At 43.7% G+C, this 70,906-nt stretch overlaps 1 protein-coding gene across 1 annotated transcript; it reads right to left on the minus strand.

Annotated features, from left to right (window-relative positions):
• Window positions 1-13,600: 13,600 nt before the first annotated feature.
• LTV1 (LTV1 ribosome biogenesis factor) lies at window positions 13,601-42,819 on the minus strand. The gene is made up of 11 exons (XM_068279507.1): window positions 42,587-42,819; window positions 39,918-40,049; window positions 35,911-36,102; window positions 33,801-33,888; window positions 30,611-30,740; window positions 28,213-28,429; window positions 25,119-25,246; window positions 21,108-21,319; window positions 20,156-20,208; window positions 19,530-19,730; window positions 13,601-13,979 (listed from the first exon to the last, which is right to left on the minus strand). The coding sequence occupies exons 1-11, from the start codon at window positions 42,587-42,589 to the stop codon at window positions 13,866-13,868; spliced, it is 1,470 nt and encodes a 489-aa protein (XP_068135608.1). The 5' UTR covers window positions 42,590-42,819; the 3' UTR covers window positions 13,601-13,865.
• Between the last annotated feature and the right edge of the window lie 28,087 nt (window positions 42,820-70,906).

Consider the following 70,906-nt stretch of genomic DNA (forward strand, 5'->3'; position numbering starts at 1 on the left):
GAGGATGTAACAGAACAAACAAAAAAAAGCATTTTTTTGAGTCTTTTGTATGTGTACAGCATTGTTAGAAAGATCAGTCGTTCAAACCTCTCATGTCAAACCTATGCAGCAGATTGATTCCTCGTTTTCCGTTTAAGCCTGGTACACACATCCATTATTCTATTTTACCACAGCCACTAAAGGCCAACAAATTTTGAATACAGGTTGTCCCCGGTTAACGAACGAGATGGGGACTGTAGGTTCATTCTTAACCTGAATCTGTTCTTAAGTCGGACCACTGTGCAATGTCTGTCCCCTGCACCCAGTGGCGTACCTAAGGTATTTGACACCCGGTGCTGATTATCCACAGACCCCCCCCCCCCCCCCAAAAGAAAGGAAAGGTAGTAAGCGTGACAGCTAGACAGTGGTAGGATTAGATCGTGAGCTCCTCTGAGGACAGTCAGTGACATGACTATATATCCTGTAAAGTGCTGCAGAAGATGTCAGTGCTATATAAATACATAATAATAATAATAGGGGAGGACATTAGACTATGACTATCGTAGGATTAGCGTGTGAGCTCCTCTGAGGACAGTCAGTGACATGACTATGTACTCTGTAATGTGCTGCAGGAGATGTCAGTGCTATATAAATACATAATAATAATATGGTAGGACATTACACTATGACTATGGTAGGATTAGATTGTGAGCTCCTCTGAGGACAGTCAGTGACATGACTATGTACTCTGTAATGTGCTGCAGAAGATGTCAGTGCTATATAAATACATAATAATAATATGGTAGGACATTACACTATGACTATGGTAGGATTAGAGTGTGAGCTCCTCTGAGGACAGTCAGTGACATGACTATGTACTATGTAAAGTGATGCAGAAGATATCAGCGCTAAATAAATAATTATATGGCAGGACATTACACTATGACAGGATTAGATTGTGCGTTCCTCTGAGGCAAAGTCAGTGTGGCCATGACACCACTATATAGCAAGATGTGGGTACCAACCCCCCAGTATAGGTGGCCAGATGTCCCATAAGTAAGGTGTCCCCAGTAAAGGTAGTAAGGTGCAGCCAGTCTAGGTGGTAAGGTGTCCCCAGTATAGTTGGTAAGGATTCTGCAGTATAAGTAGTAAGGTGTCCCCAGTATAGATCATAAGGTGTCCCCAGTATAGGTGGGAAGGAGTTGTCTCCCCCCCAGTATAGGTGGTAAGTGTCGACAGCATGGGTAGTAAGTTGATCCCCAGTATAGGTGGTAAGGTGTCCCCAGTATAGGTAGTAAGGTGTGCCCCCACTACAGATAGGTAGGGTGTCCCCAGGCAGTAGATAGGTGGGTAGGTAGCAGTGTGTGAGCGGTTAGGTAGGTAGATAGCAGTGTGTGGGCGGTTAGGTAGGTAGATAGCAGTGTGTGGGTGGTTAGGTAGGTAGCAGTGTGTAGGTTGTTAGGTAGGTAGCAGTGTGTGGGTTGATAGGTAGGTAGGTAGCAGTGTGTGGGTTGTTAGGTAGGTAGGTAGCAGTGTGTGAGCGGTTAGGTAGGTAGATAGCAGTGTGTGAGCGGTTAGGTAGGTAGATAGCAGTGTGTGAGCGGTTAGGTAGGTAGATAGCAGTGTGTGAGCGGATAGGTAGGTAGATAGCAGTGTGTGGGTCGTTAGGTAGGTAGATAGCAGTGGGTGGGTGGTTAGGTAGGTAGGTAGCAGTGTGTGGGTGGTTAGGTAGGTAGCAGTGTGTGGGTGATTAGGTAGGTAGGTAGCAGTGTGTGGGTGGTTAGGTAGGTAGGTAGCAGTGTGTGGGTGGTTAGGTAGGTAGGTAGCAGTGTGTGAGCGGATAGGTAGGTAGATAGCAGTGTGTGGGTCGTTAGGTAGGTAGATAGCAGTGGGTGGGTGGTTAGGTAGGTAGGTAGCAGTGTGTGGGTGGTTAGGTAGGTAGCAGTGTGTGGGTGATTAGGTAGGTAGGTAGCAGTGTGTGGGTGGTTAGGTAGGTAGGTAGCAGTGTGTGGGTGGTTAGGTAGGTAGGTAGCAGTGTGTGGGTGGTTAGGTAGGTAGGTAGCAGTGTGTGGGTGGTTAGGTAGATAGGTAGCAGTGTGTGGGTGGTTAGGTAGGTAGGTAGGGTTTAGCTAAGTAGTAGTGGGTGGGTGGTTAGGTAGGTAGGGTTTAGCTAAGTAGTAGTGTGTGGGTGGTTAGGTAGGTAGCAGTGTGTGGTTAGGTAGGTAGCATTGTGTGGGTGGTTAGGTAGGTAGGTAGGTAGCAGTGTGTGGGTGGCTAGGTAGGTAGCAGTGTGTGTGTGTGTGGTTAGGTAGGTAGGTAGCAGTGTGTGGGTGGGTAGGTAGGTAGCAGTGTGTGAGGGTTAGGTAGATAGGTAGCAGTGTGTGGGTGGTTAGGTAGGTAGGTAGGGTTTCAATATAAAGAAAATCTAAGGGGCGCTGTATATTTAAAAAATGTGTACGAGTCTCAAGAAGAGAGATACAGATTATTTCCTGCTGCTGCCTCAAACTGCGGGGGTACCTCCTACCCCCACATAAAAAGGAATCAGATCAAAATACAAATAGAGGAGCGCAAGATGTAGGGTTAAAAAATTCCTTCTTTTTATTTTACGTTATTTTATTCCTAATGGGAACCAAATACAAAAGGATATATGCAAATATATACGCACATACATATAACTATATATGTCTACTAATATCTAAGTCTCCACACGATCAAGAGCACACACCAAGAAAAGGATGAATAACAATCCACCATACATTCATTCAATCACATCCATATTCATACCAGACCCTCTGATGACCCTTTAGGGATTTAGAAAAAATATGAAAAAATAGATAAAAATTCTAAAAAATATATGATCATATATATATATGGGAACGATTACAGTTTCCAGGATATAAAAAACAATAAAACTCGTTCCAGTGAAAAGGGTACTCAAAAAATTTTTCTCCACATATATAGGGACCTTGTCCTCTCATATACCGGTGGCAATATCACATCTATATCAAGATAGGGTCCTTTCCACAGAATCAGACCTCACACCAGAGCTTTTGAGGGCACAGTTCCTACGCTTGCAGGCTCTTCACAACTGGTTAGCCTGATTGGCCGATTACTCACGTATCCCCAGATAGAGCCAGTCCCTCACGACCGGGAATTGTCCGCACAGGGGTCCGTTTCTGTGTAGCAGCGGCTCCTGACTCACACACGCTGCCCGCTGTGTACGCAGCTGTGTTGCGAGCTTCCGCGTGTCGGCTGGTTGGGGCGTCTGACGTCACTTCCGCGCGTCCCAGTTGCCTCTACTTCCTATAGTCCTGCGTTCCAGCTGCCTGTGTCACACACAATGAAGCTCCTTTCCACGTAAGGTTCTCCACACACCGCTATGGCGTGAAGCTGTAGTTACAGGATCCCAGGTAGCAAGATTCCAATTGATTAAAGGGGCGCCCCACTCAATCAAAAATCGACATGTTTCGACATCTGCGGATGTCTTTCTCAAGATTGTTGGAATAGAGCATACCTGTACTTCCTCTTCCTTTATAGTCCATGGTTCCTCCCCATCCTGTCTTCTCTTAAAGTGATAGTCCTTTAAAAAATTGCCATTTCACTGTAAACACTGAAACTGGTATAATTACATACCCCAAGGGTCAGCAGTCCCCTCCAGGTCACCAGACTTCACCTACTTATCTACCACATTCACATCACCAATCCATTTACTTAAAAAATCCATACAGTTCCATTTCTTCATTTAGGCCTTTGGGGGCCAATGTATCCAGGTTAAATATCCAGTTACTTTCCCGCCTTGACATTTTAGCAATATAATCACCCCCCCTCAGGTCCCTGTGGACCACCTCTAATCCAAAAAAGATAATATTTCTCACTTCACAATTATGCATGACCTTGAAATGTTTAGAGAGGGGGTGGTCTTCATAACCCTTCTTGATATTATTGATGTGTTCTCCCGTTCTTTTGAATAATTCCCTCTTCGTTCTCCCTATATATTTTTTCCCGCACGGGCACACTAGGCAGTAGATAACCCCCCTCGTGTCACAGGTGATCAAATCACTTATCATAAATTCTTCATAGGCCCCCTCCACCTTAGTAATCCGTTTATATCCCTTTGTATTTCTACACCCCACACACCTCCCACATCTAACAAAACCCCCATCTCTCATTATTTTCCCAGCGATCAAATTTCCTGCCGCCGTAGCCACTTTCAACCCCACATTACCTGGTCTCCTGTAGACAAAGGAGGGGTGATTAGGCAATACTCCATTCAAAATTTTGTCCTCCCTCAGCACGGGCCAGTGTTTCTTAATGATACCTTTAACTGCACCACTCTGAGAACAGAACTTCAAATTAAGTTTTAAGGAGTGATCCTCCAAACCCCTCTTGGTGCCTTTAGTCAAAAGGTCTCGTCGTTGTATCAGATCTACCTCTTGTTTTGCTTTTTCAATTATTTCAACCCCATACCCCTTTGCTGTAAACTTGCTAGTCAGCACCTCTACCTCCTTCTTATATTCCACATCCTCCGTACAATTCCTCTTTAAACGTATCAATTGTCCCTTTGGGACATTATTTAGCCAAGATGGTAAATGGCAACTAGTAGCCAAAATATAGCCGTTGACATCAGTAGGCTTCACATATGTACGGGTCAAAATATTGTTATTCTTAATGTATATATTTAAATCCAAAAAATTTACTTGTTGATGACTGTATTCCGTTGTAAATTTGAGACCCCAATCATTAGTACCTATTTTATTCAAAAAATCACCCAAGGCAGACTCCGTGCCCCCCCAGACGAACAGGACGTCGTCAATAAACCTTTTCCAGAGAACCAGGTCCGCACCAGGGCCCTCCGGCCCAAATACATGGGAATCCTCCCAGTGGGCCATAAAGAGGTTAGCATACCCCGGTGCGAACCTGGTTCCCATGGCCGTCCCGCTCGTCTGGAGGTAGCACCTCCCCCCATACTGAAAATAATTATGGGTTAAAATATACTGGATCGCATCCAAAATAAAAGATCTCTGTTCTTCCCTTAAGGAGGGGTCCTGTCCAAGAAAGAAATCAACGGCCTTTAAGCCTCTCTCGTGCTCAATAATAGTATAGAGGGAGGTGACATCCAAAGTGCCCAGAAACCATCCCTCACACCACTTCACTTCACTTAATAGGTTAAGGACATGTCTGGAGTCCTCCAGGAAGGCCGGAGTCCCCTTTACATACTTTTGCAGAAAGGTGTCCACATATCTAGATAAATTCGATGTAATGGACCCTATACCTGATATAATAGGCCTCCCTGGAGGACTCCTCAGGTCCTTATGAATCTTTGGTAAATGATAAAAAATAGGCATACGCGGGAAGCAAACATTAACAAAATCAAACTCCTTAGAGGTAAGAATACCCTCCTGTTGACCCCCCTTCAATAATTCCCCTAACTCCTTGGCAAACTGACAGCTGGGGTCTTGCTTTAGGGGTTTATACGTAGTGATGTCATTCAAGAGTCTCTTGGCTTCCTGGTCGTAATCTGCCTCATTCTGCACGACTATCCCCCCCCCCTTATCTGCGGGTCTAATTACAATTAATCGATTGCTTTGGAGGTCATGCAGTGCTCGGGTCTCCAACTTAGTGAGATTGCCCCATGCGGCTGGAGGCGGCCTCAGCTTCCTGAGGTCTTTCTCTACACACCTCTCAAATAACATCATCTCTTTGCTAATCTCACATGTGGGATGAAATCTAGAGGGGTTCTTTAAAGTCGTGTGTTGAAAATAATTATCCACAGGTCTCGAGACCAGTGGGTTTTTTAGAAAATATTTTTTCAAACATAGCTTACGGGTATACTTCTTGATATCAACATAGGTTTCAAACTTATTCAGTTTTGAGGTCGGTGCAAACTTTAACCCTTTTTCTAAAAGTTGCTTCTCTGATTCTTTCAGTTCCACATTACTCAGGTTATAAATACCCCTCTCTACATCTGATTTGTGTTCTACATTTTCCTGTGCCATCTTCCTCGATTGGCTCCTCCCCCCCCTACACCCTCTTTTCTTCTTCCTCCTCCTCCCTCCCCCCTCCCCTCCCCCTGGGCCAAAAAATACTTCCTGATTGAATTCTTCTCACTTCCTCTAGTATTCATGGGGTGTATACTCACCTCTCCTCGGCCAGATCTACCCAAATTACTCCTTTGCTGCTGTGGATGATTTCTAGAGGACTCCTGTGGTTGCTTAGCCACGATCCTCTGATTCTTATTTGTAATTTCACATGCTCGAACTTCTTGGTCATTATCTCTCAGAATAGAGTATCTATTGTGCAGGGGTACACCCTCACACACTTCCCCAATCTCCCTGGGGATAGGCACTGTAACTGGAGATCTTCGTCTATTTTTCCCATTTTCACTAGACCCCCCTCTATTCTTCGCTACACCTCCACCATTATTCTCATCATAATTCTTTGTCTTCCTAGCTTGTTTAGCTTTCTTTTTTGTTGTTGTTTACCCCTCTCCCCCCTTTGCTCCCACATCGATTCTGAATAGTTTACTTCAGGACTTCCTCCTGAGTTACTTCTTGGGGGCCCAGAGATCCAAGTGTCCTCTATAACCGGCAAGCAATCCTCTAGTGGAGACCTCTCAGCACTGCAGACCCCCACTGCCCCCTCTGGTAGGTTCCAATCTATTTCACTTTCAGTATCTGCCTCGCTTTCTTCGGCTATACTGTTCTGGGGATCATCCTGAATCCCAGTTGCATCTAATGTCACCAGTGAGTTCTCATGTACACTCCACTGGCATGTCTCCTCCAACCTCCCACTACTCATGGGTACTAGTGTGTGAACAGGAACAGAGTCCCTAATAAATTTCCGTTTTTTCTTTTCAATTATCTCACCTTCTAATTGTATCAGCCTCCCCCTAATACTCTTCTCTATATTTATATATTCTGGTACTTGATTGAAAGGTTCCATTTCCTTTTTCAATTTACCAATATCATTATTTATTTTATAACATTGGCCTTTTCTTGTGTCTCTAATAAATGCCATCACCTGTAGCGAGAAGACATGGAACATCCGATCCCATTCCTCCTGCACCACTGGCGTGGCCAAATCGGCTGCCAATTGTTTATAGATAGTAAGACCAACTGGAGATATTTCCCATAATAGATATTGGTCCAATGTAGCAATCTCCCATTGATTTTTAGTTTCCTTAATCAATAATTTCTCCAAATCGCGTAGATTGTATATAGTATCCTCCCAATGTACCCCAGCCCTCTCCTCATAATCCCGATTATTAAAGAAGGTATTAATTCTTTGGAGCCGTTTACTTCTAAAATCCCAAATACTGTCCACAGCTGCCATCCTTTGGAGGTACTTAGTGCTACAATATAAAGAAAATCTAAGGGGCGCTGTATATTTAAAAAATGTGTATATGATGAATAACAATCCACCATACATTCATTCAATCACATCCATATTCATACCAGACCCTCTGATGACCCTTTAGGGATTTAGAAAAAATATGAAAAAATAGATAAAAATTCTAAAAAATATATGATCATATATATATATGGGAACGATTACAGTTTCCAGGATATAAAAAACAATGAAACTCGTTCCAGTGAAAAGGGTACTCAAAAAATTTTTCTCCACATATATAGGGACCTTGTCCTCTCATATACCGGTGGCAATATCACATCTATATCAAGATAGGGTCCTTTCCACAGAATCAGACCTCACACCAGAGCTTTTGAGGGCACAGTTCCTACGCTTGCAGGCTCTTCACAACTGGTTAGCCTGATTGGCCGATTACTCACGTATCCCCAGATAGAGCCAGTCCCTCACGACCGGGAATTGTCCGCACAGGGGTCCGTTTCTGTGTAGCAGCGGCTCCTGACTCACACACGCTGCCCGCTGTGTACGCAGCTGTGTTGCGAGCTTCCGCGTGTCGGCTGGTTGGGGCGTCTGACGTCACTTCCGCGCGTCCCAGTTGCCTCTACTTCCTATAGTCCTGCGTTCCAGCTGCCTGTGTCACACACAATGAAGCTCCTTTCCACGTAAGGTTCTCCACACACCGCTATGGCGTGAAGCTGTAGTTACAGGATCCCAGGTAGCAAGATTCCAATTGATTAAAGGGGCGCCCCACTCAATCAAAAATCGACATGTTTCGACATCTGCGGATGTCTTTCTCAAGATTGTTGGAATAGAGCATACCTGTACTTCCTCTTCCTTTATAGTCCATGGTTCCTCCCCATCCTGTCTTCTCTTAAAGTGATAGTCCTTTAAAAAATTGCCATTTCACTGTAAACACTGAAACTGGTATAATTACATACCCCAAGGGTCAGCAGTCCCCTCCAGGTCACCAGACTTCACCTACTTATCTACCACATTCACATCACCAATCCATTTACTTAAAAAATCCATACAGTTCCATTTCTCCATTTAGGCCTTTGGGGGCCAATGTATCCAGGTTAACTATCCAGTTACTTTCCCGCCTTGACATTTTAGCAATATAATCACCCCCCCTCAGGTCCCTGTGGACCACCTCTAATCCAAAAAAGATAATATTTCTCACTTCACAATTATGCATGACCTTGAAATGTTTAGAGAGGGGGTGGTCTTCATAACCCTTCTTGATATTATTGATGTGTTCTCCCGTTCTTTTGAATAATTCCCTCTTCGTTCTCCCTATATATTTTTTCCCGCACGGGCACACTAGGCAGTAGATAACCCCCCTCGTGTCACAGGTGATCAAATCACTTATCATAAATTCTTCATAGGCCCCCTCCACCTTAGTAATCCGTTTATATCCCTTTGTATTTCTACACACCACACACCTCCCACATCTAACAAAACCCCCATCTCTCATTCTTTTCCCAGCGATCAAATTTCCTGCCGCCGTAGCCACTTTCAACCCCACATTACCTGGTCTCCTGTAGACAAAGGAGGGGTGATTAGGCAATACTCCATTCAAAATTTTGTCCTCCCTCAGCACGGGCCAGTGTTTCTTAATGATACCTCTAACTGCACCACTCTGAGAACAGAACTTCAAATTAAGTTTTAAGGAGTGATCCTCCAAACCCCTCTTGGTGCCTTTAGTCAAAAGGTCTCGTCGTTGTATCAGATCTACCTCTTGTATTGCTTTTTCAGTTATTTCAACCCCATACCCCTTTGCTGTAAACTTGCTAGTCAGCACCTCTACCTCCTTCTTATATTCCACATCCTCCGTACAATTCCTCTTTAAACGTATCAATTGTCCCTTTGGGACATTATTTAGCCAAGATGGTAGGTAGGTAGGGTTTAGCTAAGTAGTAGTGGGTGGGTGGTTAGGTAGGTAGCAGTGTGTGTGGGTAGGTAGGTAGGTAGCAGTGTGCGGTTAGGTAGGTAGCAGTGTGTGGGTGGTTAGGTAGGTAGGTAGCAGTGTGTGGGTAGGTAGGTAGGTAGGTAGCAGTGTGTGGGTGGTTAGGTAGATAGGTAGCAGTGTGTGGGTGGTTAGGTAGGGTTTAGCTAAGTAGTAGTGGGTGGGTGGTTAGGTAGGTAGGTAGCAGTGTGTGTGGGTAGGTAGGTAGGTAGCAGTGTGCGGTTAGGTAGGTAGCAGTGTGTGGGTGGTTAGGTAGGTAGGTAGCAGAATGTCGGTGGCTAGGTAGGTAGGTAGCAGTGTGTGGTTAGGTAGGTATGGTTTAGCTAAGTAATAGTGGGTGGGTAGTTAGGTAGGCTTTGGGTAGGTATGTAGAAGAGTAGCAGTGGGGTTTTTGGTAGGTAGGTGGGTAGGTAGGTAGGTAGGGTTTCTCTCTCTCACCTCCCCCTCCCTCCCGTCAGACCTGCAGATCAGCGCGGCGAGCAGGGACAGACCTCCAATCAGCGTGGGACCCGGCTGACAGAGTGGCGCACAGCAGCCGCGCAAGTCACTTCATATGCTGGAGATGACGAGTGACGTCACCTCCGCATATGAAGTAGTCGGGGATACTTTGCGCCGCTCTGTCAGCCGGGTCCCACGCTGATTGGAGGTCTGTCCCTGCTCGCCGCGCTGATCTGCAGGTCTGACGGGAGGGAAACACAGCGGGGGAAGCCCAGCTCAAGGCCCATGCAGGGGGTGAGATCCCAGGCCACACTGCAAGCACAGCACGGGCGGCTGCACAGGGCTCCGGTGTCACCCCCCATCCTTGAAGACACCCGGGGCGGGCCGCTCCTGCCGCTCGACGCTAGGGACGCCACTGCTTGTACCTCTTCTGTGCCCCCCTGTGCCTCCAGTGTCCCCCTCTGTGTCACCTCTGCCCTCTGTACCTGCTTACACAAGTTTGAAAGCCATTTTTTCCTTGTAGTTTTTGAGAAATCATTTTTAAAAAATTCAAAGTCCAATTTGAAATTTTTTTTTACTTGTTCCCATGGAAACACAGAATCCGTCGTTCGTATGGACGGGTGTTCATAAGTCAGTGACTACATGTACTATGAACAGATTATGCAGGTAAGCTTGCATACTACATGGAAGTGGTAAAATTGGCCAATCAAAGTCTGATCTGTGTACCAGGCTTTAGAGCATACATGTCAAACTCCGACCCGGGGGACAAATTTGGCCCTCCAGTGGTTTCCCCACTTTGCATTATGTTTGGCCCACTCTAGAACACCAGGGAAGCTGTATTGGAGGTAAAGCCCTAGATCATTAGGGAAGCCATATGGGGGAGGTAGGTATTCAGTCCACAGCACCCAAGACTCATGCAACTAATGGAAATAGCTGCAAAAACAGCCTAACACCCTGGACTGACTTCAAAAGTATTAGTGAGGAAGAGATCTCAGACATCCTCTGTCGTCTCCGCCAGACAACCTGCGACCTGGACCCTGGACCAACTAAACATATGCTGAAATGTCCTGACCTGCTTGGTCCAGCATTTCACAAAATAGTAAATTGCTCTCTGCAAGCAGGGAGGTTTCCTACCTCTCTAAAAGAAGGAATCATCAAGCCCCTTCTTAAAAAACCTTCCACGGATCCAGATGCTATGAGCAGCTACAGACCTGTCTCCAACCTCCCCTTCTTAGGTAAAGTTATTGAAAAGGCTGTCTATCTGCAACTTGAAACCAGGCTGTCAGTAAACAACATCCTGGACCCTCTACAATCTGGCTTTAAGAAACACCACAGCTGTGAAACAGCCCTCATCCAAGTCTGCAACAATCTGCTCATGGCAAGGGACAGAGGGGAATGCTCCATCCTAATCCTGTTGGATCTCTCAGCTGCTTTTGATACAGTTGACCATGAAATCCTGCTTAACAGACTGCAGGAGTACTGTGGCATCAGTGGATCAGTCCTCCAGTGGTTCAGATCATTCCTGACTGACAGAACACAGAGAGTATGCCTAGGACCTATAATGTCCAAACCTGCACCTCTACAATTCGGAGTGCCACAAGGATCAATCCTATCCCCTCTGCTGTTTGCAATCTACATGTTGCCACTCGGTACACTTATCCAATGACATGGCCTGACGTACCACTGCTACGCCGATGACACACAGCTATACCTGTCCTTCAAACCTGGTGGAACAGACCCTACCCCAAAAATAAACTCTTGCTTAGCTGAGCTTCAGGCATGGATGAATGATAACTGGTTGAAACTGAATGCTGACAAAACTGAGGTCCTGTTTGTCCAAAGCCAGTGCCCGCCATCAAAACAGCTCTATCCTAAAGCAACACCAATCAGGATTGGGAATTCAGACATAAACAGCTCCAACCTTGTGCGCAGCCTTGGCGTACTAATCGATGGGGAATTGAGTTTCAGAAACCAAATTTCATCTGTAGTTAAATCTTCCTTCTTTCATCTGAAGAACATTGCAAAGATTAAACATCTGATTCCCCCAGAGGATCTTCAAACCCTAGTCCACGCCTTCATCACATCACGGCTGGACTACTGCAATGCCCTTTATGCTGGCCTCCCCAAAAAGGACCTGCGTCGCCTGCAATTAGTGCAGAATGCTGCTGCCAGATTGCTAACAAACCAGCCTCGCCACTGTCACATTACACCGATCCTTCGCTCACTGCACTGGCTACCAGTAGAATGGAGAATACTCTTCAAGATTGGACTGCTGACATTCAAATCCCTGCACAATCTGGGCCCTGGATACATGAAGGACTTGCTGAAGCTGCACCACACCTCTCACAACCTCAGATCAGCAAGTTCTATAAACTTGGTCACTCCCAGAGTGCACCTCAAAAAATCTGGAGACAGAGCCTTCTGTCATGCTGCCCCTACTCTTTGGAACTCCCTACCACACCCAGTAAAGACAGCACCATCCCTGGAGCTATTCAAATCCAGACTGAAAAGCCACCTGTTTAGCCTGGCATTTCCAGATTTATAAAATTCTTCCTCTGTACCACGATGGTCGGAGCCATGCTTATGCGCTTTGAGTCCCACGGGAGAAAAGCGCTTTAAAAATGTTATTTGTTGTTGTTGTTGTTGTAGAACACCAGGGAAGCTGTATTGGAGGTAAAGCCCTAGATCATTAGGGAAGCCATATGGGGGAGGTAGGTAAAAAGCCCTAAACACTAAAGAAGGGTACAGGGGTGGGTGGGGGCCTCTAGACACCACAGAACTGTATATGGGGGGGGGCTCTAGACACCAGGGAACTGTATAGGGGAAGGAGGACCACTAGACAACAGGGAACTGTATAGGATTTGGAGGGGGGGCATTAGACACCTGGGAACTTTATAAGGGAGGAAGGTGGCCAGTAGATACGGAGGTTGGCCCACGACTAGCTCCCAGTGTACAATTTCATCCCACTTTGTATTTGACACCACTGCTTTAGAGGCATTTGCTTTAGTCTCTTCACATGAATTTAGTATACAGTATAAGTATATAATACCCCCCCTCCCAGATTGTAAGCCTTTGGCAGGGTCCTCCCTTCCCTAGTGTAGTCTACATGATCGTGTGTTCCTTTCCTATTATAGCCACGTACTTGTATTACTGTGCCTACTTAGCCTGAAAATCGCATGTTTATGTATCTTGTACCCAGTTTACCTTGTTCTATGTTGTACAACTTTGTTACATCTGTCATCCTTGTATCATTGTATATATTTATTGTCAGCACTGCGTAATATGATGTTGCTTTAAGGCCATCTGTCCTCCAGCTGAAGCTTAACAGAAGATGGGTGTTGTAACACTACAACAACCCAAAGCATAGAAGTAAGTTAACAACCGAATGGCTTAAATAGAAGAAAATGCGCCTTCTGGAGTGGCCTAGTCAGAGTCTTGACCTCAACTCAATTGAGATGCTGTGGCATGACCTCAAGAAAACATTTTACACCAGACATCCCATTCTGTAAAGAGGAACGGGCAAAAATTATTCCTGGCCATTGTGCACATCTGCTCTGCAACTACAGGAAACATTTGGTTGAAGTTATTGCTGCCAAAGGAGGTTCAACCAGTTATTAAATCCAAGGGTTCACATACCTTTTCCACCTGCATTCTGAATGTTTACATGGTGTGTTCAATAAAAAATGAAAACATTATTTGTGTGGTATTAGATTAAAAACACACGTACACACACATACATATATAATAACAATTATTTTTTAAACACATAACTGCAGTTGCTGATATCCAATATGATAGTGCAGTATTTAATAACTCAATAAGCAAAGGAAAAAAACACGCAAATATACCAAGTTGAAAATAGTCCATAATATATATTATTTTTTACACTGTCTGCTTAGTTTATAAGCATTTTAAAAGATTACAATCCAAATATGTTAGGGCATTTATAAGAGGTTTTCAAACTTGATGTAAAAATACTTTCTGAAAAGTAATATGTAGCAAGCAATTGAATGCACCAGGTTGAGCAAGTTTCCTCTTGCAGCCGCGAATATTAAGGAATTGGATCATCCAGTCTTTTCAGGTCATGTGACTCGGTGGTAGGAAAGATGTACAATAGTTAAGACAATTTAAGTCCTTGAAGGTTCTGCTGCAAGTTCAGTTGTTCCTTTACTTGTCTTTCCTTTTCTAGTTTAAAGGCTTGCTGATTGGCTTTCTTTTCCATCCTTCGTTCCTGGAAAATAAAATGTGAATACTATTAAAAATTCGGCTAAGCATTATTACAGCCTTTTTAACCACTTACAGGCCGGACGGCTCTGGCCCCTTTAAAGACCGCCTGAGGTGGGCTCATATAATTAAAAACCTAGGCTACGCTGCTCTCGGCCACTCCCGAGACCTGCTAGGGCCCACTTTCACTTTTGTGACCTCTGGGTCATGGCCCTGGAAGGAGAGAGATCTCTCTCCTAGCGCGCAGGGAGGCGGGGGAGTGGCAGGGGTGCAGCCAGGTAGAGAGAACTGCCCAATGGCAGCTCTGGAAAACCTGCTGGAACGCCCCTAGTGAGCGTTTGAGCAAGAAATCCCTCTCATCCCATTATCCTCCCAGATAGGGAATATGGAAGAATATTGAAGGACTGGTAAACTATATATCCTTCAGTGGTTTCCACTACACCAGTAGTACAATCAAACATTATGAGGATATCTATATAGAGCAGCGGTGGCGAACCTATGGTGCACATGCCCAAGGTGGCACTACTAGCCCTCTCTGTGGGCATGTGCGCTGCTGGCCGCCACCACCACCACCCTTATATTGGAGGTTTCTTTATTTTTCTTCATAATTAAAATAAAATAATTCCCCCCTTAAGCCTCCTCCCCTCTTGAAACCTCAAAACCTGGACAACGCAGAGAGAAAGGCAGGTGAAAGAGGATTATTTTCCCTGTGCATTGATTCCTCCTTTCCCCTCCAGAAAACACAGACGCGGTGAGCACCGCCCCCATCCTCCACAGTGAAGAGAGAAGTCAGGATGGCTGGCTATTTGAACAGCCCTGTAAATCATGTCAGCGTGCACTGTGAGGGGGAACAGGAGCATTCCAGATCTGTCAGCTGAGCGGTGTGTCTGCCTTGTAAGCCAAAGCCCTTCTCTTCCTGTCATGTCGAGCAATTGTCTACTCTGCTCGCAGATCACCCACACAAGAACCATCAATGAGGTGTCAATAAGACCAGGACTGCACCCGGGCTGAGGCTGCATGCCTGGAAGGTGCCCCTTTTTCCCCTCTCCCAGAAGCCTGCTGCATAGCCAGATATTATTGTCTTTTTGTTATGAATGTTTATGATTGCAGTGTTAGAAGCCTCCTCTGCATACAAGCATCATGTATCCTGCAATCTATTTGTCTGTGATCACATGTATGAGCAGTGCACAGCCTGCACTTCATTCATACATGTATTCTGCTACAGACATACAGTATGCACTGCACTTGTGAATCATGGTCCACTAGTCATTATGTAAGCACAGATGGTGCAATATCATTTATTTTGTCTAACCAGTGAGAATCCAGCCCCTTATTTTCCTAAAGCCACCTGTATCATATTTGTAATATTATTCATTTGTATAGAACTTGTACTGACATTTTCCCACAGCATTTTACTGAGTACACTGCATTATTTGATAGTTACTAGCTATCAGTCAAACAATTACAATCCAATATCACTCTCCTAGTCTAATTTTCTACCATTGGGACAGTTTGCTGCTCATTTGTGGCAGTGATTGATGCACTTTAAAGTGAACCTTAACCGAGTGGTAGAAAAAATGTTTCACTGAGGGCCAGTGCACACAAAAAAGCGCTAGCGTAATCGCAAACGCTCAGTGCTTTTTGAAGTGATTTTTGTGCCTAGCGATTTTCTAATCGTGCCTAGCAATTTTTAGAGTGTTTTGATGTAGAGGTTTTTTATTTTTTGTTACAGTACAGCTATAACTGAACAGCTTCTGTAACAGAAACGCTTGGAAAATCGCTCTTATCTATCGTTTTTCAGAACGATTTTCCACTTTTCTATACTTGGCATTGAGGCTGAATCGCCTCAGAAATCAGCAGAAATGCTGCAGGAGCCGCATTTACATTTGGGAGAAAAATCACATCTCTCTGGCGTGCTCCATCCCATTCAAATACATTAGCCAAACGCTTTTGAAAGGGCGGGTGTTTTTAAAAGCGCTCTTGGTATGCACCAGCCCCCCCCCCCCCCCCCCCCCCCAGACATCCTGTGCTTAATGTATGAGTTGTGTTTTTTTTTTCTCACTAAAACCACAGTATCTAGTATAAATTGCTGTGCTGTGCAAATAAGTGGCATTTGGGTCGCAGCTTGGGCACTCGGCCTCTAAAAGACAGTGGGAGCTTAACATTATGGGGGGTGGAGACAGTGTAAAGAGTAAGGAGGTTGGTAAAACTTCAAGTAGCCCATTTCAGGTAACCAAAATTGGAAAATGTGGTGGTAAAAATATAAAGTGCATGGTAACCAATTCTAGGAGCCTTGCAAATAAATTGGGCGAACTAGAGTTCATTCTGATTGACAAAGGCTATGACATTGTGGGAAAAACAGAGACATGGATGGATGAAAGCCAAGACTGGATAGCAAATTTAGAGGGATACAATGTGTTTAGAAAGGATAGAGCAGGGAAAAAAGGTGGAGGGATTTGTCTTTTTGTTAAGAACTCTATTACAGCTGTCCTGAACGATGAGATGGATGAAGATTGGGAAGATGTGGAGTCCGTTTGGGTAAATATTCATGGTGGAAATAAAGGTTGCCAATTGCTTATTGGGGTATGTTACAGGCCACCACATATTCATGAAGCTGCAGAACTGCAATTACTACAGCAGATTGAAAAAGCTGCAAGTAAAAATGAGGTCATAGTTATGGGCGACTTCTACTTTCCAGACATTGACTGGAGTATTGAGGCTACCCATTCTGGTAATAGCAGCAGATTTCTGGCATCACTACAGGACAGTTACCTGACTCAAATGGTAACGGAACCAACTAGGGGAATGCGTTACTGGATTTGATCATTTCAAATAGACCAGATAATGTATCAAATGTGCAGGTACAAGAGCATTTGGGAAATAGTGATCACAACATGATAACGTTTGATCTGGTGACTGATAGGCCGCAGGGCAGCGGGACAACTAAAACTATGAATTTTAGAAAAGCAAAGTTCAATCAACTCCGGCAGGCACTAAGTTTGGTGAACTGGGATAATGTACTACAAGGGGAGAACACTGAAGGGAAATGGCAAGCTTTTAAACTTATTCTTAATCAATATTGTTGTAGGTATATCCCATACGGAAACAAAACGTCTAGGTGTAAAAAAGGACTCTATGGATAAATAGAAAGGTTAGAGATAAAATTAAGGGGAAAAAGAATGCCTATACGGTCCTAAAACAGGAGGGGACTGAAGCTGCATTAAGCAATTATAAGGAGTACAATAAAAGTTGTAAAAAAGAAATAAGCCTGGTAAAGATTGAAGCTGAAAATCTAAATCGCTAGGGATATCAAACCCAAAGAAGTTTAACAAGTACATCAACTGTATAGGACTCCTAAAGGATGAGGGTGGGAACTCAATGGTGGATGACCAAGGTAAGGCAGAGTTATTAAATGCTTTCTTTGCTTCTGTCTTCACAAGGGAAACATCACTGTTGCAAATTACAGATGCAGAAGAGTCTCAATCTTCCAATTGTAATATTAATTACTTAACGTAGGAAGAAGTGAAGGCAAGACTAAATAAATTAAAAATAGACAAGGCACCTGGCCCGGATGGCATGCATCCTCGGGTCCTAAGGGAATTAAGTTCAATTATAGACAACCCCCTTTATCTTATCTTTTGTGACTTTCTTTCAACTGGCAGAGTCCCAGTGGATTGGCGTACAGCCCACGTTTTTCCATTATTTAAGAAGGGCTAAAAATCAGATCCAGGAAATTATAGACCTGTAAGCTTAACATCAGTTGTATGCAAACGATTTGAAGAGTTACTAAGAGATACTATACATGACTTCATAGTAGAAAATAATCTTATTTCTCAGCATGGGTTTACTAAATACAGGTCCTGTTTGACCAACATGCTCAGCTTTTATGGAGGTAGTGAACGCTAATGTGGATATTGGGAATGCTGTAGATGTGATATACTTGGACTTTGCTAAGGCCTTCGACACTGTTCCCCACAAAAGTCTGGTGCAAAAGTTGAGGATGCAAGGACTGGGGAAGAAAGTCAGTGTGCATGGATAGGGAACTGGCTAATGGACAGAAAACAGAGTTTTGGTCAATGGATCATACTCAAAATAGGTGACTGTTAGCAGTGGGGTCCCACAGGGGTCTGTACTAGGTCCAGTGCTCTTCAATTTAATTATTAATGACCTAGTAGATGCAGTAGAAAGCAATGTTGCTATTTTTGCAGATGATACAAAATTGTGCAGAATAATCAACTCTCAGGAAGATAGCGACGTTTTGCAACAGGATCTGGATAGGATGGCTATAGGAGCACAAAAATGGCAGATGAAATTCAATGTTGAAAAATGTAAAGTCATGCATTTTGGTCATACCAATGGTCTAGCACCATATAAAATAAATGGGATACAGTTGGGGACATCAAACTTAGAGAAGAACTTAGGAGTACTCATCAACAAGTTAAATAATCGTATTCAATGCCAAGCCGCTGCAGCTAATAAAAATTTGGGATGCATTAAAAAGGGAAATAAAAACTTGAGATGCTAGCATAATATTGCCCCTGTTTAACTCTCTAGTAAGGCCACATCTGGAATATGGAATTCAGTTCTGGGCACCACATTACAGGAAAGATATTGCAGTTTTAGAGCAGGTGCAAAGACGAGCAACATAATTGATACATGGGATGGAAGGTCTCACTTACCAAGAAAGGTTGGATAAACTGGGTTTATTTAGTCTAGAGAAAAAAGACGCCTTAAGAGGGGATCTAATTAACATGTATAAATACATCAGGGTTCTTTACAGTAAGAGTGATTAAGATGTGGAATGCACTGCCACAGGAAGTGGTTATGGCAAATTCTATACCTGCATTTAAAGGGGGCTTAGATGCTTTCCTTGCGTTGAAAGACATCCATGGCTACAATTACTAGGTAATACCCAGTGATATTATCTGATTGCCATCTGGAGTCGGGAAGGAATTTTTCCCTTTTAGGGCCAATTGGACCATGCCTTGTAAGGGTTTTTTGCCTTCCTCTGGATCAACAGGGATATGTGAGGGAGCAGGCTGGTGTTGTACTTGTTCTCTGGTTGAACTCGATGGACGTATGTCTTTTTTCAACCTAACTAACTATGTAAGGCTCGCCATCACTGGTATAGAGCAACAGTTCAAGCAACCACAAATAAAGATTTGACTGATTGACTTTAATGATTCAAAACCAGAGCAGGAAGTGGTCAACTTCAAATGTTTTAAGTTATACAGCACCCCAAGCCCTGTGTGGGCATTATGTACCGCATTATTGTTGGTGGATGGATGTATTCTTACTTTTAAAGTTTTTATGAAGTTTTGTACATTTGAATTAGTCAAATCAATATTTTTGATTTCCTGAACTGTTCCTAAATGTCAAGAGCCATTGAAATTCGCTACTGCCCGACATACGGAAGCTCTGCTGTCAGTGTGACAGGCGAGTGCAGCAAGGAGAAAAGAGTCAGGAAAGGTGAGAGCAAGCAGTGAGTGAAATCCACTGGATATTTTAACACTACCAAAGAAGTACATTATGGAAGACATGAAGAGCCAGTGCTCACCTTGCGTTCCTGCTTTATGGCCTGTTTTCGAGCTCTCTTCTCCTCTGCAGATTCATTTTTGCAACGAGGCTGTGTTGACACCCTGGGCAAATCTCCATCATTAATCCTTTCCATGCGCTCCACCTGCTTGGCTGTAGGCCCTCGATCAGGCAGGACACCCAGTGGAATGCCGGTTCTGGTAGATACTTTAATCGGCTTTTTCTAAAGTGCAAATGCCAAGTTACAATTAGCAGTTTATAGCCAAGCTAATGCGCATCAGCAATGTGCTTACACACTGGGATATTACAGCACAGCCTTTTATTCGCTTAGATCTACAACTGCGAGATACATCCTGTGATTATCTTCCTCCAATGCTCTTGTATAGCAAGAGTCATCTCCACCAGCACCAACTACAACTCTTCCAGGAAAGCAAAAACAATGGAGGAAGACTGAAGCAATCTCATCTTGGACACTAAAACATCCAGTCTGCTAATGTAAGTGCATCTTCACCCACCGTCTACCCCAACAATTTCACCAGATAAAAATTATAAAAAAAAAAAAAAAAAAAAACACACACACAGGATTTGAGGTACTAATATTTAAGAAAAACAATATCCAAGAATGTCAGATTTATGAAAATAACGCACCTTAGGTGGATCTTTTATTGTCTGAGGGTGATTATACAAATTTGAGTATGTGCCTGTTGAAAGAAAATAAATGAGACCCTAAATGTAAGTGAATTCACATCTGAATCATAAGTACTGTATTTAGCTAATAGCATTTCTACAACAACATAGTTCTATAAAACCATTTGCCAAACAAGATTGTCATTTTTATATCTCCTTATATAATAAAAATAACATTTTTCCACAGGACAGCACATTTAATTAGTAAACAATAAATCCGCAGAGGTCTGACTCTGAAGCACTGTGTGGGGTCAGGGGCCCTTTATTCAATTTACTTTTTCTCCCAAGTTTTCTCCAAGGAGATAATTTGGGAGGTGAAAGATGTGGACAAGGATGCCTCTTACAGGGAAATCCAAATTGTCACATTTCTTTATTAAATTTATTACCCCACTGTTCTCGGATTTCTGGTGCTCAGAAACTATCCCAAATGCTACAAACCAAACTGCAACCATTCTTACATTGCCTGCCCCTTCTTATATAACAGAGCAGCTCCAGTTAGCCAACTATCACTATCTGATCTGACAGGACTGGGGAGCACTAGACTTATCCTTGGGTAGCTACAGTATTAGATAGATAAGCCTGTAAACCAGAGCCCTCATCTATGGGGACTGTTCACACTTGTTGCCTGCAGTAAACCAATCTGTTTTCACATAAGCAATGTGAATGCTGGGCACAAACGTACAGATCACAGAATGAAAACATTACTTATAAAGACTATGGTTTACAAAGAAGAAACTATGTCAGACAACTTCTAACTATCACTCTTATGGGTACGTACATTTCATTATAAAAAAAAAATAAAAATAAAAATTTGGGACAACAAACAAACAAAAAAAACCCTGAAACAGCCATAGCAATTTCAAAATGGTACCGACATCTGTATGTGTTGTTTCATGCAGTTCAATACACTTACTAAGTATGGATTCACAGTCCCACTTAGAAGGTAGTTCAATAACTATAGTTTCCATTTTTTCTTCCTCTTCATCTTCCTCAGTCCCATCCAGTGCTTCAGTGTCCTCAGTCTTATCCAGTCCTCCTGTTTGCTCGGCTTCATCCTGTCCTTCTTGGTGCTCAGTAACACACAATTCTTTTCGTTGCTGCTCAAGATCTTTTAATGATACACATCTGCATAAGTGTAATGAAGAAATGATACATTATGGATTGGTTCACTGTCGGCTTTCTGACACTAAGGCGGTATAGTATACAATCCTTATACCTCTGTAGCACTAGCTGCCGTCAAATACCAGCTTCTCCTGAGCCATGGTGAGTCTCCAGTCAGATCAGAATCTAACCATACCAAGAGTAACATCTCCCTCATAATGTGACTAGAGGGTTGGAAGTGATTGTGTGTGGCTGTTGAGGGCATGGCAGCCAGAAAAACATAGAACTGACACAATATTCAACAGAGCCTCATTGGTGAGAATAGACAGAAATGGTAGGAAGGTTATACAGTACAGAGCTGCCAGATTGGGAGGTAGTGACTAACTAAAGTGCTTACTTAAAATTAATAGAGTAGTAGATAATCTTATTGAGACCTTGCATAAAGCTCTACACACACTTTCAAAATGGTCACCTGGAAAGTTTGTCTTAGAAAACTGAATGCAAACTGTATGCAGCTTGAAATTGGGCCAAGTACAGTAAAATAAATTGCTCAAATACATAAAGAAAACCAGAGTTGATATGAAATAAAAGTTTTATACATACCTCGGGCTTCCTCCAGCCCCATGCCGCCGTCCTCAGCCTTCTGTATTGCCGGCAGAGAGTCCTGTAACTTTGGCCAGTCTGTGCAAGAGAAGTGCACTCTCTAGGTATCTCTCCAGCAGCCACCGGAGAGATACATAGAGAGCACACTTTTCTTGCGCAGACAGGCCAAAGTTGCAGGACCCGGTACCGGCGATACAGAAGGCGGAGGACGGCGGCATGGGAGCGAGCCGTGCGCATGGGGCTGAAAGAAGCCCCAGGTATGTATAAAAAAATCTTTTATTTCACATCGTCTCTGGTACAATTTAACACTAAAAAAAAAAAAAAAAAAAAAAAAATCAGCGCTGAAGAAAACCACTAAGAATTTTTTAAGTTAGTGAGAAATTTTTTTTTCCTATCTCAGCTTGTAATATTCATATTTTGCTACTGTGCAATACAGGGAGTGCAGAATTATTAGGCAAATGAGTATTTTGACCACATCATCCTCTTTATGCATGTTGTCTTACTCCAAGCTGTATAGGCTCGAAAGCCTACTACCAATTAAGCATATTAGGTGATGTGCATATCTGTAATCAGAAGGGGTGTGGTCTAATGACATCAACACCCTATATCAGGTGTGCATAATTATTAGGCAACTTCCTTTCCTTTGGCAAAATGGGTCAAAAGAAGGGCTTGACAGGCTCAGAAAAGTAAAAAAATAGTGAGATATCTAGCAGAGGGATGCAGCACTCTTAAAATTGCAAAGCTTCTGAAGCGTGATCATCGAACAATCAAGCGTTTCATTCAAAATAGTCAACAGGGTCTCAAGAAGCGTGTGGAAAAACCAAGGCGCAAAATAACTGCCCATGAACTGAGAAAAGTCAAGCGCGCAGCTGCCAAGATGCCACTTGCCACCAGTTTGGCCATATTTCTAAGGTTTTATGGACTGATGAAATGAGAGTGAGTCTTGATAGGCCAGATGGATGGGCCTGTGGCTGGATTGGTAAAAGGCAGAGAGCTCCAGTCTGACTCAGACGCCAGCAAGGTGGAGGTGGAGTACTGGTTTGGGCTGGTATCAAAGATGAGCTTGTGGGGCCTTTTCGGGTTGAGGATGGAGTCAAGCTCAACTCCCAGTCCTACTGCCAGTTTCTGGAAGACACCTTCTTCAACAACAACAACAACAACAACAACAACAACAAATAACATTTGTAAAGCGCTTTTCTCCTGTGGGACTCAAAGCGCATAAGCATGGCTCCGACCATCGTGGTACAGAGGAAGAATTTTATAAATCTGGAAATGCCAGGCTAAACAGATGGCTTTTCAGTCTGGATTTGAATAGCTCCAGGGATGGTGCTGTCTTTACTGGGTGTGGTAGGGAGTTCCAAAGAGTGGGGGCAGCATGACAGAAGGCTCTGTCTACAGATTTTTTGAGGTGCACTCTGGGAGTGACCAAGTTTATAGAACTTGCTGATCTGAGGTTGTGAGAGGTGTGGTGCAGCTTCAGCAAGTCCTTCATGTGTCCAGGGCCCAGATTGTGCAGGGATTTGAATGTCAGCAGTCCAATCTTGAAGAGTATTCTCCATTCTACTGGTAGCCAGTGCAGTGAGCGAAGGATCGGTGTAATGTGACAGTGGCGAGGCTGGTTTGTTAGCAATCTGGCAGCAGCATTCTGCACTAATTGCAGGCGACGCAGGTCCTTTTTGGGGAGGCCAGCATAAAGGGCATTGCAGTAGTCCAGCCGTGATGTGATGAAGGCGTGGACTAGGGTTTGAAGATCCTCTGGGGGAATCAGATGTTTAATCTTTGCAATGTTCTTCAGATGAAAGAAGGAAGATTTAACTACAGATGAAATTTGGTTTCTGAAACTCAATTCCCCATCGATTAGTACGCCAAGGCTGCGCACAAGGTTGGAGCTGTTTATGTCTGAATTCCCAATCCTGATTGGTGTTGCTTTAGGATAGAGCTGTTTTGATGGCGAGCACTGGCTTTGGACAAACAGGACCTCAGTTTTGTCAGCATTCAGTTTCAACCAGTTATCATTCATCCATGCCTGAAGCTCAGCTAAGCAAGAGTTTATTTTTGGGGTAGGGTCTGTTCCACCAGGTTTGAAGGACAGGTATAGCTGTGTGTCATCGGCGTAGCAGTGGTACGTCAGGCCATGTCGTTGGATAAGTGTACCGAGTGGCAACATGTAGATTGCAAACAGCAGAGGGGATAGGATTGATCCTTGTGGCACTCCGAATTGCAGAGGTGCAGGTTTGGACATTATAGGTCCTAGGGATACTCTCTGTGTTCTGTCAGTCAGGAATGATCTGAACCACTGGAGGACTGATCCACTGATGTCTTCAAGCAGTGGTACAGGAAGAAGTCTGCATCCATCAAGAAAAACATGATTTTCATGCAGGACAATGCTCCATCACACGCGTCCAAGTACTCCACAGCGTGGCTGGCAAGAAAGGGTATAAAAGAAGAAAAACTAATGACATGGCCTCCTTGTTCACCAGATCTGAACCCCATTGAGAACCTGTGGTCCATCATAAAATGTGAGATTTACAAGGAGGGAAAAACAGTACACCTCTCTGAACAGTGTCTGGGAGGCTGTGGTTGCTGCTGCACGCAATGTTGAAGGTGAACAGATCAAAACACTGACAGAATCCATTGATGGCAGGCTTTTGAGTGTCATTACAAAGAAAGGTGGCTATATTGGTCACTGATTTGTTTTTGTTTTGTTTTTGAATGTGAGAAATGTTTATTTGTGAATGTTGAGATGTTATATTGGTTTCACTGGTAAAAATAAATAATTGAAATGGGTATATATTTGTTTTTTGTTAAGCTGCCTAATAATTATTATGCACAGTAATAGTCACCTGCACACACAGATATCCCCCTAAAATAGCTAAAACTAAAAACAAACTAAAAATTACTTTCAAAAATATTCAGCTTTGATATTAATGATTTTTTGGGGTTAAAACATGGTTGTTCAATAGCAAAATTATTCCTCAAAAATACAACTTGCCTAATAATTCTGCACTCCCTGTATACTTCCAGGACATTCTGATTTAACTTTCAACTTACTTTTAAATTCTTATTGTTCACCTGATTTTTTTTTTGGTCTATAAAAATATAGCATTACAAAACACTCAAGAACCAGACCCTAAGCAATAATGCCATATATATCAGCTTTAGTCAAACATGGAGAAAACCTGAAAACCATTCCATACAGTAAAAAAGAGGTGAGACATACTCCTTTGCCTTCTGCTTGAAGTAGTCCTCTAAAACAGCTTGAAGACGTGCACTATCTGGCTGGATGTATCCTTCCATTTCTCTGTTGTCCAGAGCGCCAATCTCATCATCATCGTACTGCTCATAAAACTGGAAAACAAAATGAAAGGATTGAGGCAATAAGAAAATGATATTAGCGGAAAAAATTGTTTGATTCTCAATTTCAAATTCGGAGGATACTATCTGAATTAAGTTAGGCCTCTTTCAGATGGGCAGCAGACATGCAGTGAATTCAGCACCTGTCAGCTGCTGTACTGTACTGGCCGGGTGTTTGTTAGCGCTCGGTACTGGTGCCCCCCCATGGAGTCACATCTCACATCTGAGTGCAGCTCTCAGCCATGTTCAGACGCGACATGTCTACCACCGGGTAACTGCAAAACAAGTCAAGTGCTGAAATGCGAGGTGTTACAACCGCTACTATTCAGCTGCATTTAAATTGCGTTTGTGGGCGGCAGACAGGATGCTGAACTGCAGACAAGTGTGAAGTATAGCCTCCCGTCTGAAAGAGGCAACATCTGCCCATGTGTATCAGCCCCATGACCAGAGGCAAAGCTCCCAAGATCAGCACAGAAGATCCACATACTTCTATGCGTTGTCCGTGTCTTTCCATAGTTCCGTCAGTCTCTGTAATCAATCCTTAAAAAAATATGACTTCTGGCTAAAATTAAATTTTCAGACAGGAAGGGACTGGCTTGCAGAAATGTTCCCTTCTATCAGCCTTCCATTCCGACCTAAGGGGAGTGAATGGGGAGGGAATAGAAAGGTGGTAGGAAAGGACATTGCTGTAAGCTTGACTTTTTCTGTCTGAAAATTTGACTTCAGTCAAAAGTCAACATTTTTAAGGAGTGATTAGAGACTGGGGGAATGAGGGGTGTAACAAACAATGCAGAGAGGTGAATGGATCCAGCATGCTTGCACCTCTGTGCTTACCTTAGGTAGCTTTGCCTCGGGTAAGGTGTCCTTTAACCCCTTGGTGGTATGATTCTTTCCAGATTTTAGGGGCTAAAAGCAGTGCAATTTGTTTTCATGCTTTTAGACCCTAAAACTGGGGGAAGATCTGCAGCAGCCCAACACTTACTCACCTCCCTGGGATCCAGCACTGCAGTTTTGCCTCTGTACTCTTGGTGGCGCTGTAACCCTGTAGTGAGATTGCCGTCTGTCGTCATGATGACAGATGGCAATCTAACGAGGTGGATGCAGAACCTCCATGGAGAGGAAGAAGAATGGCGGTCGATATCGGGATCCGTCGGGAGGTGAGTGAAAACGCCCGCTGCGCGTATTGCTCTGCATAGACCTCCGGGCGGCAACCACAAGTCACGCTCGGGTTACCGCTCCTGGCTTGTTTTTTTCCACCACGTGCTGGACTCATGCTAAGGAGGTTAAACACACCAAATCAGGCTAATTCGTTTCTGACAAAAAAACAAAATGGTGCAGTAGGAACACAAACTGCGAGTCACTTTCAGGAAAATAGTAATGTTTAATGTTTAAGACTTAAAGAGGTAAATTAATGAAGCTCTGTGCAAGGAAAACTGCAACAAAACTGGTAATGTTGAGTAGATTGCTGAGAGCAACCAGTAAAAATCCTTGAACTTGACATCTGCCACACTTATGCATCAGTGTTGCTCCAATTTTTCTCACACTGGTATTGATACATTTGCCCCAATTTGGATAAAAAAAAAACAAAACCAAAAAAAACACCTCTTAAAATGTCTCCTAGGTTTCTTTTCTTGCTGGTAAATTAGGTTTTCTAAAATACATGATTAAAAACTAACTGCTGCCATATTGCTAAACCATAATTGCAAAACCATCTTTCTAACAAAAAAATAATAATAATTCAGCACCACCCACCTACAGGGAAGCCTCTGAAAAACTAAAATTAATAAAACATGTGTCTGCCTCATAGACTTAGTTGAGAATGAGGCGTATACCATTTATATTTTATGTGTAGTCCTCAGTCTAGGAAATACAGATATAGAAAATAGGAAGTACACCACTCTTGTTCCACTTTTTGAATACGGTTAGCAAATATAATCCATGTTGTGAGGTTCATGTTTGATTAACACATTACTATAAATCACTTTTAGTATTTAACCTAACTTCTGCAAGGCCAAAATCATTTAGGTTCTCTACAGCTATCCGACATCCCTGGAGAAAAGATTCTGCATTTCTGATTGGCTTTATAAGACGAAAAAAAAATCTTACTTTTGGTAACCTTTTAGCTCTCATGAGTTCATTCAAACTGTTTTTTTCAGGGCAGAAAAAAACACCACACCCATCCATATGTAAGCAGTAAGTGGGTGGCTCAGGTGAGCGTCGCGCCATGCAGTGCTTGTGTTGCATGTATTACTAGTGTAATAGAAAGAAAGGCATCACTTACCTTACCACCATTCATTCCAACAAATTTCCTCACACACAGTATAATAGGCAGAAGAGGTAGGGTGAGGCTAGTGGTTGCCGGGAGGATGCTTATTTTATAAGCCCTAGCTTGATTGAGTGCCAGTTCCCTGCTTTTTAAATAGAAGTGGTTATGTTGTGTGTGTTCATACATATGTGTATATATATGTATATGGGCCACTGGCAGATTTCTGCTTTGAAGTCCACCGCAGATTACTGGTATGAAAGCAGCTTAAACGACAAGTGAAGTGAGAAGTATACAGAGGCTGCCATATTTATTTACTTTTAAACAATATCAGTTGCCTGGCAGCCCTGCTGATGTAATTGACTGCAGTAGTGTCTAAATAACACCAGAAACAAGCATGCAGCTAATCTTGTCAGATCTCACAATGTCAGAAACACCTGATCCGCATATGCTTGTTCAGGATCTGGTGCTAAAAATATTACAGACAGAGGATCAGCAGGACAGCCAGGCAAATGGTATTGCTTAAGAGGAAATAAATATGGCAGCTTCCATATCCCTCTCAATTCAGTTGTCCTTTAAACATCTGCATTAGAACTGACAGCCATGTGACCTAATACACACAGAAAACCAGTTTTTCTAGAGAAACCTCAGGGCCATCAATTGGAACTGAGCACTTAGGCCAACTAGGAGATCTTACCTTCTCAAAACGCTCATCTAGCAGAGTGAGGTGCTCATTTCTTCTCATAGCAGCGGAAGATATAGAATATTCTGAGAAGCGACTTTTAGTCTCTTCCTGCATAAACAGAAACTCTCTCATGGGACCAACATCTCCTCCACCCTCTTCATCAGATAAAGGACCCTCTGAGTCAAAGTCATCATCATCCGTATCCTCCTCCTCCCCCTCATACTCGTTTCTAAAACAAAAGGAGTAAAACTATTACAGTATATACTGTATGTGCATAAATAAAATACATTTTTATACTGTAACAATTGTTGCACATTAAGATCGTACTGTAGAAGAGATTTACAGATTTTGAAATACAGCAAGTAAAAGCAAAAACGGGAAATAAGAGGATAATAAAAAAACCAACAAAAAAAACAAACAGCCTTTTCATACATCAACATGCTGCAGAGAATGCATGAAAATAAAAAAATCTTTCTACATTGCTTATACAGCATGTTGGCAAATTTGTTGCGCAGGTCACCAAAATGTGTTGCAAATCTGTTGTGGTGAATTTATCAAGTCCGATGGCACAAAGATCACTGAAAGCAGCCAAGGGAACATTGCAATGCCTTTTATAAAACAAAGCTCAATTTATGCTCAATAACCACAACTTTCCTTGAAAAAAATGTTCTCTATTATTTCTTAAAGGACAACTGACCCGAGAGGCTGCCATATTTACTTCCTTTTAAACAATGCACATTGCCTGGCTGCCCTGCTGATCCTCTGCCTCTAATACATTTTCATCATTTTCATCATTCAATCATCATTCAGTTAGACCCTGAACAAGCATGCAGATAAAATGTTTAACTGCATTTGCTACTATGCTTGTTTCAGGTGTATGATTCAGAAACTACTGATGCCAGAAAGATCAACAGGACAGCCAGGCAACTGGCATTGTTTTAAAGGAAATAAATATAGCAGCTTACATATTCCTCTTGGGTCAGTTGTCCTTTAAATTTCACAAGGTAAAATTAGCTTGAGGGAACCTCGGGTGGAAAAATCAAATACCTAAAGGCTGAATCCAGAGGCTTCCTACACCATCCGGGAGCCTCCTGCACATCATAACTACATTCCTCTTCATGCACAAGCGCGGCCGTGCTGCACCCATGCGAGCATTGCCATGCCTGCACCGTAGCACAGAGACACTCCTTCACAAGTGGCTCCGGGTTACTGTGCAGGCACAGCCTTGCTCGTGCTTGAAGAGCAGAACAGTCATGAGGACAGACCAGGGAGTCTCTACAGGATCCAGATGTTAGCCTCGGGCACACTTAAACATAAAATAAAGTTGAGAGCAATGTATTATTCCTACACAGACAGTTTAAACAATATGAAAAAGAAAAAAACAAAGCAGACCCCTAAAGACGTTGCAGTTGTCATCCTAGCAGCAGAAGCCTTCTGAGCAACACATAGAAGATAATTGCAAAGAGGTGTAAGACTCACTTGGACAATTGCTGTTCCAAGTTCTGAGCAATGCTGTCACCTTAGTGCATCTAGCTCTTCCTTTCCCTCTATTCAACATAGGATAGTATATGCTGAGTGGCAGAGATACAAGCAAGCATTTTTTGTATGGGGGAGGGGGGGGGGGGGGTGGTCACTTTACCCAAAGCAATTCTAAATGTTTAAAGGGAACTTTGCACACTTTACAAACTTCTCAAATGAAGCTATACCTAAGAAGTATGGAGGCATCCATTTTCTTTGGCCCTGTGCCATAGAACCGCACCTTGAATTTTCTGTGGTGATGACCTACATTCCCGGGCTGCCACAATGCATGCAGGGAGATGTAGTTAACATTGATGTGATTGCATCGCCTGGACAGGAAACATAGCCACATCAATTAACTACATCTCCCGACATGCATTTCAGCAGCCAGTGGCACAGGACATCACCGTGGAAACTTCAACTTGTAGCACAGGAACACAAAAGATGGAGGCGCATGATAGATAGGACGGGCTGTGGAGCAGACTGCCCGCTGTAAGTAAATGCACACCGTCCCCCAAAAGCCAATACAATTAGAGAACCTTCCTTACGGGGTTGTTTGTTTGAGAAGCTTTCTGCACTAAGGAACCCCTAGGTGCTCAGTATACTTTGATCTATTCTTGAGTGACTGACCAAGGAAGCCGATCAGGTAATCTGACTTCTCACTAGCTGTTTTAACCTAATAACTCAAAGAGTTAGACCTAAATGCTCCCAAAGGCAGCTAGGCAAGTAGCAATAATGTTTTGTTCTCATTTTAAAGTGGGTCAAGCAAAGGAAGCTTCCATAGTTAGCCAAGAACAATGCATATTTTGTGGAAGCACAAGGAATACATGAGTAGCCAGAATTAAAACCAAAAAATACAGAACACACACACACACACACACACACGCCATACCTCTGAGCCTCACTGCCAGGAATATTGGCCTGTAGGATGAAGTCGTCATCTAACTGGTTTTCAGGGTTTTCAAAGTCAAAATCATCATCCAGAGCTGCCACAACATCAGGATCCAAATCCAGACAAAGACCTGTAGCCAAGACAGATTTCAGGAGGTGTACGGTAGGAATGTTTTCTTACTCATTGTTGGACATGGAAACTTTGTTTATTATACAAGTTATTAAATGTAGAAAATGCTTATCAAAAATGGCAAAAACCCAGGCCTTAGCTTCCTGGAAGTGGATCTGCCCTCACACTCTACAAGGGCTGTAAAACACTATGCACACAAGTCTTCGAGATCCAGTCACAAATAATCGCTTTAAGAACGAGGCTCTAAGTGTGGAATCTCTGAAGTTTACCACTGTGGCAATATTTTCACCTGTATAAAAACAGGTTACTGATTTATAATAGAATGACAATCGGAGACTTGAATTTTTATTTTATTTCATTTTTGTTCACCACGTCTTAAAGAGAACTTTTAACATATCAATTATCCAGTTTAGATCAATCATAAACCAATGTTTCCAGATCCCACAGAGTCTCTTTATCAAGGCAAAGGGCTCAAAAGACAGCAGCAATTCCCTGTGTGAGAGTCAACATGCTGAAAGTTACTCTATGCACTAGCTGTACAGCGATGTGCCATCATCATCAAGGCACAACGCTGTATAGCAAGTGCAAAAAGTCAAACAGCTCTTCACCATGCTACCACTCATTCAGGGAATTGCTGCCGCCATTACAGATTAAAGGAAACCAAAGCTGAAAGAATATAAAACGTTTTATACATAACTTGTTACTTCCTGCAGCCCCAAGCGCATGGATCACTCTCACACTGCCGTCCTCAGTCTTCTCCAGCTCTGGTACCGGGTTCCGTAACTTCAGCCAGTTGCGGTCTGTCTGCACAAAAGATGTGCACCCTCCATGTATCTCTCCGGTGCACTTCTTCTGCGCAGACTGGCCATGACGGGCTGAAGTTACGGGTCCCAGTACTGAAGAGGGAGAAGACTGAGGACGGCGGCGTGGGAGCGATATGTGCGCATGGGGCTGGAAGCCCCAGGTATGTATAATACTTTTATATCCTCTCAGCTCTGGTACACTTTAATGTCTGTGAGTCCTTTGCCTCAATAAAGAGACCATGTGCAATATCTAAAACTTTGACATTCCTGTGACCACAGCATCAGAGAATACACCAAACTCTACAAACTAAAAGGAAAGAACAGCAGGTAGGTCCGTATTACTATTCAGTATAGTTGTATGCACATTTAAGAATATTAATTGGTATTTCATTCGGGGTTTCCTATAATTTTTTTTGTATTTATTTTATTGAGTCACAATAATAAGTAGATTACAGTCAACTCTTGAGACATTATGATACAAATTGTACATATAAAACAATGCAGATATATTATTTATACAATGTTAAATGACATCATTATTGATTATATGACTCATTATTTGGCAAATACCAACAGCAATATAGAAAAAAACAAAACGGGAAAGAAATGAGAATAATAAAGGTAGGAAGTTGTAGATAGAGATTACGGTATAAGCATAGAAAAAATAGGGGATTCCTGGCTTCAGGCTTTTCAATCACATTAGAAGTATGATAGTAACAAACAGCGATAGTAACAAACAATGTTGAGAGGGTTTAAGAGATATGAGCCTACATGCAGTTAACTTCTCCTCAGTTATCTCCTAGGAGATACTTTTTTTATCTTCTACTCAATTTATTAATTTTCAAGCATTTTGCAGTTGAAAAAGTATGAAAAAGTAAGTGAAAAAGTACTCTTGAGTATGATCTTGATTGCTTGAGGTTTAAAAGGCATTTAGTTGACAAGTTGTGAAAAAATAACCCAGAAGAAAAAAAAAAGTCAGGTGAAAAAGCTAATTGCATATGGGCCATGGACTCATACCTGCTAGTTAGAAGGTTCCAACATTAAGTTTGATCAGCAACTGAATCTCTGATATCTATCCAGCATGCCCAGGTCGAGATGTATTTTTCCATTCTATTTTGCGATGAGTGTAATAGTTCTTCAATTTGCATTAAATGGTTAATAGCTTTACCAAGTTCTGGGAGTTGTGGTACATCAGCAGATTTCCAATGTCTCGCTATGACCTGCCTGGCGGTGACCAGGATATGCCTCAGAAAGGCATTTCGCTTTGCCTATTGAACCAGGCATGTTAGACAGCAGTGCTATTCGTGGGTTTGGAGATTTCTTAATGCCTACTACTTTGGAATATAGTTGGAATGTTTTTATTGGTTTACATTCCCACCACGTGTATATAGGTACCCAGAGTTTCTTTACATCTCTAGCAGATATTTGAGATTTCTGGGCTGAATTTGTGTAGAAGGGCTGGGTATCTATACCATCTAGTGGCTAGATAGTGTAATGGTTAAGGGCTCTGCCTCTGACATAGGCGACCTAGGTTTGAATCTCGGCTCTGCCTGCTCAGTAAACCAGCACCCATTCAGTAGGAGACCTTGGGCAAATCTCCTGCCTATAGAGCGCGTCCTAGTGGCTGCAGTTCTGGCGCTTTGAGTCCGCCAGGAGAAAAGCACAATATAAATGTTCTGTGTTTGTTTGTTTTGTCTATTTAGTGATTGGTAGTTTCTTTCTTGTGCTAAGCATGCTAGAGATGTTTTTTGAGGTGAGGGTGCAGATTTTGTGTCGGTCTTCTGGGGTAAAAGTTGTATGGAGGTTTTTCGCCCAAGTCAATTTGGTAACAGGGTTTCCTATAATTTTGAAACTTGGCGCATTTCTTATAAATGCACAAGTATGCACACTTTTCTGATTTAATCCAACTTTGGCAGGGTTCACACTTTTTAAATGTGCATGCATTTTCCCACATACAAATTCACATTAGAACGTATAACCAATGTAAGTCTATGGGCTTGTTCACATCTAAATGCGATTTTCACATGCTGGAAAGAAAAATAAAATAGAACAATGCTGCAGTATAACTTCACACATCTCACGCATTTTCTCAATAACAAATCATAAGGTACTAAGGCAAAAGCATGCACATTAAAATGCAGACAAATGCACGGAGTGTCCATGTCCAAGAACTTGCATTTCAAAAACTGTAAACATTTTCCACATAGACTAGTGTGAACCATGTAATTTTATTTGGATTATCATGTAAAATAACTTACCTCGAACAGGTGCAGCTTTGTTCAACAACCCCACATCCTCCTCAAACTGTGATGCAAAGACTGAAGAAGGTAATTGCAAGGTTGGTGCCTACAAAACAAATTTTTTTTTAATTACATTTCTAGCAAAGAAAATAAAAAAAGACTGTAAATATAAGGATATAAACCCATTTATTTATTGTACTTATAAAGCGCCAACATATTACACAGCGCTGGACATTAGTTTAGGTTACAGACAATATTTAGGGGTGACATACAGCAAAATGACAATACAGGAATACAAGAAAGACCAGATTATGCAGCACAGTATGAGTACAAGGTAATGCTTAGTCAGTCATTGGATGGTAGCATGGAGATTAGGCAAGTTAGGTTCACTCAAATACGTAGCATGGGTTTACAGTAATGGAGGTGCATGATCAGGTAGGACACAAAAGGAGGAGGACCCTGCCCAAAGGCTTACAATCTAGAGGGAGAGGTAGGGACATGAGAGGTAGGGGACCAGAGTTCAGCTGTGGGTTTAGAGCACTTGTGAGGGTTAGTAGGCCAGAGTGAAAAGGTGAGTTTTGAGGGCTTTCTTGAAGAGGTTGAAGGAGGGGGCTGCCATAATGGGTGGAGGTAGGGAGTTCCATAGTGTTGGAGCAGCTCTTGAGAAGTCCTGGAGGCGTGCATGGGACTGGGTAATGTAGGGGGCGGTTAGGCGAAGTTCATTGGAAGAGCGGAGTGATCTGCTAGGTGTGTACCTCTGAGTAAGATCGGAAATGTAGGTTGGACAGGTTTTGTGGACAGATTTGTAGGTCAGACACAGTATCTTGAATCTGATTCTGGACTGGATAGGAAGCCAGTGGAGAGATTCAAGGAGGGGGATCCACTGTGGTGAAGCGATGGGAGCAGTGGATAATTCTGGCTGTCGCATTCATGATGGACTGCAGTGGGGCTGTTCGGGTCATAGGGAGACCAGACAGAAGGGCATTGCAGTAGTCAAGGCGGGAAATTATGAGGGCATGGATGAGGAGTTTGGTGGTGGCAGAGGTCAGGAAAGGGCGAATCTTACAGATGTTACGAAGGTGGAAGTTGCAGGACTTTGTGAGGTTTTGGATGTGGGGAGTGAAGGAGAGTGCGTAGTCCAGGGTGACACCCAGACAGTGGGCTTGAGAGGTAGGACGAATGGTAGTGTGGTTAACAGTGACATGCACATCTGGGAGGTTCATGGATGGCCGGGGTGGGAAGATCATAAATTCCGTTTTGTCTAGATTTAGTTTCAGGAACCTAGTGGACATCCAGGAGGAGATGGCTGATAGGCAGGAGGAGACCTTGTCCATGGTAGTGGTGGATATGTCAGGGGTGTGGAGGTAGATCTGGGTATCATCTGCATACAGATGATAGTTAAAACCCATGGAGGAGATAACCTTGCCAATGGAGGATGTGTATAGGGTGAACAGTAGGGGGCCAAGGACCAAACCTTGGGGGACTCCCACCGAGAGGTGGTTGGGGGTGGGCGAGGACTCATTGAAGGCGGTCGTGAAAGAGCGGTTGGAGAGGTAGGATGAAAGCCAGGACAGGGAGAGATCGTGAATGCCCATGGACTGGAGGAGTAGATGATGATCTACTGTGTCAAAAGCTGCTGAAAGGTCAAGGAGGAGGAGAATGGAGTATTTACATTCAGCTTTAGCTAAGGCAAGGTCATTGACCACTTTGGTGAGAGCAGTTTCAGTTAAATGGGCAGGCCGAAATCCAGATTGCAGTGGGTCTAGCAGTGAGTTGGCATTGAGGTACTGGGTCAGGCGTTTGTGAACCAGACGCTCAAGGAGTTTTGAGGCAAAGGGGAGGAGGGAGATAGAACGGTAGTTGAGGGTAGCGAGGGGTCGAGGGAGAGTTTCTTGAGCAGGGGCAGTACTGTGGCCTGCTTGAAGTCTGAGGGGAAGGTGCCTGTGGATAGGGAGAGGTTGAACAGGGTAGTGAGGACTGGGGCCAATTCTGTGAAGTGAGGCTGGAGTAAATCAGAAGGGATGGGGTCAAGGGGGGAACCCCCATGTAATGTCATAATCTTCAGGGAATAATCAAAACAGACAGCCAAGCAAAATAAATTGAAACACTATTCAGATTTTTTTTTTACCGGAATCTGTTCTTCTTCTTCCTCCTCTACTTTTCCTTCATCTGTCACAATAATCCTACTTGGTGCTTGAGAAGTATTGGAAGGAACAAGTTCAGCAGGGCCTACTTCTTTGAGGTGCTGCAGGTAGTTGTAGTCATCATCAAAGAAAACACCAAATTTTCTCTGTTCCTCCCTCCTTTTCTCTGTCTCTACCTGAAAAGAAATTATCCAAATATATGAATTCAATTATACACAGGATTGTAGTACAGACCTCATACCTTTCCTCAGCAGCTGTGCTCTATTTCCACTACATTCACATTACCTTTCCTGCAATTTCCACACTTACTTCAAATGCTAGTGACAGACTGGGAGGTGTGGTGTGAAGATAAATCTGAAAACTATTCTGTCCTGAGCTTACGTTGGAGAAATCTTTATATTTTTTAGTCAAAATGACCAATTTATTTTTTAGCCATATTGATTATTGTCAATCTATTTTGACAGATTTTTTTTTTCCTGATAAAGTCTAGTCATTTTGAAATTGTGTATACATTTTTCAAAGGTTGGTGAGATTTCACAGAGATAAGATCCGGGCAGATTACAATTTTATCTACATACAAACCAGACTGCCCTGTGTGTGATCAGCATAACAGAACTAAAATAAAACCTCACATAGGGCATGAAAACCCAAGGGTTCCCTCACACTATCTGTGCAAAGCAGTCTCTCCAGTGCAATGTGGATGCCAAAAGTATGCGCTGCCTGATCAATGCATGCAGCAGTAGGTTACGTGCTGGAGTGAAGCAAGAGAGAAACGACCCCTTTAAAGTGAACCCAAGGTGAAAATAAACTGATGAGATTATTAATTATATCCATCCTCTTACTCCTAAAAATTACTTTTTTTAAATATCCCAGGATTTTCTTTTATATTTAAACATGTACAAAGTAGGTGAATGTTTATGGTCTCTAATCAGTGGCAGCCTATTAAGTGTCCCAGAATTACAAAAAGATCAATAGTTCATGTATTTTCTCTCTCCCTGCCCCCAGACGTCGTATTCTGCCAGGAAAACTTTTATGGCTGTAATCTGCTTATCAGTGACGTTTACTATATTCCCGGTAAGATACCAACAAGACAGAAGCTGTCACTTCCATGCCTACCAATTTACTCCTTTAGGCAGCAAAATAAAACACTGTACATACACATATATCTCATGTCACATATCGCATGGTTTACACTGCCATAAAAATCATTCCGCTTATTGGAGCAGAACAGATCAGCAGACATGCGAACAGATCCTATACAAGTCTACAGGATCAGTTTACATCTATCACTTCAGAACGGATCTATTTGTTCATTTCTAATGACTGGTACTAAAAGTTCGGCAGTACACGATAATTATGGATAGTCGATCAATGGAACCCTATGAGAACTGATAGAGTCTGTTCTTATCAGGCTGGTGCCACATAGGTTTCTGCACTTTTTTTACCCACTTGTCTTCTGTTCCCTCAGGTCCACGAACTGTACCACCACCAACACTCGGAGGTCCACTGCATGGGACAAGCGCTGGTATACAGACCGAAGTTCCAGCAGATGCAGGGGGCTACTCATTGGATTGCAACAGACCAATGGGAATCCGAGCTCAAAAAAAGTGAGGATTTCCAGTCTGTTGCAATCCAATGGAGAGTCCCATAATGCTTCTGCCGTGGCTCCGAACTGTATACCAGCCCTGGCCACCCTGCAGTATACTCGAGTGGCGGTGGCACTAGTGGTGGAACTGATTGTGATGGCAGCGGGTTGACCAGATAGGCATTAGCAGTGGTGGACCAGATGCTCAACAGTGCGTATGTTAACAAGGCGATGGACCACAGCGTATTCTAAGTGTTGTGTGAACCTACTGTTAATGCAAAATTGGGGCTAGCACCATCTACCACTCAATATAATCTTACAGTATCATAATCTGAGTGTGCAGAAAGGAACTAAATATGATAAGACAAAAAACAAGAACAGTAGTTCCCTAAAAAACCGCACCACTCCATAAGTAATCAATAAACCACATCTTTATTCAAAAAATGATTAAAACCACCTAAAAACACATCTGAGACGCCATATAATTACAATGTAAAACAATATGGGATAATAGCAACAAACTCCACCAAATAGCAATTCATATACAATGTGGTCATAACCAATAGATATTAATTTATATATAGCATAGGTAGCAACAGCAAGTTGTGCAGTGACAAAACCACAGAGATTAAAAAGTGAAACAGTACAAAATAGTAATAAAGTGCATGGTGCAGGAGAAAAGGCGTAGAAACCGCCAGGAACAGCCGTCGCGATTCGCCGCTATCAAAGTACTGCGGCTTCCACTGGGCCCAGTGGAAGCCGCAGTACTTTGATAGCGGTGAATCGCGACGGCTGTTCCTGGACGCCATTCCCTCATGCTCCATTAACTCTTGCTTTGGTAAGCTCCAGCTCTTTTCACTACGTTGGTCAGGTATTCAGCCTACCTTTGCACTCATCACTTTTCATGCACTTTCTACTGGCGGTTTCTACGCCTTTTCTCCTGCACCATGCACTTTATTACTATTTTGTACTGTTTCACTTTTTAATCTCTGTGGTTTTGTCACTGCACAACTTGCTGTTGCTACCTATGCTATATATAAATTAATATCTATTGGTTATGACCACATTGTATATGAATTGCTATTTGGTGGAGTTTGTTGCTATTATCCCATATTGTTTTACATTGTAATTATATGGCGTCTCAGATGTGTTTTTAGGTGGTTTTAATCATTTTTTGAATAAAGATGTGGTTTATTGATTACTTATGGAGTGGTGCGGTTTTTTAGGGAACTACTGTTCTTGTTTTTTGTGTTGTGTGAACCTAGTCTAAAACTATGGGTCCTTTCTACACTGTTCGCTGTGCATACAGCTATTAGGGTTACATTCACCAGGTCTGCATACTTCTTGTGGGTTGTTTATGCAAAATATTAGTACCAGAAGATCACCACAATAGATCGGCATGTAGCAGTTTTTAAGAGGAAATAAACATGTCAACATCCATATCCCACTCTACAGGCTTCCTTCAAAGCAAACCTGAACTGAAAATAAACCGATGAGATAAACAATTGTTTTATAGTCCTAAACAGGATTTTCTTGAAATCCCAGTTTTATGTGTTCCAGCTGCATAAATCTGCATACAAAATATGCCCAATACTGCATCAACTCGGAATTCTTTGCATCACATTGACCATCCCCAATATAGATGTACATATATAAATAAGGTTTTAAAAAAAACGTACAAACTGACGCTTGCTGATACTAAACATGGTATCTACTTGAGGTAATTCTTCCAACAAAAAAACTTTAAAAAAAAGGTACACACCCCACAATTTCATTCCTTTCAGTGCTTATTTGATCACACTAGGATGCTCTGTGTATACCAGGCAACCATGTCTTGCCAATTTTTCGCTCTACAACTAACCAACTAATACATATTAAAGGGAACCTAAACTGAGGGGGATATGGATGTTTCCTCTTAAACAATACCAGTTATTGGCAGTCCTGCTGATCTCTTCGGTTGCAGTAGTGGCCGAATCACACACCTGAAACAAGCATGCATCTAAGCCAGTCTGACTTTAGTCAGAGCACCTGATCTGCAAGCTTGTTCAGGGGTTGTGGCTGAAAGTATTAGAGACACAGGATCAGCAGGAGAGTCAGGCAACTAGTATTAGTTTAAAAGGAGAAATCCATATCCTCCTCTGTTTAGGTTCCCTTTAAATACCGCTTGGAACTGGAACAATTGAATCAACAAAGTGCATTGGACTGGCTTAATTCCAGGCTGCATGCAATTTGCACTAAAACTTACATGCACTCTGAAATTATTGGCATCTCATTAACCATTTCTAGAAGAAATGCCTAAGGCTTTGCATTGTACGGAGTCTAATGCACAAAATTTGCCTTGTATTATATATACCAAAAACTCTGATCCCATTTATTGAGAGAAGTTATTTTAGGTGAGCAAAAGACCTTATCAGCAGGTAGCAAGACTCTCTGTGGAGCAGTTTCATCAGCTGCTAATGGATCCCTCTGACTTCTGTGGACCAGATGAAAAGTTACTGATTTCTTCTTGTCTATAAAGGATTTCTTCTTTTTGTGAGGCTAAAATGAAACAAGAGTGGTCAGTTTCTACACAATACAGTAACTAATACATAACCAAAGGAGGACAAATGAGCAGAGCATTCAGAGGCAGACAACAGAACTGGCTGCAAGGGCATGGAGAGAGGACCAGGAAGTGTCTATGGGAATCCAGAGTCTTCCTTCTACATAAGCATCTATTTTCCCCAGCCTGCTTCAGGTTTACTTCAAGTACCACTGAGCTGGAAACATACTACATCAAAAGAAAGGAGCTGCATACTTTAAGGAACACTGTAGTGAGTGTGACATATAGTAGAATGCAGTAAATTATTCAGGATACCTATTTTTACATTAAAGCAAATTGAGCACCAGGGAAATGTAAAAATAAATAATGGGTTGGGGCGAGCCTCACTACTTACCTATGGAGGGCCGCTCCTGTGGCCTCTCCTTCCTATGAAGTGTGCCATGTTTCCCACGGACAGCTTGCACAGTGCGGCAATTTTATTTTCCCGTCAGTGTAGTTGCACGCCTGCCGCACTGAATACAGGGAGATGCTGTGTGTGGTTGTGTTTCCCACAGAGAGCCTGCACAGTGCAGCAGTTTCATTTTCCCATCAGTGTAGTTGCACGCCTGCTGAAAACAAATGCAGGGAGATGCTGTGTGTAATTGTGAGTATGGAGATGTACTTGCATCCACAGACTACATCTCCTGCCACACATAGCAGCATGCGCAAAACACTGCAGAGAAAATGAAACTGCAACAGTTCATGGGGAACCTGGTGCTCCCCATAAGAAGGAGAGACTACAGACGCAGCACCCTTAGGTAAATAGTGAGGCATACCTCAACTCCCCCTCCCCAGCAGCACACACCTTTTACAATCTCACTTATGGGTAGGTTTATAAAACAAAACAAAAATTCACTGGTTCTCACAGGGCTGTGGAGTCGGAGTTGGAGTCGGGGCAATTTTGGGCACCCGGAGTCGGAGTCGTTGATTTCATAAACTGAGGAGTCGGATGATTTTTGTACAAAATCCACAGCCCTGTTAAGTATTAGACTAAAGAGTCGGAGTCGAAGCCTTTTTGGGTACCCGGAGTCGTAGTTTCATAAACTGAGGAGTCGGAGTCGGAAGATTTTTGTACGGACTCCACAGCCCTGAGTTCATAGTTGCCTTTAATTATACTGGTTTCAGCACTAGAAACACTTCAAATATCTATATATTGGTAGGTATATAGCAGTGCTAGCCCTAGGCTTTATAGACATGCAGAGTTCTCCTCCCAGAACTTTCTGGGAGAACAGGTATTATGTGGGTGGCGGTGGGGAGCGTGTATTTGTTTAAATGGCGGGTTACAAACCGCTGACACATTGCAAACTGTGCTTTTTTGATTTCTACTCCTGATTGAGGCCGACGGTGGTCGGCGAAACATGTTTAGTGATTGATGGACATCTATCTTTGACCAATAGAGACTATGTGAGCTTTGGAGGCGTTTACTATTTTCACAGCATAACAACTTTCCCCAGGATGGGTAACAATATTGCACATGTTACATTGCGGCCATCCTCCTGCTTATGCTTAACCACCATGCTGCTCACTATTGCATGAACTGTGTTATAATCACTATGATGCTCTGCTAATAACGCAAGAATGCCAGGTTGTTAACCTCTGCATGAACTCATCTATACTCTCAAGATTCTGCGACTGAGAATCACTGATGCAATATATGCTTCTACTTATGTCTGCATGACATACTGAAAATCTATGGATATGCTGTTTTCTGGCTTTAAGAGTGATAGTGAGTTGAACTTTTGAGTGCATACAAGATTCTGGGAATCATCAACTCCAAAACCGATGATATCTAGTTATGCATTATAATTTTGAAAGTTGACTACCTGGTTATCTGGGCAGATAATAAATTGCCTAATGGATCCTCATTGGTGACCTCAAAATTGATTATTAGGTAACTTAGGAACAAGTGAGAACTAACTGTATGCATACAGCGCTCTAAGTGAGTGGCCAACCTTATATGCTGGATTCCTACCATTTGCATAGAGGAATGCTAAAACTCCCTGTACAAGTAGGGGAATGCAACCCCTTCTTGTTTGTTTACCTTTTTGGTTCACAGATTTACCTAATCTCTGATTTGGTCAAATTATTTTTTAGCTACATTATATTTTATTGGGGGTTTTGTACTGTGTTGTATAATTGTGATTAATAAAAGGTTTTCTGAGATTCACATGCACCCAAAAGTCAATCCTTTTATTTTTATGCAGGTATTATTTATACTGGCTTCTGAACACGGCATAAACAAAAATTCCATAAAGATGTCATCAACCATGATTAATTTAACTAGCAGTTTAAATAAATATTTTTACACAGGACATAGACAAAACTAATGTATACAGTAATATAAAAAAAAATTTGTCCATTAAGTTATTTGCATTATGATCTCCCTGTTAAAGACTATACCTTACTTTCTAATGTTAAAAGCACACATAAATAAGTATAAGTTTGAGAACATACAGTAAAAGTTTCACGTAAGTCAGAAGCAGTCTATAGCACTTACCATGATTTACTCTGTACAGTATATTTGTTCCAGCGAATGTTAATTTAAACGACCTGGCCGCCACTGTGCAATGCGGTATCTAATGTGATCCCTTCTTTTGGAACATCTTCTTTGTTATTTTACCTACCACTTATTCTACAAGTAAAAAACGGTGAATCCTACCACCATGTGGATAAAAAGACACTAGTGATGTCATTTACACACGTAACATCCGCACATGTGACCAAGTTACCGTCGCAATTACAGGAAGGTGACGCCTGAGGTTAGGCGCAGCTCAGTGACGTACGTACACTGCAGTAGAGCAACAAATTGCGCTACCCGGAAGCTCCGAAACGACTACTTTACCGTTTACCATCGATGCATATCCGAGAGCACGGGGGAGGCGGGACATCTTGCAATAATTCATGTATTTCAAAATGCTCCAATGTTCGTAATAATTATATCTTTTTGAAAATTAAGTATTGAATAATAAAAATATAGCAGTGCGTGATGTCCCACTGCCTCCTGGGTCTCGGCTATTGCTGGCTCCAATAGTAAACTAATGATGCAGTCCGTTTCCAGGCGACCAATCTGTAGAGCAGCAGAGTACCACCTGCAGTTTTGTGTGTATAGAATAGTATTATCTACGGTGACCATATCACTTGTTTTATACTTGCAATACTGAAATGTGTTACCTTTATTTGACTTGAGTTGCACTATTCATTATGAAAAGTGCTATTCCAAAAAGAGAAATCATAACTAATATTAATTTAGTTATACCTCCCAACTTTAAAGAGAACCTGAACTAAAAAAAAAGTAAAAATAAACATACACAGGTCATACTTACCTCCTGTGTAGTCTACTCCTCAATCTCTTTCTCCTCTCCTGCGTACCATTTGTCCACTGTGATCAATGGAATTTTCCATCCTCCATTTTAAAAATGGCCATTACAGCTACATGGTCAGCACACTGTTGAACTGTAATCTCGCCCACTTGAGCCATAGGGAAACATGGACATTACCTTGCACATTCAGTTATAACTGACAGCTGCTGATAACTAACTAACAGCAACTGGTATATTTCAGTTCTGACAAAATATTGTCAGAACTGGAAGGGATCACTGTAAGAAGAAAATGGTGAGCTTCTGAGAGGAACTAATGGTGAGGTTAGTATGTAATATTTATTTGCAGCAACGTCATGTGTTTATTTTAAATAATTTTACTCGCTTCAGGTTCCCTTTAAGAATGCAGGACATGTCCCAGGTTCAGGGTCCCCTGTCCCAGGCTGCAATGTGTCCCAGGCTGCAATGTGTCCCAGATTATGTTCCACTTTTGGCCACCAGGTGTCCCAGCCGTGGGACTCTGTGGCCGCATGAGGTAATGTTTGCCTCATTTACCGTTTGCGTAGTTGGAGTTATCGTTTTCTGATGCATTTCATGTGTCAGAGGTAACAGTTATTGCAATTCATGTGACAGAGGTAACAGTTGCTGCAGTTATTATTTGATGGTCATAGAGACTGCATTTGCTACTTTGGGGTTATTGTTGCATTTGGCATTTTGAGGGCTCATATTTATTAAACTAGCTGATTGCCCGACGTTGCCCGGGTATGTATTTGGCTGATGTTGGCTCCGCATACTTTTTCTAACCCTAACACACAATTACTCAATGACCAAGTTTGTGAGCTTTGCGGTCTTTGGTATCAATAATTTGCATTGAAATGAAAAAATCTGATTGGCTGTTTGTGGCTCCACCCCCTTTACTGAATTTGAACCCCAGTTATCCAGTGACCAACTGTACCAGGTTTGAGGCCTGTGCCATTAACAGTGCAAGAATGGTAGCAATTAAATATTCCCCTTGAAAAGCAATAGGTGAAATTTGATTCACTTTTATAGGCTTCACCCACTTTTCTACATAATAATCCCAGTCATTCTGTAACCAACTGTGCAAAGTTTATAAACCCTGCCATTAACAGTGTAAGAATGGCTGCAGTTTACATTTTCCAGTGAAATTTGTATTTGTCTCCACCCACTGATGACCCGGCGTTGCGCGTGTAGGTATTTGGTGTTGGCTTCGCCCACTTTTTTTCTAACCCTAACACACAAACACTCAATGACCAAGTTTGTGAGCTTTGGGGTCCTTGGCATCAATAATTTGTATATTCCCATAGCAATTAAACGAATCAGATTGGCTGTTTGTGGCTTCACCCCCTCTCCAGCATTTGAACCCCAGTCACCCAATGACCAACTGTAGCAGGTTTGAGGCATCTGCTATTAACAGTGTAAAAATGGCAGCAATTTAAATATTCCCCTTGAAAATCAACAGGTGAATTTTGATTGGCTATTATAGGCTCCACCCACTTCCCTGAATATTAATCTCAGTCACCCAGTGACCATCTGGGCAAAGTTTGGGAACCCTGCCATAAACAGTAAGAAGGGTTGCAGTTTACATTTTCCCAGTGAAATTTGTGTTTGGCTCCGCCCACTTTTTGTAACCAGGACGCACAATCACTCAATGACCAAGTTTGTGAGCTTTGGGGTCCTTGGCATCAATAATTTGTATTTTCCCATGAAATGAAACAAATCTGATTCACTGTTTGTGGCTCTGCCCCTTTTCTGAATTTGAAACCCAATGACCCAATTACCAACTGCACCAGGCTTGAGGCTAGTGCCATTAACAGTGCAAAAATGGCAGCAATTTTAATATTCTCCTTGAAAAGCGACGTGATTTTTGATTGGCATTTTTAGGCTCCACCCACTTTCCTGATTATTAATCCCAGTCATCCAGTAACCAGCTGTACAAAGAACCCTGCCATTAACAGTGAAGAAAGGCTGCAGTTTACAATTTCCCAGAAATACTGGTTAAGGGCTCTGCCTTTGACATGGGAGACCAGGGTTCGAATCCTGGCTAGGTCAAGTACCTATTCAGTAAGGAGTTCAAGGCAAGACTTCCTAACACTGCAGGGTGGCCTCCTGAGCGCGTCCCAGTGGCTGCAGCTCTTGAGCGCTTTGAGTCCAACAGGAGAAAAGCGCTATATAAATGTTCGGATTATTATTATTAGAAAAATCTGTTTTTAACTCCACCCACGTTTTGTAAAATTGACATACAGTCACTCAATGATCAAGTTTGTGAGCTTTAGGGTTCCTGCCATCAAAATTGTGCTAATAGAAGCAGTTTATCCAGCAAAGAAATCTGGCTGTTTTTGGCTCCGCCCCTTTACTGAATTTGAACCCCAGACACTTAACGACCGACTGTAGCAGGTTTGAGGCCTCTGCCAATAACAGTGTAAGAATGGCTGCAGTTTCAATATTCCCCTTGAAAATCAATAGGTGAATTTTGATTGGCTCTTGTAGGCTCCACCTACTTTTCTGAATATTAATCCTAGTCACCCTGTGACCAACTGTGTCAAATTTGAGAACCCTGCCATTAGCAGTGTAAGAATAGCTGCAGTTTATATTTTCCCATGTAAAAAGTTAGTTGTTTCTGGCTCCGCCCACTATTTCTAACCTTGACATACAGTCACTCAATGACCAAGTTTATGAGCTGTGGGGTCTTTGGCATCAATAAGTTGCAGTTTACCATTGAAATTAAACAAATCTGATTGGCTGTTTTTGGCCCGCCCCCTTCAAAATTTACACCCCAGTCTCCCAGTGACTGACTGTACCAGATTTAAGGCCTCTGCCATTAAGATTGCATGAATGGCAGCAATGTAAATATTCCCCTTGAAAATAAACAGGTGAATTTTGATTGGCTGCTGTAGGCTCCACCCACTTTCCTGAATATTAGTCCCAGTCACCCAGTGGCCAACTGTGTCACGTTTGAGAACCCTGCCAATAACAGAATGGCTGAAATCAATCTAACAAATCTGATTGGCTGTTTGTGTCTCCACCTCTTTAGTGAATTTGGACCCCAGTCACCCAATGACTGACTGTATCAGGTTTGAGGCCTCTGCCATTAACCGTGTAAGAATGGTAGCAATGTAAATATTCCCCTTGAAAATCAATAGGTGAATTTTGATTGGCTGTTGTAGGCTCCACCCTTTTTCTGAATATTCATCCCAGTCACCCAGTGGCCAGTTGTGTCAAGTTTGGGAAAACTGCCATTTACAAAATGTATTTGTTGGCTTTTTCTAACCTTGACATACAGTCACTCAGTTATCAAGTTTATTAGCTTTGGGGTCCTTGGTATCAATAATTTGTATATTCCCATTGAAAAATAAACAAATCTGGCTGTTTGTGGCTCCGCCCCCTTTCTGAATTTGAACCCTAGTCACCCAGTGACCAACTGTACCAGGTTTGAGGCATCTGCTATTAACAGTATAAGAGAATGGTAGCAGCTTAAATATTCCCTTTGAAAATCAAAAGGTGAATTTTTATTGGCTGTTGTAGGCTACCCCCACCTTCCAAAATCTTAATCTCATTCACCCAGTGACCAACTGTGCAAAGTTTGAGACCCCTGCCATTAACGGTGTTAGAATGGCTGCAGTTTATATTTTCCCAGTAAAATTTGTTTTGGCTCCGCCCACTTTTTGTAACCTTGACACACAGTCACTCAATGGCCAAGTGTGTGAGCTTTCAGGTTCCTGGCATCAAAAATGTGTGAATGGAAGCAGTTTATACACCAAGGAAATCTGATTGGCTGTATGTGGCCCTGCCCATTTAGTGAATTTGGACCCCAGTCACCCAATGACCGACTGTAGCAAGTTTGAAGCCTCTGCCATTAACAGTGTTAGAATAGCAGCAGTTTAAATATTCCCCTTGAAAATCAATAGGAGAATTTTGATTGGCTGTTGTAGGCTCCACCTAGTTTCTTGAATCTTAATCTCAGTCACCCAGTGACTAAGTGTGTCAGGTTTGAGACCCCTGCGATTAACAGTCTAAGAATGGCTGCAGTTTACATTTTCCCATTAAAAATGAATGGCTGAAATTTGATTGGCTGTTTTATGCTCCGCCCACTTTTTCTGGATTTGTAACCTCGGTCACCAAGTGACCAACTGTGCCAAGTGTGGGGACTCTGGCTTGATTACTGTGAGAATGGCAGCCTTTTACATTTTTTCCATTGATATGAATCCGTAAAATCTGATTGGGTGTTTGTAGCTCCACCAGGGAAGACGCGAGACCCCCAGAACATATCATCCCAGGTAGTAAGAAGGGATCTGTGTACCAAGTTTCGTTCAAATCCGTCAAGCCGTTTTCGAGTGATCCACACACACACACACGCACGCACGCACGCGCGCGCGCGTGTGTGGCGATCACACACACACACACACTCCCCCCGATTTTATTGTATGCTAATACTTTAGCATCAGCAGGTTTTGCAGATTTTGCGCACAATCGAATCCCCCCACCCTATTCATAGTCTAATGTCCTACAATATTATTATGTATTTATATAGCACTGGCATCTAAGGCAGCACTTTACAGAGGATGTAGTCATGTCCTTGGCGAAGCTCACAATCTAATCCCGGCCATAGTCAAAGTCTAATGTCCCGCCATATCATTATTATGTATTCATGTAGCACTTGCATCTTCTGCAGCACTTTACAGAGTACATAGTCATGTCACGGACTGACATCCATGATGCAAATCTTCCATTTCACTACATAATTATGGAAACACTGCTTTCTTATGCGTTTGGGGAACATTGCCTAATTACCTTTAGGGTCACTTTGTCTATCTGTGTTTTGGGAGGAAACTCTGGCCCACTGCCTCAGAGTTACATTACATGGTGCCCACACTATGTCATGGACACACCCATTTTTCCACCACATCATGGACACGCCCACTTCTGGTCCCAGGTTGAGCCTAGAAAAATCTGGTCACTGTACCTTAAGACACGCCCCAGTCACACCTCCAGATACACTTCTGCGACGCCCAATAGTCATGCATACCACAATGAATCCTTACGCAAAACATGTTGTTTTATAATTCAAACGACAGCGGTCCTTGATAATATCATTACGTTTCCTTAAAGAGACTCTGTGACAAAATTTTCAGCCTTATTTCTTCTATCCTATAAGTTCCTATACATGTTCTAATGTGGTCTGTCTTACGGCAGCCTTTCCTAGTTGCACAGTGGCTGTATTATCTCTGTTATATCATCTAATCTTCTTTCTTCTGATGGCTTTGTCAGGCTCAGGCAAGAATGTGCTGCTCTGTTTGTAATAGGATAGAAGCTATACACATCCTCTCCACGCCCCCTGCAGGCTCTGTATGAGTCACAGACTGAGCTCCTCTCAGCCTATCACATGCCATGTCTTTTGTTTGTAAACACTGCCTAAAACTGGCAATTACAAGCCAGGATTGCAGCAGGGAGTGGCAGAAACAGCACATAGGGGCCCAGGAGAACATAATGAAAAGAATGGTATGCTTTTTATAGTAAGAATTTTAGAGTACAGATTCTCTTTAAGGGGAAGGTCCAAGGAGTATAAAATTTTAAAAAATCAACTTACCAGGGGCCTTCTCGAGCCCCTGGCAGCCGTCCTGTGCCCTCGTCGCAGCTCGGTGGCTCCCGGTCCCCTCCGTTGGAGAAGCCGACCTCGCCATGTCGTCTTCCAGGTCGGCTTCTCCTGTGCTTCAGCATGCGTCTCACTGAGTCGCACTGGCATCATCCGGTCTGTTATGCACAGGCGCAGAGCTACTGTGCCTGCGCAGTACAGTCCGGATGATGTCAGCATGACTACTTGAGACGCGCACTGGAACGCAAATAGGCCTCTGGTACCAGAAAGGACTCCGGGCCACCGGCCAGGAGCAGAGCTGTGGCAAGGGCACAGAACGTCTTCCAGGGGCTGGAGGAAGTTCCAGGTAAGGGGATTGTTTTTATTTATACTCGTCGGTTGTATCCTTTAAAGGGAACCTAAACTGAACTTTAAAAAAAAAAAAAAAAGAGATTAACTTACCTGGGGCTTCTACCAGCCACCTGCAGCCCGCCCTGTGCCCACGCCCTCACAGACCGATCCACCAATCCCCTGCAGTGGCCCCCTGAGTTTCGTTTCCAGCCACATGTCCTTGATCATGCTCCTGTTGCCGGGAGTGTCCTGTGCATGCACAGTACAAGATTTTCGCATACTGTGCATGCGCAGGACGCTCCCGGTGGCGAAAACATGATCGAGTTTGCAAACGGCTAGGAACGCACAGGCGCAGTGGCCATCCACTTGGATGAGTGGTCGAAAACGAAACTCAGCTACTGCGGGGGACTGGAGGATCATTCGGTGACGGTGCGGTCACAGGGCGGCTGCAAGGGGCTGGTAGAAGCCCCAGGTAAATTAAACTTTTTTAAGTTCAGTTTAGGTCCTCTTTAATGTTAAAATTTGGAAAATTTTGAAGTAGACAAATACAAATATTTGCATAGTGTCCAGCGGTAATGCGCTGTTAACTTTGCGGCAGCTTGGCGATGCGGTAGGTGTGCTAGTCCCCATTGCCATAGCGTTACTCTGCAGTATTACAGGGTAACGTAATGCAAGTTTTTTTAGTGCAAGTGTAAAAGGGCCCTTAAAGTAATGACTAAGGATAACATGATATTAGGTGTTTTTCTTTCTTTTGCATACATGGAAGAAGTTCTAGAGGCATTCAATAAGTTGAAGAAAGCATTTGTTTCTGCTCCAGTGCTCAGACATGCTGACCCCATTCTGCCCTTTAGACACATATATAAGGTTCCAATATAAAACAAGCCTTCTAGCCGCTCCTTTACCACCATGTTTCACACAGATATGATCCTTGAATACAGCGATTTATTTTCTTGCACTTCGGGTGTTCTCCCCCTCAGTTACATTACTCACTGCAATTATCAGAGCAATGTGGCAGTAACCATTTGCTCAATTGGTAGCAGTTGGCATCTTTAAAGCACATTTTCCCCATTGGCCCCTTTTTGTTATAAGATAAAAAATTTGGTCCAATGACAATGGGAAAGTTATAAACAAGGTTGACCCATATACTATAGATGACTTTTCATTGAGGGCTCTACAAGGGACAAATTGGTGAATGTATGAGGTAAAAATGTCAAACTATATAAGGCCCTACACCTATATTATATAATTTTTATGTCCTTTATTCACTTAAAGGGATACTGTAGGGGGGTCAGGGAAAAATGAGTTGAACTTACCCGGGGCTTCTAACGGTCCCCAGCAGACATCCTGTGCCCGCGCAGCCACTCACCGATGCTCTGGCCCCGCCTCCGGTTCACTTCTGGAATTTCAGACTTTAAAGTCTGAAAACCACTGCACATGCGTTGCCATGTCCTCGATCCCGCTGATGTCACCAGGAGCATACTGCACAGACACAGACCATACTCGGCCTGTGCAGTACACTCCTGGTGACATCAGCGGCATCGAGGACACGGCAACGCAGGCGCAGTGGTTTTCAGACTTTAAAGTCTGAAATTCCAGAAGTGAACTGGAGGCGGGGCCAGAGCATCGGTGAGTGGCTGCGCTGGCACAGGAAGTCTGCGGGGGACCATTAGAAGCCCTGGGTAAGTTCAACTCATTTTCCCCCGACCCCCTACAGTATTCCTTTAAATACATTTATGTACAATGAATTTAAAGTTTTGAACTTTTAATCAAACACACCCATACTGCACTCATTCAAAGGAAACCTTTTTTTAAATGTCATAGTATGTCCATTACACTTTTTATATTTACAGTCACTCAAAGTCCAATCCAAAGTCCAGAAGGTAGTTCACTGCTAGTCACACATCCCCACCTCGGGCTGTGCAGTGTAGGGACTAGCTCTCACCTGTCCCCCGTGCAGTTTTCATGTATTCTGTCCCCACCTGCTGCTTCTTCCTATCTCTGTACTCCCAAGTCCCAGAGCGGTTGTGTGATGCAATTAGAACTTTGGAGGGCAGACACTAACTAGGGACACCAAAGCGCATACCCTAAATGACCACTGGAGCCCTCCAGTAGTGATGGTAATGTCTAGGAGAAATCATGGAGAAGCATGCGATCAGTCTGGTCAGGTGATAGATATGAAAGTCTCTGATTTGCTAGTCATGGTCATGTGCTAAAGCAGGATGTGATCACAGCAAATCAGAAAATCAGTTGATCAAATAAATCACATGCTTCTCCATAACGTCTCCTAGACATGACCATCACTAGTCACCAGCGTTTGACCTCTAGTATTTGTTACATCACACAGGCACAGACTCACGGGTGAAGAGAGAGCAAAGAGTAGACAGCAGGGAGAGAAGTCAACAGAACCGCACCATGGATAGGTGTGAGTAGCTCCATTGCTGTGTTGGTCATCACAAAATGTAATGCTGCTAGCAATGCGCTCTGATCAACTGAAATTTTCCTGGCCAGATCGATGAACCAAATTGACCAATTTCAGCCAAACATTGATTGGTAATCGTGGCATCAGTTTCTAGCTGATTCGATCTGATGATCAAATTGGCAGATATTGATGCAGAAAATCGACAAGTGTATGGCCACCTTAAGCCCTATTCTTTCTATCCCTGATAGGGAAAACAGCAAAGGTGTCAAGCTTTTAATCTATTATTTATACCAAGCCCTGTGCCCTGAAGGGGCTATGTCCCTTAGTCCACTAAGATCTAGGCTATTCTTGCAAGAACAAGCTAAATCCTGTGCCAGGAAGGGACCAAGTCCTTTAACCCACTAGGATCTAGCCTCTTCATACAAAGCCAGCTAAATCTTGTGCCCTGAAAGGACTATATGATCCTTCTACCAACTAGGATCTAGTCTACTCTTGCAAGAACAAGCTAAATCCTGTGCCATTAAGGGTCTAGGAGCTTGATTAATTAAGCTAATGTGAAGGAGTGGACGCTATTCACGCCTTACATAGCAGTGCACGCTGCTATGTAAGGAGCATGCCTTCCTTAGTTACGTGCGTTGCTAAGTAACTTTTAATGCGGGTGGTCTCTGTGAAGTAAGGCGTCCGCGATACTTCACTAGTGACCGCTACTATGTTAACTAAAATAGTATACTTACTGTATATAATAACTATGTTAGTTAACATAGTAGCAGCTGCTAGTGAAGTATCGTGGTTGCAACCAACAATACCAAAATGGGTATGTTCATGCTAGACCATATCCATGTTTCAGTCCTCGCTGCTAAAAGTTACATAAACATCCCACACAGCATGCTCACTCATCACTCCACACAGAAATGTTATATACTTACTACCTAAAAAAAAAAGTTACAGTGTACCAGATTTATGTGCAGTCTTAATTGCATTGTTTATCTCAGAATGGTAATATAAAATAGTAGTGGTGGAGAAAGTGACCACTGTAATATGAACAATTAATATATCTCTTGCCCATAACTTCTTCATGGCATGCCTAACTGGAAGTGTAAGAGTTAATTCACACACTGTCACCTGCTAGACCATTTTCTGGTTTGGGTGGCAGATGACACGTGGAACTATAGGCCTATTCACAAAGTCTGTTTTCATCAGTTATGAGTGTGTACGTTGTGATACCCTACTGCACATTGTTATGTATAGATGATGCATCTGATATATTGCATGCTTCTGCTCTGCCTACAGTGTGAAGGCCTCTACAGACAACAAGGTCAGAACATTGGCTATGCAGCCTCCTTCAGCTAGTTCAGTCATCGTTTGAATCATCCTTAATGGAAGTGTCTTACTTCCAAAAATGTCTTACTTAAATGTCATGTCTTACTTCCAAAAATGTGGTCTTTTTCAACTCAAAGCTTACATTTTTTTTAACGTTTTGGGTACTTTGATCAAAGATTGGTTACAATATGGACTAACAATGCCTTCTGAAGGACTGTGAGCTGCAGTGCACACAGCAAAAGCGGTTCTTGTGGCTCAAAATAAGTACATCCCTTAGTTTAGTATAGCGTAGGGAAAGATTATAATCCCTGTCAAGTTTTTATTGTCATTATTTCCATGGAAGATATTTCTCTTTGTTTTTACTCCCCAAAGAAAAGTGAAATCTAACAGCTGTTACGTAAACAAGTACTTTACTAGAGAATCAGGCATAGACTTCAAAGTCTATAGCAGTACATATTATAATTTTCAAGATTTTTATAAGGCACATTTTTACATCTCCGTTGCAACATTGCCAGTGTAGTAACCAATGATTGTCTCTAGTCCATGTTGTTGAGGTATTTTGCACGCCCAAACAGACATATTCAACAATCTTGGTTCTATCCTGGGAATATATAAGATGCTCTAATGCTGAACAGTGCTGCATTTCTTGAAGACATCCGTATTTAATGCATTCGGCACTTGCCTTATATATCTAGTCCTTTGTTCTGCATAAAATATAACTTAACTATAACTACATCCAGTCTATCTGTTACCGTGCTCAGCGGCGAGGCCTCCGTCCTGGGCGTCCTGTGTTTTCATTTATCTATTATGACTTCCGGGGACGCCGCTATGGAGTACGCATGCGTGCGTGCATGCGTACGTCTGTACGCGTCTGATGGGCATGTGCGTACGCGTCAAGGCGCGTGCGCGTACGCGTCATCACACAATCTGGCGCCAGATTCAAATGCACTATTTAAGGAAGTCTGGTGGCAGCATTCAGTGCTGTTACTTCGTTGCAGCTTGTTGGTGTGTCACTAGCATTACTCTGTTCCTGATCTCTGATATTGACCTCGGTTTGTTCCTGACTACGATTACGTCTGTCTGCCGCCTGCCTCGACCTGTGCCTGTTTTACCAATTACGTCTGTCTGCCACCTGCCTCGACCTGTGCCTGTTTAACCGATTACGCCTGTCTGCCGCCTGCCTCGACCTGTGCTACGCTCCTGACTACGCTTCCAAGTCTCTCACAGCGGACTCGGTTGTTCTCTCTGCCTCCGGTGGGGCAATCCCAGGGGCTGCGACCTGGTGGCTACCAGGCAGCTAAAGTAGTCCGTTGCCCGCTAGGGGTAGCAGCCCATCATCCCTTGCGGGGTGCTCTGGTGAAGACCCGTAGCCACTTAGACTCCGCGCCCTGGGAGAGCCCACGTCTACCACTGGTGTCAGGGTCAACAGTCTGTCTGTCCTCGTAACACTATCTTTATGTCTGCCTCGTCCCATGTCCCCCCACTCATTAACCCCCAACAAGAAAATTCTTATGAATAATATCTAGTTAGTGAATAGTTGTCCTTCTATGTCTTTTGTCCAGTCCCCTGCTTTAGGCTTAATACCACCTCAGTCATCGTCATTCAGAACTTTGTTATAGTGTACAGAGTCTTGATATAGTATCCATGGGAGCCAGGTTTTTTTGTATTTTTCGAATTTGTCTCTACTAGCCAGGATAGTTTCCTCTGCCTCTTGTATATTGTTTACTCTCGAGAACCAATATCTGATTGTAGGGGGTTTATCTATTTTCCATAATGTTGGAATTGATGCTTTTGCTGCATTTAGCAGGAAGGGGATCACCGTCTTTTTATATTTTTTGGTAGGCAGTGGTGCTAGATGAAAGAGGACCTGCCATGGCGAATGATCTATCTCAACTCTTGTTATCTCTTTAATGATTATTATCACCTTTTTCTAAAACGGTTGGATTATTGGGCAACCCCAGAATAGATTCAGAAGATTACCTTCCCCGCCACAGCCCCTCCAGCAATAGGGGTCTTGTGTGGCATATATTTTTGCGAGAGTCACCTTACTCTGTACCATCTTACCAGCAATTTATATGAGCTCTCCTGTATACTCGAGCTGATTGAGGTGGTATGTGCCAAACGTAAGACTCTTTGCGTTTTTCCCTCAGTAAGGCCCCGTTCACACTTGTGCTTTGGCACGCAAACGGACCGGATCCGGATCGTATCAGGACCTGATCCGGATTGGAACCGTATGGTTCCGATCCGATCCAGATCCGGTCCGTTTGCATCAGGACTGCTTCAGGCTGCCATCCGGATCCGTGGGAAAAAAAAAAATACCTTAAAATTTGTTGGGGTCTGCAGAAGGTGCACCTGGTGCACCCGTAGAATTAGGTCCTCCACTGTAGGCCTCACCTCCACCTCCGACATACTGCCAAAACAGCTCCAGCACGAGTGTCACTGCTGCTCCACTTCAGATATGCTGGGCCCATGTGTCCCTATCCGAAATGGCCGCTATGATACTCATAGGAAGTGGGGTAAAACGTCCGGTGTTTGTCTCCAGTGTGTTCTGTGCTTCCGTTTCCCATTGCTTTCATCTTTCCGGATGGTGCAGTCAGGATCCGGTCCGGGTGCGTGGGCCGGATGATCCGGACCGAAAAATAGCGCATGTTGGAAAAGCGTCCGGAGTCCGGCTCCGGTCCGGCTCCGTACTGTACGGAACGGACGCGTGTGAACGTCCACATAGCCTTTGCATTGCTATGCGGAACATACGTTCCGTTTGTACAGTATACGGTCCGGATCCGGCCCGGCGAATCCGTACAGGGAACGCTAATGTGAACCGGGCCTAAGTGTCTTATCTATATCTCTTTCCCATGCAGATAAAAAACTTGGTTTGTTTTTGTATGAGTCTGTCAATAAAAGTTTATATACAAATGAAATGAAGTGTGGAGTTTTATTTTCTTGGGTGAAGATCCTCTCCCAAACTGTCATATCTGTAAGTTGTCGCAAAGTTCCCAATGATGATGCCCAGTGTTTAATTTGTAAGTATCTCCATTGATCTAAGGGGAAGGAGCCTAGGTCTTCCCTAAGTGTGGTGATGTTTTGAACCATATTTTCATCTAAGAAATGGCCTAGTCTCATCATTTCTGATCCCTTCCATTTATCGAAGAACCCTTTTTCCAATCCTGGTGGGAAATTGGGAAACCCTTCCATTGGGATAAGGGGAGAGGGAGTCGGGGCCCATTCTAATTTTTTATTGATAAGATCCCATTGGGATAATGTAGCTTTAATCCAGCTCGGGGTTCCTGTAGAGAGCTCCCTTTCTTTCGGATTGATCCATATTGCCCCTGATAGATTTCTCCCAGACAGAATTTTTTCCACCTTAACCCATCCTTTTTGTTTCTCATTAAAATGCCAGTCTGCTAGTCTATTAAGTGCGGCAGCTTTGTAATAGGAATTTATATCTGGTACCCCCAGGGTATCATCAGGGACCTTACTTTTTCAAAAAATTGTTTGGGAAGTGCTATCGGGATCATCATCATTGGGAACAAGAGCCTGGGCATAGCGTTCATTTTTAGTATATTTACTCTCCCCAACCAGGTATGGCTTTGAGTAGACCATTTATCCAAGTCATTTTCTATTTTCTCCACCATTGGTACACAATTCTTCCTCTAGATGTCATTAGGATTCACAACTAGTTGGATTCCCAGATATCTCGGGGAGGATTCTTTGGTTGAGAAAGGGAAGGCTCTTTTGAAATTTTCTATTTCAGAGTTCTTCAACCCTATCCCCATATATTCTGATTTACTGAGATTAATCCTAAAATTTGATATTTCCCCATACTCCTCGAATTCCTCTAATAGGCGTGGTATTGATGTCTGTGGTTCAGTGAGGTAGAACAGGATGTCATCGGCAAAGGCTGATATTTTGCACAGCTGGCTACCAATACAGACCCCTTTGATATCTTGATTTGCCCTGACCTTTCTTAGAAATGGCTCCAGTGTGAGTACAAACAATAGAGGGGATAGTGGGCAGCCCTGTCTCGTGCCATTAGATAACCGGAAGCTATTTGATAGTACCCCATTAGCCCTGATTTTGGCCGATGGATTGAAATATAAGCTATTAATCCATGATCTCATCATCGGGCCTAGTCCTATATATTCTAGCATGCCTTGTATTAGTCCCCAGTTCACCCTGTCAAAGGCCTTTTCCGCATCTGTTGATAAGACTATCAATTGTGTAGAGTTAATATGGGCCCAATGCATTACATTCAAGGCTTTGTACGAATTGTCTCGGGCTTCTCTGCCCATTATAAAGCCAGCCTGATCAGGGTGAACTAGGGACGGCATGCCCACCTTGAGTCTGTTGGCTAGTATCTTTGAAAATAGTTTTACGTCCAGGTTAATCAGCGAAATGGGCCTATAGCTTTGGTAAATTGAAGGATCCTTGCCCTCCTTGGGGAGAACCACTATGTGTGCTTCCATGCTTTGTGGGGGGAAATAGCCACCTGTTTTTAAACTGTTCAAGGCTTTACACAGCGGTTCAAGGAGGTGGTGCGCAAACTGGGAGTAGTATTTTTTTGTTAGACCATCTGGCCCTGGTGACTTACCGGACGGAGTGGTCTTGAGTACTTCTTTAATTTCACTAATGGAAATGTCTTGTTCCAAGTTTTTGCACCATTCCTCTGATCATTTCGGCATGTCTGCTTTAATTAAGTAGTCATTTATCTTTTGTCTGCATTGTTCTAAATTTATTTTCTGATTGGTTAGTTTTAATGTCATATAGCCCCGTATTATAATCTTTAAATATGTCAGCTATTTTATCCGCTTGGAATTCCATGGTACCCCCTTGGTTTTTTATCTTATGTATGTAATTAGATTCCTGTTTTTTCTTTATGCGGTTTGCCAGCATTTTACCACATTTATTGCTATATTCATATCTGTTGACAAACCATTTTCTCTGACTATTTTTGACTTTTCTATCTAATAGTTTAAGTAGGTTTTTCCTTTCATTTTTCAGGGCTTCCAATATCTCCCCTGTATGCTGTGTCTGGTGTCTATTTTCCAAATCTTTTATTTTGTCCAAGGTGTTCATTATCCATCCCTGTTCTTTTTTTTTTTTTTGTGTGCCGCCTGTGATATTAATTCCCCTCTCACTACTGCCTTGTGGGCCTCCCATATCATGGTTTTAGCTATTTCTTGCTGATTATTTTCTTTGAAATAATGTTTTATTACTTTTTCCACTTTTTGTACCACTCCTAGGTCATCAAACAGAGTCTCATTAAGTCTCCAGTGTCTGGTGCCCATGCGAACATTTGATATTTCCATCTCTATCCACGCCCCAGCGTGGTCAGAGATTGTAATGCTTTCTATCTTTGCAGCTGACACCTGGCCCAGGTGGTATTGGTCTATCCATAGTGAATCTATTCTAGTATAAAGGTTGTGTACGTGGGAATAGTACGTGAATTCTTTATCGAGTGGATGTAAATACCTCCAGCAGTCTATGAGATGATTCGATTTCATCACCTGGGAAAAGTTTCTTTGAACTTTCTGTGATGTCGAGGATGTTCCTACCGAGGTATCCATGACAGGGCTGCCCACCATGTTTAAGTCTCCCCCAAAAATCAGCACTCCCTCTCTAAAGAATTGTAATTTGTGAAAGATGTGTTTCAGGAATGGAACCTGATGGACATTAGGGGTGTATACATTTACAAATGTGAATTTGTTTTGAGCCAGCTGTGCTTTAACAAAGATGTACCTGCCTGTTCCATCCTGCTCCACCCCAGTCACCTGAAGAGGGGAGTTTCTTGCTATAGCTATTGCTACTCCCTTTGCTCTTCTAATTGGTGAGTTATTGAAGTACCATCTATCATATAGGTGCATTGGGAGTCTGGGAATACATCCCTCCTTAAAATAAGTTTCTTGTAAAAACAGAATCTGGGGATTTAGTCTTCGAATTTCTGTCCAGAGCCTGCCCCTTTTGCATGGGGAGCCTAGACCTCTGATATTATATGTCAGAATTTTCAGTTTCTGAAGCCATAGTTTTTCAATTCTCTTATTGTGTAGTTGTGGGGAGCACGGGACCGGCTTTTCACCTTATCACTCATTGACTGGATAACAACACAAGAATAAAACAATACAATAGCTGAACTAGGTCTAAGGCCTATCCTATATTGGGTATAGCTGAACCCTGATATGCCTCCTGCCGATGCAGGATCCCTAAACGGGGGCCCCCTAAAGCTGAGCATTCTTATGACCTGTCCTCTCCCAGTCAAGTGCAGCATCTGTGGTTTGTGGAGGGGGGGGGGGGCTAGGGTAGCGGATCGTGTACAACCTCCGGCTAAATCGCTGTTCCTCGGCCATACACCATACACCCCCTGGGCCCAATCCCCACGCCCCTTTAACAAGAATACAATATGAATTACATAAAGTAACATACATTAAAGTATAGTGAATCCCTGCCCTTTATATAAGACCACTGTTATGTTCCCAGAAAACCCTCTTTTACCGGCTAAACAATCTATTTTCCATATCGCAATGTAAGGGCCCTGTAATCCAATGTTCTCATCCTGGACCTAAGGAGAAATAATAATGTTATGTGTATGTCTCACGTGAGTCCTCCTGTTGAAGGCCTTTGGTGTATGGAAGGTATAATCGTCTACAGGTCCGATTCTGCGCTAGGTAGAAGTTAGCCTGTTTCGTCCCTTTTAGCGGTAGGCCCTTGTTTTAGCATATAGACTGCCGGTGAAATAATAAAAGTGCGAGGGCTCTCACAGTCTCAGGGATCATGATTAGGTGAACCTGGGGTCTCAAGGATCATGAGTTGGTGAACCCGGGGTCGGAGTAACGATCCTATTCCGTTTTCTGCGTCCGGCAGCTGTTTGCCATCTTTCTCTCTGCGGGAGGGGTGTTGCTCCACTCGGGGTCCTCAAAGTCTGTAGCAGGTAATCCTAAATCATCCAGAAATTGAGGCAAGTCATCTTTTGTACGTAGAGACGCTGTCACTCCGTCTACTGTTGCTATAATTGGAAATGGATATCCCCATCGGTAGATTGGTGCTTTTTGTCTGATGGCGTCTAGTACCGGTTTAACTGCCCTTCTCTGCATAAGGGTTCTCCTGGACAGATCTGGGAAAAGAGATATGTTTGCCCCATCAAAGTTTAGTCTGTCTTTCATTCTCATGGTCTTCATTATTAGTTAGAGATATGTGAAACGAAGCAAGCGGCATATAATGTCTCTTGGTTTGGCTGGGTCCTGATTCCGCGGACCTAACGAGCGGTGGACTCTTTCCATGTCTACAGGGGTTTGTGCTGGTCTGTTTAACACTATATTGAAAATGTCTGTAACTGTAGCCCTTAGATCTTCGTCCCTTGTGGCTTCTGGGAGGCCTTTAAATCTGATGTTCTGTCTCCTCGCTCTGTTTTCTTGGTCATCTAGCTGTGCAAGCAGGGCGTCTATCTGTTTGTCTTGTTTAGAGATTTTATCTTGCATGGAAGTCACTTTCGTGTTCATGTCTTCCTGCTTGTCCTCTATGTCCAGTACTCTGTGACCTATAGCTGTTATATCTTTATGGAGACCATCTAACTCTCTTCTAAATGATTTTTCCAGCCTTTCTGCAAATGCCTCTAAGTCCCCTTTAGTCGGAAGGTTTCGTATTTGTTCGCGAAGATCCGCAACCCCTTCTGTCTCTCCAGCCTGGTGAGGGTGTCCCGTTACTTGGGGCCTTCCCGCCTGTTGACTACTCTCTCGTCTCCCCTGTAATCCCATACTGAGTTCCCCTCGTGGGGGGGATTTTTGGTTCCCGAGAGTCTGGGGGTTGTTTTCCCCGTTAGTAGGAGTCAGGGGTGTCACCTGGGTAGCGATCGGGGTCTCTTCCCGTGAATGTGGGGGAGATCTCTCACCTCGTGGCAGTGTAGGTTGCGGCTGTGGCGCCTCACTTGTGTCACAGGCCATCTCTGGAGCTTGTGGAGACATGGTGTCCTTAGAGAAAGCGGCAGATTTTTTCCCCTGTGAGTCGGTCAGTGTGAGCTCCGGCGGGATATTCTCCGAGGTGAAGCATTGTGGCGTCTTTGCTGGTTGCTGCGCCATCTTGGATAGCATGGCCTCCTCTGAGTTCTGTTCTTTTAGGAATCTCCTGATCCCCTTTCCTGGGGGTGTCCGCTTCTGTTTGTTTCTCTTTGTGGTGCTCCTCGTTGTCCGAGAGCTTTCTGGCATATTTTGGAAGCAGTCCGAGGTAGATCGTGGCTATTTTTGGCAGGGATTTGCTGCAACTTGCCGGGAGCCGCGCTCAGACACGTCCTACTCCTCCATAGCGTAACCACGCCCCCCTCACGCTGCCATAGTACATTAAAGTGAACCTTAAGTCAACAAAAAAAATGAGTTTTACTCACCTGGGGCTTCCCTCAGCCCCCTGTAGCTGATCGGTGCCCTCGATGTGTCTCTCCGATCTTCCCGTCCCCGCCGGCGGCTACTTCCGGTTTCGCCGTCACCGGCCGTCAGGCTGGGAACGCGAGTGATTCTTCGCGTTCCCAGCCACAATATCGCCCCCTATACTGCTATTGCGGCAAGGAAGGCCGCAATAGCAGCATAGGGGGAGATATTGTGGCTGGGAACGCGAAGAATCACTCACGTTCCCAGCCTGTCGGGTCCTGACGGCCGGAAGTAGCCGCCGGCGGGGACGGGAGGATCGGAGAGACACGGCGAGGGCACCGATCAGCTACAGGGGGCTGAAGGAAGCCCCAGGTGAGTAAAACTCATTTTTTGTTGTTGACTTAAGCGTCTCTAAGAATCTGAGAAAGTGCTATTGCTCGTCTGCATTCTTCAGCCACAGTATCTGGTGAGAGGCTTTATATATAAATGCATGTGACTACACGCTGGGTGAACAGTGTTTGCTGGGAGCACTGATGGTGTGGAGGTTCGCCTTGAATTGATTAAACAGTATTACACTATTAGGCTTTGTTCACATCTAAAATCGCAAACGCCAGTGCTTTGTGATTTTGTGAGTGATTTTTTTCCCCCCTCCCGGCACTTACCTGCGCACTACGATTTTGTGTACAGCGCTTTTCAAAGCGCTTTTGCAGAGTGATTTGTTTTTTTACTTCCTGACACAAGTCAGGAAGTGAACTATTTTACCCGGAAAAGAATACATGATGATGATGTTATCCATTCAGTCGTGCCCGACTCTTGGTGATACTATGGGTTAGCTCTCTCCACGCTGTCCAATCTTGTACCATGTCTGCCAGTTGCCTTAAGCTCAATCCTGTGTCAGCTTTGATGGTGTCAAGCCAACGCATTCTCTGGTGGACTTGTCGCCTTTTGCCACTGATCAGTCCTAGCATTACGTCTTTCTCCAAGGAATTTGATCGCATCACGTGGCCGAAATATGTGAGTCTGAGTCTGGTGATCTTGCCTTCCAGTGACATGTCTGGTCTTATACATTCCAATACTTCTTTGTTCGTCATTCTTGCTGTCTATGGGATGCGAAGCAACCGTCGCCAGCACCACAACTCGAAGGAGTCGATTTTTCTTCTATCTGCTTTTCTTAGGGTCCAACTTTCGCAGCCATACATGGTTATGGGGAAAACAATGGCATGAACCAGTCTACATTTGGTCGTAATGCTACTGTCTTTGCTTTTCCATACTTGGTTCATGCTTACCATCGCGTTTCTGCCGAGGGCTATCCGACGTTTTATTTCATGACTACAATCACCATTTCCATCAATCTGAGAGCCGAGGAAGGTGAATTTCTGCACACACTCAATCTTTTCATTGTCAACTGCTATCTTGATATTGCCGTCATCTACTGTTGTCATGATCTTGGTCTTTTTGATATTCAGGAGGAGGCCGAACTTTGCACTTTCATCTTTGATTCGATTAATCAGATGCTGCAGACCATCTGCCGTTTCTGAGAGAAGAGTTGTGTCATCAGCATACCGAAGGTTACTGATGTTTCGTCCACCAATTTTCATGCCAATTACTTTTTCCTCAAGATCCAATTTTCTCATGATCACTTCGGCATAAAGATTAAACAGGAAGGGGGATAGGATACAACCTTGCCTCAGACCTTTACCAATTTTTAAACCAATCCGTGTCTCCATAGGGTGTTTGCACTGTGGCTTCTTGGCCGTCATATAGTGATCTTAACTAGATGAGTTGGCATGCCCAGTTCACCCAAGGCTTTCTACAGCTTATCGTGTTCAACACAATCAAAGGCTTTTTTATAGTCGATAAGGCACATATAGACATTCTTCTGATATTCGTGGGATTTCTCCAAGATCCATTGAAGATTCGCAATATGATCGCGAGTGCCACAACCTCTTCTAAAACCTGCCTGATCATCAGGTAACTCTCTGTCAATGACTGGATTGAGGCGTTGATGTATGATCTTAAGAAGCACTTTGTGTAACGATCGGTGTAACACAGAGAGGGTCTGATTAACAGTGATCTGCAGTATCACCGAGAATGCAGAATATACCCGATTATTGATGATCTGCAGTATCACCGATAATCAGATATATCTACTAACCTCTGGACACCTGAGATGAGAGTGTTTGGGTGTAACAGTATACTTAGGAAAGCACCCAGGAAATGGGAGCAAGACAATAGATCTGCGGTGACAAGTTAGCTTCCTTCCACAAGCCTGCTACTCCCCAAGGGGTGGAGCCAGGCTGAGACAGTGGGAAGGACAGAACGTGAGTGACACCAGTGGAGGAGTGTCACTGACAGATCTGCGAACTATCTCCTAACAGGGGAGATAGTTCTCGAGGTCGGGGAAGCCAGGTCGTTACCACACGGACAGATAAAGTACAGAGACAGTAGACAGATACAGAATCCAGAGACAAGCCAGGTATCGGCAACAGGGAATCAGAAATACAAGGTACAAAATCAGAGATCAGGAGAATGGTCAGAAATGCAGAAAGTCATAACAGGTAATCAACAATGTCTAAGCTTGAGTGTGAGCTCCAAGATTCTCACACCCCAGGACTAACTAGATCATACAAATAATACAGATGGTACAGAATTCCTAGACTAAGGTGTGAGATCCGTAGCCATCAACACCTTGGAAACTAGTCTAGATGACAATGCAGATAGTAACAGAATTCCTAGGCTAAGGTGTGAGTTCCGTGATCATTAACACCTTTGGAAACTGACTAATACACACAGATACTGACAAGGTCTGAGTGCTACCACGTAGTGATCGCAACGCCAGACACCAGATAAATGACCAGCATCCAGTATATATACACTGGAGCTCTCCAGCGCCACCCTTAAGTGCTGGACCAATGAGAGTAGCTGCAATAGTCAGCTGACCGGCTTGGTCAGCTGACCCTCTTCTGACTGCCATAAAGGCCCTGCCTCTCTGCGCGCGCGTGCGTCCTCCTAAACCAGTGTGGACTATCAGTCCCAGCCACACCAGTCATGTGTTGTAATGTTGTTGCTGTATGGGATACGGAATCCGCCGTCTGAGCGTGCGGCGTTTCCTCCGCATTCCGCCTTACTGAGAGAAGCAGGCCCATGCGAGCAGCTAGCCGCATTGGACGCGGAATCCTCCGCCCTGTAGTTAGAGCATGCGGCGGTTTCACTGCGTTCCAACTGCGTCCCAACTGCCATGTCAAACGCGGAATCAGCCGCCTCACTCTGAGTATTCTCAATTTATCTGCATGCATGCGACACTCAGGTACCCATGTTCTCTCCTCTATACCATACCCCCTCCAGTGAACCAGATATTGTAGTGAATTCTGCACTACTCGTGAATCTAAAATTTTCGCTACTTCATACTCAGGTTGGTCGTCTACCATCACAGGAGGAGGAGGATTGGTACCTACATGGACTGCTGGCTTAAGCAGGGACACATGAAAAGACCATACACCACGCATGCTAGCAGGAAGATCGATGGCATAAGTAACATTGTTGATCTTCCTGGTCACAGAAAAAGGGCCCACAAACCTGGGACCTAACTTGGTCGAGGGTTGTCTCAGGGTCAAATGACGAGTGGAGACCCAGACCAGATCTCCTGGTAGGAACTCCCACTCTAAGGATCGTTTCTTGTCAGCTTGACCTTTCTGACTTTGAAAAGCTTTTTCCAAGTTGCTTTTCACGATTCCCCAAATGGTTTTGAACGACTTTTGCCAAGCCTCCAGGGCTGGAAACGGAGTGAAAGCTACTGGCAATGGGGAAAACTTGGGCAATTTTCCAGTTACCACCTGAAACGGAGGGAACCCAGAGGAAGCGCTTTTCAGATTATTGTGCGCAAATTCTGCAAACGGCAAGAACTTGACCCAATCAGTTTGCGCTTCAGCAACATAACACCTCAAAAATTGCTCCAAAGACTGATTAACCCTCTCCGTCTGACCATTGGTCTGTGGGTGGTAGCCTGACGAGAATGATAGTTCCATGCCCATTTGATGGCAAAATGCCCTCCAAAATCTAGAGACAAATTAGACTCCCCGATCTGACACGATGTTTTCCGGAATGCCATGAAGTCGGAAAACGTGAGTGATTAAAAGATCGGCCAACTCCTGAGCCGAGGGGAGTCCCTACAAGGGCACAAAATGGGCCATTTTACTGAAACGGTCGACTACCACCCAAATGACCGACATGCCTTCAGACCTAGGAAGCTTACCTACAAAATCCATGGACAGATGGGTCCATGGTTCACTCGGGGTGAGCAAAGGCTGCAACGTTCCCACAGGTGCCAGACGGGAGGGTTTACTTCTAGCACATACTGCACACTCTCTGACATACTCTTTGCAGTCTGTTGCCAAAGAAGGCCACCAAGCACATCTACCAATCAAATCCTGTGTTCTGGAGGCCCCTGGATGTCCAGCATTCTTGTGTGAATGAAACATCTGTAACACCTGGAGACGAAAGGGCAGTGGCACAAACATAACCCCTTCAGGCTTTCCTTCAGGGACATCCTGCTGGAAGGGACCTAAGGTCTCCGTCCAGTCTTCCCAAGTCTCTGTGGCTCCCAGTACTACTTTCTGTGGAACAATGGGTTCAGGTTCTGAGGGCTGTGCTGTCTGTGGCTCAAAACATCTGGACAAAGCATCTGCCTTAATGTTTTTACTACCAGGAGTATACGTAATTACAAAACTAAACCTCGAGAAAAACAGTGACCACCGAGCCTGACGAGGACTCAATCTCTTAGCCCCCTCGATGTATTCCAAATTTTTGTGATCCGTGTAGACTGTAATCGTATGTTCTGCTCCTTCTAGCCAATGACGCCATTCCTTAAAGGCCAACTTGATGGCTAGAAGCTCCCTGTTACCTATATCGTAGTTTTTCTCTGCTGGTGAAAACCTCCGAGAGAAATAGGCACACGGGTGTAACCTTCCCTGCAGCCCAGAGCGTTGAGACAGCACAGCCCCTACCCCAACTTCTGAGGCGTCAACCTCTACAATGAATGGATAGGAGGTGTCCACGTGTCTCAATATGGGTGCAGAGCAAAACAGTTCTTTCAGAGTGGAGAAAGCGGTCAGAGCTTCGGGGAACCAATGGTTGGTATCTGCCCCTTTTTTAGTGAGACTGGTGAGGGGTGCAATGACAGTGGAGTACCCCTTTATGAACCTTTTATAGTAATTAGCAAACCCGAGAAATCTCTGAAGTGATTTGAGACCTACTGGTTGGGGCCATTCCAGGACAGCAGAGACTTTGGCGGGATCCATAGAAAGGCCTGAGGTGGAAATGATGTATCCTAGAAAAGCAACAGATGTTACCTCAAAAATGCATTTCTCCTATTTAGAATAAAGTCTGTTTTGTCTGAGCTCGTGTAACACGAATCTGACATGAGCCCTGTGCTCAGAGAGGTTGTCTGAGAAGATCAATATGTCATCCAGGTAAACTAATACAAATTTACCCAACACCTCCCTGAAAACTTCATTAATGAGTTCCTGGAAGATGGCCGGGACGTTACACAACCCGAAGGGCATCACCAGATACTCGTAATGCCCGTCGGGTGTGTTAAAGACCGTCTTCCATTCATCGCCCTCCCTGATCCGCACCAGGTTGTATGCACCTCGTAAATCCAATTTTGAAAAAATCTTAGCCTTGGTGACCTGAGTGAATAAATCGTCTATCAAAGATAAGATAACGATTTTTAACTGTAATTTTATTCAGTCCCCGGTAATCAATGCATGGCCGAAGGCTTCCGTCCTTTTTTTTTTTTTCACAAAAAAAAAACCCGCTCCGGCAGGTGACCGAGAAGGACGGATGAACCCTTTCGCTAAGTTTTCCCGGATATATTCTTGCATGGCCACCTTTTCTGGCCCCGACAGATTGTATAGATGACCTCTAGGGGGCATACAACCTGAACGGAGATCAATCGGGCAATCAAAAGGGCGATGTGGAGGTAATTTATCGGCAGCTTTGGGACAAAACACGTCCGAAAACTCTGCATATTGTTCCGGAACACCCTCCACATGAATCCTGGTTTGGCCTAAGGTTGCCTTCGCTAAACAATGACGAAAACAGTGGGCTGACCAGCTGGCTAGCTGACCGGTAGCCCAGTTTATCTGAGGAGAGTGAAGGTGCAACCACGGCATGCCAAGGATGACTGTGGAGGTTGTCATGCGGAACACAAAAAATTGCAATCTTTCCTTATGCAGCACCCCTATAGTGACTTCCACCTCTGGTGTTTGAGACAGAGGATGGTTACGCTGTAGTGGGGAATCATCCACTGCTGTAACCTGTATAGGTGGTTTTACCGGGGTGAATGGAATACCCAATTTTTTAGCAAATTCGTAATCTATAAAATTAGCCGCTGAGCCTGAGTCAATGAAGGCCTCAGAGACCTCTGATCTATCCTCCCATGTAATCATACAAGGAAGGAGTAACCGCTTATCCTCTAGGGGTGAGAGTTGTACGCCTAGGGTGTCACCCCCAACTACTCCTAGGCAATGGCGTTTCCCGACTTTTTAGGGCAATTTCGAACCCTATGTCCCCCCTCAGCACAATAAAGACACAAATGCTCAGAAATCCTGCGTCTCCGCTCCATCTGAGACAGCTTCGACCAACCAATCTGCATTGGCTCGGAGGGAGGAGAAGCGGGCGGAGATGGAGTCACCGGGGGTGTAGCATAGGTCAACATTTTAACATTGTCTCGGCCCCTGGTCTGTTTTTGGTATCGTAACCTACGATCAATCCTGATTGCCGATGAAATGGCCTCATCGACAGTTTTAGGTTCGGGCAGACTTAACATTAAATCTGAAACCTCATCTGATAATCCTGATAGGAAACAGTCTAAAAGAGCATAGGTGTCCCACCTGGCTGAAACTGACCATCTCCTAAATTCTGCCGCATAATCCTCGACCGGACCCTTGCCTTGACGCAGTAACTTGAGCTTCCGCTCAGAAGTCGAGGCAATGTCTGGATCGTCGTAAATTATTGCCATGGTCTTAAAATCATCTACAGAGTTTAAAGCTGCATCTCCAACGGGCAAACTGTATGCCCAAGTCTGGGAATCGCCTGATAACAGAGTTTTAATAAATGTGACCCTTTGGGTCATGGTTCCTGAAGATCTAGGTCTTAACTCAAAATATGACAACACTCTACTCCTAAAATTTCGAAAGTCAGATCTGTGACCAGAAAATTTTTCAGGGACAGGCATACGTATGTCTGTGCTAGGAGGGGATCGCACCTCATCCACTGCCGTCTGAAGGGTACTTAGAGAACCGGACAAAGCGTCAATCATAGCTTTGTGATTACCCAGCACTTGGTTGATAGCATCCACCGAAGTGGTAAGTGCACCCAGACGGTCAGTGTGTGCGTCCATTTGCATCTTTTGGTCTGGCGTTCTGTAACGATCGGTGTAACACAGAGAGGGTCTGATTACCGGTGATCTGCAGTATCACCGAGAATGCAGAATATACCTGATTATTGATGATCTGCAGTATCACCGATAATCAGATATAACTACTAACCTCTGGACACCTGAGATGAGAGTGTTTGGGTGTAACAGTATACGTAGGAAAGCACCCAGGAAATGGGAGCAAGACAATAGATCTGCGGTGACAGGTTAGCTTCCTTCCACAAGCCTGCTACTCCCCAAGGGGTGGAGCCAGGCTGAGACAGTGGGAAGGACAGAACGTGAGTGACACCAGTGGAGGAGTGTCACTGACAGATCTGCGAACTATCTCCTAACAGGGGAGATAGTTCTCGAGGTCGGGCAAGCCAGGTCGTAACCACACGGACAGATAAAGTACAGAGACAGTAGACAGATACAGAATCCAGAGACAAGCCAGGTATCGGCAACAGGGAATCAGAAATACAAGGTACAAAATCAGAGATCAGGAGAATGGTCAGAAATGCAGAAAGTCATAACAGGTAATCAACAATGTCTAAGCTTGAGTGTGAGCTCCAAGATTCTCACACCCCAGGACAAACTGGATCATACAAATAATACAGATGGTACAGAATTCCTAGACTAAGGTGTGAGATCCATAGCCGTCAACACCTTGGAAACTAGTCTAGATGACAATGCAGATAGTAACAGAATTCCTAGGCTAAGGTGTGAGTTCCGTGATCATTAACACCTTTGGAAACTGACTAATACACACAGATACTGACAAGGTCTGAGTGCTACCACGTAGTGATCGCAACGCCAGACACCAGATGAATGACCAGCATCCAGTATATATACACTGGAGCTCTCCAGCGCCACCCTTAAGTGCTGGACCAATGAGAGTAGCTGCAATAGTCAGCTGACCGGCTTGGTCAGCTGACCCTCTTCTGACTGCCATAAAGGCCCTGCCTCTCTGCGCGCGCGTCCTCCTAAACCAGTGTGGACTATCAGTCCCAGCCACACCAGTCATGTGTTGTAATGTTGTTGCTGTATGGGATGCGGAATCCGCCGCCACGCTGTCTGAGCGTGCAGCGTTTCCTCCGCATTCCGCCTTACTGAGAGAAGCAGGCCCATGCGAGCAGCTAGCCGCATTGGACGCGGAATCCACCACCCTGTAGTTAGAGCATGCGGCGGTTTCTCCGTGTCCCAACTGCGTCCCAACTGCCATGTCAAACGCGGAATCAGCCGCCTCACTCTGAGTATTGGCGGCGGCTTTTCCGCGTTTTCTCACACTGTGCTCATGTGAGGTATGAGGGCAATTGTGCGGTAATTAGAGCAATCTTTAGAATCTCCCTTCTTTGGCAATGGAATAAAAACTGACCGTTTCCATTCTTCTGGCCATGTGTTGGTTTCCCAGATCTTCTGGCATATTGCAGTGATGGATGAAATCGGTATGGGTCTTAGCATTTCAAACGGGATTCTGTCAATGCCAGGGGCCTTTGTTGTTGGGTAATTGTCTTATTGCCCATGCAATAGAGGATGGTTGGCTCTGATTCAGATGTCGTGGTCAGTGGTGCTCAGCAGAGCTCGAATATTCGAGTAGCTCGAATATTCGAGCTCTTTTTCAGCTATTCGAGCTCGGTATTCGAGCTCCGAATAGCTGGAGCTATTCGAATGGGCTATCCGAGTACACTCGAATAGCCCATTCACTATTCGAGCTATTCGAGCAACTCGGCGCTATTCGAGCTCGGTACCGAGCTCGAATAGCGTCATAGCCCAGATTGATGTCCTTAGAGCCAATCAGAGGGCTCCCAGGCCCTCTGACGGCAGCCAATCACAGAGGGGGACCCTGGCCAGCCCCTACCCTATAAATAGCGGCCGCCATGTTACGTTTCTCCATGCTTGCCTGAGACTTGTACAGAGAGAGAGTTGCTCCTTTGTGCTTTGGCTTAGCAAGTGCTCTATTGTGATCATTTACCTAGCGTTTTTGCTCACCTACACCTGCCATATACACCTATATTGTTGTTAGTTAGATAGACATTGTATTTTAGTTAGTAGCTT

Source organism: Hyperolius riggenbachi, chromosome 4 (assembly GCF_040937935.1).
Source record: "Hyperolius riggenbachi isolate aHypRig1 chromosome 4, aHypRig1.pri, whole genome shotgun sequence".
In the NCBI taxonomy this organism is placed as follows: Eukaryota; Metazoa; Chordata; class Amphibia; order Anura; family Hyperoliidae; genus Hyperolius; species Hyperolius riggenbachi.

Excerpts from the sequence above, each read along its gene's own strand:
- LTV1 (XM_068279507.1), bottom strand. Across the intron at positions 25,247-28,212 it reads TAGATGAGCGTTTTGAGAAG|TTTTATGAGCAGTACGATGA; the intron begins GTAAGATCTCCT and ends TTTGTTTTCCAG. Across the intron at positions 20,209-21,107 it reads GGACTGTGAATCCATACTTA|GCACATACTCAAATTTGTAT; the intron begins GTAAGTGTATTG and ends TTCTTTCAACAG.